Source organism: Homarus americanus, unplaced genomic scaffold (genome assembly GCF_018991925.1).
Source record: "Homarus americanus isolate GMGI-L3 unplaced genomic scaffold, GMGI_Hamer_2.0 scaffold16430, whole genome shotgun sequence".
NCBI classification, from domain to species: Eukaryota; Metazoa; Arthropoda; class Malacostraca; order Decapoda; family Nephropidae; genus Homarus; species Homarus americanus.
Genome location: NW_024729259.1, coordinates 5,959,736 through 6,031,824, shown reverse-complemented (window position 1 = coordinate 6,031,824; position 72,089 = coordinate 5,959,736). Strand labels below are relative to the sequence as shown.

The following is a 72,089-nucleotide window of genomic DNA, read 5'->3' as shown; positions in this document are numbered from 1 at the left end:
TCTATAATATCGCAATTTGTATATTCAATATCGTCAGGTAACGTGCACCAGTCCAAAGACCGCCATTCATCATCTAGCATATGAATATCTCCATGTAAGCGGGGTACTTCTTTAAGGTGAGGATCCCATTAAGGAGATTAAAAAAATCTGAGTGGGAGAAAGTCCGAAGGATGTATTACACAGCAAAAATGCAGGACTGGACCACTAAATCTCCTGTATGGAAAACGTTCGTTTTAAAGTATTTCATACTGAATATTCACTTATACTGTGGAGGTAGTTCCATTACAGGATTTCACAAGAAAATATTTATATATTTGATGGATAACTTTTCTATTTATTATGAAGACTTATTGAATACTGATAAAGTTTTATTTCACATTATATTTGATATGGGTATAAATAAAAACACACTATAACATATTTATACAAATATTTATTCATTGTCTGACAAGAAATTAGCCAAACATATAAAATTTCCGTATCTCCGGAAGATTGACGTCACAGAATCCGTGAACGTCATTAGCAGACGAATTTCCTGAAAACGGTAGCCCTGGTCCAGGTAACTTGTCAAGCAAAGTGACCAGCAGAGCTGCCGTCATTCCGACTGTGTTTTACCGAACGCTCTGATTGGTTATCTTCCTCACGTTGTGACTGGCTACGGGACCATGACATCATTAAAACGTTTTTGTTGTTAAATGTGATACATATATAGGATATCAGTAACAATTCATTTCCTTTTTACTATTATTATGCATATACAGTATATATATATATATATATATAGAGTATGAAATATTGCTCAGTAGATTCTTTAAACAACTTTAAAATCAGGTGGAGCAGTACAGTATTAAAACGAATAAAGGAGATAAAAGAGTTCAATGGATAACTATTATAAAATATAAAATTTTAAAATGTCTGATAAAATAACAACAAAGAGCAAAGAGTAAAAAGCTCGCCGAAAGTCGATATATAACGGAGAGTTGATGCTTTTGACAAAGGCTCTACAGAGAATGTCATATGAAAGGCACTGAACTCATGGCAGATCCAGTGGTAGGAACCCCCCCCCCCTTTTCATCAGAAAACTCCAATACTTTCCCTTATTGCAGTATTATTCTATATCATTTTTATTTTGCATTTGACCCCAAAAGGCCTAATTAACAATTTCGGTATTTTTCGGACAGGCCACCAGGGCTGGCGTAGCAGAATACGGTAGGATTCCGCCCATAAATTGCACTAACAAGCAATAAAAATACTGTACAGTGGTCCCTCGGTTAACAAGCACAATTCGTTCCAGCAGGTTGCTCGTTAACCGAAACCATTGTTTCAATGGGTTTTTGGGTAATCGGTTCGAGCTCACCGAAAATTGCCTAAATTCAACAAAAAAGGTAGAAAAGTACACTTACTTTGAGGTGTGCATGTAGAAGGCTCCTGGATGATGATGATGGGAATTAGAATGGGGGTGGAGGAGAAGGAAGAAGAGAAGGCATTGGGGTAGAAGAGAAGGCATTGGGGTGGAAGAGAAGTCACCCCATGGCACCATTTCACCCATAAAATTTTAGTTCTCTTCGTGTATTTCAAGATTATTTTCTTTAAATCAACACTGCACTGCATTATATATTGTCAATATGTAAAATATATTTCAAAATGACCAATAATTTGCTTGGAAACACAGAAAAAAAGCGTTTAGTTGAAAAGAGTCTCAAGCAAGATGTTACCTCCACTGAAAACAGAGAGAGACTAACGCCTGTCTGGTGTGTTAACAGGCTGGATGGCACGCCAGAAACTAGTGTCTTTACCTTCAATTATGTTCAATAATTGTTAAAATGACTAAAAAAGTTAATATTAAACTTTTAAAATTATTGAATAGTATAAACTTCATGATATTTACTAAAATAGTAAGGAATTTTAGCCCTAAAACCGATTACTGTATTGGCGGACTAATACTACAGCTGGTGGACCGCCAAATGCAAGCGAAAACATGTTGAAGTCGGCTCGTAAGAAACTCGTTAATCGAGGGATTGCTCGTTAACCGAAGTTAAGAATCTTATGGAAGGTAAATCGTTAACCGAAATCTCGTTAACCGAGGGACCACTGTACAGTGTATGGGTATATACTCGACATAAAGGATCTTTGTATGACTCTTGGATACCAGTAAATAAAACTTAAAATTTTTAACAAAACAGAGACAATTTTGATAAGGGAAAATATCTCCCATAAACAGATTTTAACCTTCATGGTTCCTCTTGAGTGAATATCAACAATAGATTGAAAACCATCTGTTAAAGTGAAATATTTGCTAAATGAAGGGTTTGCGTAATGATTGTTTTATTGCAACCTTAAAATAAAGCACCAATTAAATATTATGTCAAAGTTTAATACTAACCTAATACTCCACTCAAAGCTGTTGGCCCTCTTCTTCCAGTTTGTCCTGCAAAGAAAAAGTTGTTAGATGTCTGCATTTTTTATTCTGTAACAGAACACCACAAATTTCATTCAGACAAAAAACAGCCATGAAGTGGTTTCATTATACTCAAGCGGTAATTCCGGTATCATCAGTGTAAAATAAAGAAAAATATTGATGTTATTCATATGTAAGCTATCACAAAAAAATGCTGCCACTATATTTATCCTTTCTACGGCTGTAAACGCATATATCTGCTTTGTATATTTCCAGTATACCTATTAACAGCAGCTTCATATTTACTTCACAGCACAAAGGTAGGCACAGCCCACCAGTGTTTTGTAACCAGTGAGACTACAAAAAAGGCCTAAACTTTGAGGAATGACTAGTGAGTGGATATTTAAGAGACTATAAATTGCCAGTTAGCTACCTCAAGAAAAAATTCAGTTGAGACTGGATGTGTGCTGGGTGAGTTGCTTAACTGAAGGCATAAGTGTGCAAAGGTGAGGTGGACGCTCATAAGGAAGTACAAGTCCCTTGTTCTTACAAGAATATGAGTACAGCGGTCAACTATCTGTTAAATGGAAGGTGTGCTAATGTATTATTAAATGCATACTTAAAAAGAAGTGGAATAAAAATTTTCTGTCGTGTAAACACTAACCTAACTCCATTCAAAGCTGCTGGCCGTCTCCCACAGTTTGACCTGTAAAGATAAAGTTTTGTTAGGTACCTGCATGTTCATTCTGTATTAGTATACCACAAATTTCATTCAGTCAAAAAAGAGCCAAGAATGTGGTTTCATTGTGTTCAAGCGGTAATTCCAAATTCATCATAATGTAAAATACAACTATGGGTTAAAGCAGTTATACAGTATATGAAAATTTCATAAAAGACTGACGCAATCAAGGTGCCATTGCACACAAGAAAATACATCAACATCTGGTGCAGCAAGGTGTTGCTAATGGGAAGTTTAGTTAAAAAAAAAAAAACCTAGTTGAACTAAAATTTAACCCACTGAGAGAAAACGTACAATTTTGGTTGACAAATGCATTTGCAACCTCTATAACCATAACTTACATTAACAAGCAGAACAAATACTGTGTAAGGATATACAGTATACTGTACATCATACTCGTTATAAAGGATCTTTGTACTACAGCAGCCGTGCACTACTGTATACCAGAAGTTAAAACTTTGAAATGGAAACAAAACATAGTTAATTTTGATAAAGGGAAAATATCTCCCACTAACAGATTTTAACCTTTATGGTTCCTCTTTAGTGAATATCAACAATAGATTGAAAACCATCTGTTAAAGTGAAATATTTGCTAAATGAAGGGTTTGCTTAATGATTGTTTTATTGCAACCTTAAAATAAAGCACCAATTAAATATTATGTCAAAGTTTAATACTAACCTAATACTCCACTCAAAGCTGTTGGCCCTCTTCTTCCAGTTTGTCCTGCAAAGAAAAAGTTGTTAGATGTCTGCATTTTTTATTCTGTAACAGAACACCACAAATTTCATTCAGACAAAAAACAGCCATGAAGTGGTTTCATTATATTCAAGCGGTAATTCCGGTATCATCAGTGTAAAATAAAGAAAAATATTGATGTTATTCATATGTAAGCTATCACAAAAAAATGCTGCCACTATATTTATCCTTTCTACGGCTGTAAACGCATATATCTGCTTTGTATATTTCCAGTATACCTATTAACAGCAGCTTCATATTTACTTCACAGCACAAAGGTAGGCACAGCCCACCAGTGTTTTGTAACCAGTGAGACTACAAAAAAGGCCTAAACTTTGAGGAATGACTAGTGAGTGGATATTTAAGAGACTATAAATTGCCAGTTAGCTACCTCAAGAAAAAATTCAGTTGAGACTGGATGTGTGCTGGGTGAGTTGCTTAACTGAAGGCATAAGTGTGCAAAGGTGAGGTGGACGCTCATAAGGAAGTACAAGTCCCTTGTTCTTACAAGAATATGAGTACAGCGGTCAACTATCTGTTAAATGGAAGGTGTGCTAATGTATTATTAAATGCATACTTAAAAAGAAGTGGAATAAAAATTTTCTGTCGTGTAAACACTAACCTAACTCCATTCAAAGCTGCTGGCCGTCTCCCACAGTTTGACCTGTAAAGATAAAGTTTTGTTAGGTACCTGCATGTTCATTCTGTATTAGTATACCACAAATTTCATTCAGTCAAAAAAGAGCCAAGAATGTGGTTTCATTGTGTTCAAGCGGTAATTCCAAATTCATCATAATGTAAAATACAACTATGGGTTAAAGCAGTTATACAGTATATGAAAATTTCATAAAAGACTGACGCAATCAAGGTGCCATTGCACACAAGAAAATACATCAACATCTGGTGCAGCAAGGTGTTGCTAATGGGAAGTTTAGTTAAAAAAAAAAAAAAAACCTAGTTGAACTAAAATTTAACCCACTGAGAGAAAACGTACAATTTTGGTTGACAAATGCATTTGCAACCTCTATAACCATAACTTACATTAACAAGCAGAACAAATACTGTGTAAGGATATATACTGTACATCATACTCGTTATAAAGGATCTTTGTACTACAGCAGCCGTGCACTACTGTATACCAGAAGTTAAAACTTTGAAATGGAAACAAAACATAGTTAATTTTGATAAAGGGAAAATATCTCCCACTAACAGATTTTAACCTTTATGGTTCCTCTTTAGTGAATATCAACAATAGATTGAAAACCATCTGTTAAAGTGAAATATTTGCTAAATGAAGGGTTTGCTTAATGATTGTTTTATTGCAACCTTAAAATAAAGCACCAATTAAATATTATGTCAAAGTTTAATACTAACCTAATACTCCACTCAAAGCTGTTGGCCCTCTTCTTCCAGTTTGTCCTGCAAAGAAAAAGTTGTTAGATGTCTGCATTTTTTATTCTGCAACAGAACACCACAAATTTCATTCAGACAAAAAACAGCCATGAAGTGGTTTCATTATATTCAAGCGGTAATTCCGGTATCATCAGTGTAAAATAAAGAAAAATATTGATGTTATTCATATGTAAGCTATCACAAAAAAATGCTGCCACTATATTTATCCTTTCTACGGCTGTAAACGCATATATCTGCTTTGTATATTTCCAGTATACCTATTAACAGCAGCTTCATATTTACTTCACAGCACAAAGGTAGGCACAGCCCACCAGTGTTTTGTAACCAGTGAGACTACAAAAAAGGCCTAAACTTTGAGGAATGACTAGTGAGTGGATATTTAAGAGACTATAAATTGCCAGTTAGCTACCTCAAGAAAAAATTCAGTTGAGACTGGATGTGTGCTGGGTGAGTTGCTTAACTGAAGGCATAAGTGTGCAAAGGTGAGGTGGACGCTCATAAGGAAGTACAAGTCCCTTGTTCTTACAAGAATATGAGTACAGCGGTCAACTATCTGTTAAATGGAAGGTGTGCTAATGTATTATTAAATGCATACTTAAAAAGAAGTGGAATAAAAATTTTCTGTCGTGTAAACACTAACCTAACTCCATTCAAAGCTGCTGGCCGTCTCCCACAGTTTGACCTGTAAAGATAAAGTTTTGTTAGGTACCTGCATGTTCATTCTGTATTAGTATACCACAAATTTCATTCAGTCAAAAAAGAGCCAAGAATGTGGTTTCATTGTGTTCAAGCGGTAATTCCAAATTCATCATAATGTAAAATACAACTATGGGTTAAAGCAGTTATACAGTATATGATAATTTCATAAAAGACTGACGCAATCAAGGTGCCATTGCACACAAGAAAATACATCAACATCTTGTGCAGCAAGGTGTTGCTAATGGGAAGTTTAGTTAAAAAAAAAAAAAAAAACCTAGTTGAACTAAAATTTAACCCACTGAGAGAAAACGTACAATTTTGGTTGACAAATGCATTTGCAACCTCTATAACCATAACTTACATTAACAAGCAGAGCAAATACTGTGTAAGGATATACAGTATACTGTACATCATACTCGTTACAAAGGATCTTTGTACTACAGCAGCCGTGCACTACTGTATACCAGAAGTTAAAACTTTGAAATGGAAACAAAACATAATTAATTTTGATAAAGGGAAAATATCTCCCACTAACAGATTTTTACCTTTATGGTTCCTCTTTAGTGAATATCAACAATAGATTGAAAACCATCTGTTAAAGTGAAATATTTGCTAAATGAAGGGTTTGCTTAATGATTGTTTTATTGCAACCTTAAAATAAAGCACCAATTAAATATTATGTCAAAGTTTAATACTAACCTAATACTCCACTCAAAGCTGTTGGCCCTCTTCTTCCAGTTTGTCCTGCAAAGAAAAAGTTGTTAGATGTCTGCATTTTTTATTCTGTAACAGAACACCACAAATTTCATTCAGACAAAAAACAGCCATGAAGTGGTTTCATTATATTCAAGCGGTAATTCCGGTATCATCAGTGTAAAATAAAGAAAAATATTGATGTTATTCATATGTAAGCTATCACAAAAAAATGCTGCCACTATATTTATCCTTTCTACGGCTGTAAACGCATATATCTGCTTTGTATATTTCCAGTATACCTATTAACAGCAGCTTCATATTTACTTCACAGCACAAAGGTAGGCACAGCCCACCAGTGTTTTGTAACCAGTGAGACTACAAAAAAGGCCTAAACTTTGAGGAATGACTAGTGAGTGGATATTTAAGAGACTATAAATTGCCAGTTAGCTACCTCAAGAAAAAATTCAGTTGAGACTGGATGTGTGCTGGGTGAGTTGCTTAACTGAAGGCATAAGTGTGCAAAGGTGAGGTGGACGCTCATAAGGAAGTACAAGTCCCTTGTTCTTACAAGAATATGAGTACAGCGGTCAACTATCTGTTAAATGGAAGGTGTGCTAATGTATTATTAAATGCATACTTAAAAAGAAGTGGAATAAAAATTTTCTGTCGTGTAAACACTAACCTAACTCCATTCAAAGCTGCTGGCCGTCTCCCACAGTTTGACCTGTAAAGATAAAGTTTTGTTAGGTACCTGCATGTTCATTCTGTATTAGTATACCACAAATTTCATTCAGACAAAAAAGAGCCAAGAATGTGGTTTACCAGTTCGTTTGCATCTCCAAATTCATCATCATAATGTAAATACAACTATGGGTTAAAGTAAAGTTATACAGCATATGATATTTCATAAAAACATTGATTTAATCAAGAAAAAGTTATTGCATAAAGTTATAAGAAAAATATCAATATCTTCAGCAGCAAGGTGTTGCTACGGGAAGTTTAGTTAAAAAAAAAAAAAAAAAAACCTAGTTGAACTAAAATTTAACCCACTGAGAGAAAACGTACAATTTGGTTGACAAATGCATTTGCAACCTCTATAACCATAACTTACATTAACAAGCAGAACAAATACTGTGTAAGGATATATACTGTACATCATACTCGTTATAAAGGATCTTTGTACTACAGCAGCCGTGCACTACTGTATACCAAAGTTAAAACTTTGAAATAGAAACCAAACATAGTTAATTTTGATAAAGGGAAAATATCTCCCACTAACAGATTTTAACCTTTATGGTTCCTCTTTAGTGAATATCAACAATAGATTGAAAAACATCTGTTAAAGTGAAATATTTGCTAAATGAAGGGTTTGCTTAATGATTGTTTTATTGCAACCTTAAAATAAAGCACCAATTAAATATTATGTCAAAGTTTAATACTAACCTAATACTCCACTCAAAGCTGTTGGCCCTCTTCTTCCAGTTTGTCCTGCAAAGAAAAAGTTGTTAGATGTCTGCATTTTTTATTCTGCAACAGAACACCACAAATTTCATTCAGACAAAAAACAGCCATGAAGTGGTTTCATTATATTCAAGCGGAAATATTGATGTTATTCATATGTAAGCTATCACAAAAAAATGCTGCCACTACATTTATCCTTTCTATGGCTGTAAATGCATATATCTGCTTTGTATATTTCCAGTATACCTATTAACAGCAGCTTCATATTTACTTCACAGCACAAAGGTAGGCACAGCCCACCAGTGTTTTGTAACCAGTGAGACTACAAAAAAGGCCTAAACTTTGAGGAATGCCTAGTGAGTGGATATTTAAGAGACTATAAATTGCCAGTTAGCTACGTCAAGAAAAAATTCAGTTGAGACTGGATGTGTGCTGGGTGAGTTGCTTAACTGAAGGCATAAGTGTGCAAAGGTGAGGTGGACGCTCATAAGGAAGTACAAGTCCCTTGTTCTTACAAGAATATGAGTACAGCGGTCAACTATCTGTTAAATGGAAGGTGTGCTAATGTATTATTAAATGCATACTTAAAAAGAAGTGGAATACAAATTTTGTCGTGTAAACACTAACCTAACTCCATTCAAAGCTGCTGGCCGTCTCCCACAGTTTGACCTGTAAAGATAAAGTTTTGTTAGGTACCTGCATGTTCATTCTGTATTAGTATACCACAAATTTCATTCAGACAAGAAGGCCAGAAATGTCGGTTTCATTATTGGTCAGCGGTAATTCAGAATTCATCATAATGAATACAACTATGGGTTAAAAGCAGTTATACTGTATACCAGTAATTTCATAAAGACTGACGCAATCAAGGTGCCAGTACACAAGAGAAAATACATCAACATCTGGTGCAGCAAGAAGATTATTTGCTAATGGGAAGTTTAGTTTATAAAAAAAAAAAAAAAAAACTGGATTAAACTAAATTTATTTCTTCAGAGAGAAAACGTACAATTTTAAGTTTGACAATGCATTTGCAACCTCTATAACCATAACTTACATTAACAAGCAGAACAAATACTGTGTGGATACTAAAATTTAAAAAAAAAAAAAAAAACCTCTAAAATTTAACCCACTGAGAGAAAACGTACAATTTTGGTTGACAAATGCATTTGCAACCTCTATAACCATAACTTACATAAACAAGCAGAACAAATACTGTGTAAGGATATATACTGTACATCATACTCGTTATAAAGGATCTTTGTACTACAGCAGCCGTGCACTACTGGATACCAGAAGTTAAAACATTGAAATGGAAACAAAACATAGTTAATTTTGATAAGGGGAAATATCTCCCACTAACAGATTTTAACCTTTATGGTTCCTCTTTAGTGAATATCAACAATACAGTAGATTGAAAACCATCTGTTAAAGTGAAATATTTGCTAAATTAAGGGTTTGCTTAATGATTGTTTTATTGCAACCTTAAAATAAAGCACCAATTAAATATTATGTCAAAGTTTAATACTAACCTAATACTTCACTCAAAGCTGTTGGCCCTCTTCTTCCAGTTTGTCCTGCAAAGAAAAAGTTGTTAGATGTCTGCATTTTTTATTCTGTAACAGAACACCACAAATTTCATTCAGACAAAAAACAGCCATGAAGTGGTTTCATTATATTCAAGCGGTAATTCCGGTATCATCAGTGTAAAATAAAGAAAAATATTGACGTTATTCATATGTAAGCTATCACAAAAAAATGCTGCCACTATATTTATCCTTTCTACGGCTGAAAACGCATATATCTGCTTTGTATATTTCCAGTATACCTATTAACAGCAGCTTCATATTTACTTCACAGCACAAAGGTAGGCACAGCCCACCAGTGTTTTGTAACCAGTGAGACTACAAAAAAGGCCTAAACTTTGAGGAATGACTAGTGAGTGGATATTTAAGAGACTATAAATTGCCAGTTAGCTACCTCAAGAAAAAATTCAGTTGAGACTGGATGTGTGCTGGGTGAGTTGCTTAACTGAAGGCATAAGTGTGCAAAGGTGAGGTGGACGCTCATAAGGAAGTACAAGTCCCTTGTTCTTACAAGAATATGAGTACAGCGGTCAACTATCTGTTAAATGGAAGGTGTGCTAATGTATTATTAAATGCATACTTAAAAAGAAGTGGAATAAAAATTTTGTCGTGTAAACACTAACCTAACTCCATTCAAAGCTGCTGGCCGTCTCCCACAGTTTGACCTGTAAAGATAAAGTTTTGTTAGGTACCTGCATGTTCATTCTGTATTAGTATACCACAAATTTCATTCAGACAAAAAAGAGCCAAGAATGTGGTTTCATTGTGTTCAAGCGGTAATTCCAAATTCATCATAATGTAAAATACAACTATGGGTTAAAGCAGTTATACTGTATATGATAATTTCATAAAAGACTGACGCAATCAAGGTGCCATTGCACACAAGAAAATACATCAACATCTGGTGCAGCAAGGTGTTGCTAATGGGAAGTTTAGTTTATAAAAAAAAAAAAAACCTAGTTAAACTAAAATTTAACCCACTGAGAGAAAACGTACAATTTTGGTTGACAAATGCATTTGCAACCTCTATAACCATAACTTACATTAACAAGCAGAACAAATACTGTGTAAGGATATATACTGTACATCATACTCGTTACAAAGGATCTTTGTACTACAGCAGCCGTGCACTACTGGATACCAGAAGTTAAAACATTGAAATGGAAACAAAACATAGTTAATTTTGATAAGGGGAAATATCTCCCACTAACAGATTTTAACCTTTATGGTTCCTCTTTAGTGAATATCAACAATACAGTAGATTGAAAACCATCTGTTAAAGTGAAATATTTGCTAAATTAAGGATTTGCTTAATGATTGTTTTATTGCAACCTTAAAATAAAGCACCAATTAAATATTATGTCAAAGTTTAATACTAACCTAATACTCCACTCAAAGCTGTTGGCCCTCTTCTTCCAGTTTGTCCTGCAAAGAAAAAGTTGTTAGATGTCTGCATTTTTTATTCTGTAACAGAACACCACAAATTTCATTCAGACAAAAAACAGCCATGAAGTGGTTTCATTATATTCAAGCGGTAATTCCGGTATCATCAGTGTAAAATAAAGAAAAATATTGATGTTATTCATATGTAAGCTATCACAAAAAAATGCTGCCACTACATTTATCCTTTCTATGGCTGTAAATGCATATATCTGCTTTGTATATTTCCAGTATACCTATTAACAGCAGCTTCATATTTACTTCACAGCACAAAGGTAGGCACAGCCCACCAGTGTTTTGTAACCAGTGAGACTACAAAAAAGGCCTAAACTTTGAGGAATGACTAGTGAGTGGATATTTAAGAGACTATAAATTGCCAGTTAGCTACCTCAAGAAAAAATTCAGTTGAGACTGGATGTGTGCTGGGTGAGTTGCTTAACTGAAGGCATAAGTGTGCAAAGGTGAGGTGGACGCTCATAAGGAAGTACAAGTCCCTTGTTCTTACAAGAATATGAGTACAGCGGTCAACTATCTGTTAAATGGAAGGTGTGCTAATGTATTATTAAATGCATACTTAAAAAGAAGTGGAATAAAAACTTTCTGTCGTGTAAACACTAACCTAACTCCATTCAAAGCTGCTGGCTGTCTCCCACAGTTTGACCTGTAAAGATAAAGTTTTGTTAGGTACCTGCATGTTCATTCTGTATTAGTATACCACAAATTTCATTCAGACAAAAAAGAGCCAAGAATGTGGTTTCATTGTGTTCAAGCGGTAATTCCAAATTCATCATAATGTAAAATACAACTATGGGTTAAAGCAGTTATACTGTATATGATAATTTCATAAAAGACTGACGCAATCAAGGTGCCATTGCACACAAGAAAATACATCAACATCTGGTGCAGCAAGGTGTTGCTAATGGGAAGTTTAGTTTATAAAAAAAAAAAAAAAACCTAGTTAAACTAAAATTTAACCCACTGAGAGAAAACGTACAATTTTGGTTGACAAATGCATTTGCAACCTCTATAACCATAACTTACATTAACAAGCAGAACAAATACTGTGTAAGGATATATACTGTACATCATACTCGTTACAAAGGATCTTTGTACTACAGCAGCCGTGCACTACTGGATACCAGAAGTTAAAACATTGAAATGGAAACAAAACATAGTTAATTTTGATAAGGGGAAATATCTCCCACTAACAGATTTTAACCTTTATGGTTCCTCTTTAGTGAATATCAACAATAGATTGAAAAACAATTGTTAAAGTGAAATATTTGCTAAATGAAGGGTTTGCTTAATAATTGTTTTATTGCAACCTTAAAATAAAGCACCAATTAAATATTATGTCAAAGTTTAATACTAACCTAATACTCCACTCAAAGCTGTTGGCCCTCTTCTTCCAGTTTGTCCTGCAAAGAAAAAGTTGTTAGATGTCTGCATTTTTTATTCTGTAACAGAACACCACAAATTTCATTCAGACAAAAAACAGCCATGAAGTGGTTTCATTATATTTAACCGGTAATTCCTTCAGCATGACACAAGTGCGGTACAGAAAAATAAGAGAACCTGTACTGTATAAACAAACTCACTCAATGGGTTAACAGATTTAAGAGATGGATTTTGTTTAACTTATTATCAACTTAGAGGAAATCATTTAACAGAGGCCTAAAACTACAGCATCTGCCACGTTTAGATTAATTTTATCTAAAGATATGTTGCCGATACCCAATATTCTAAGAGTAAAATGACCGAACCCATTATCAATAACCAGGCCTTTGTACTGTAGATATAAGAAGTTAAAAAAGCAAAAACATGATTCATAATGTAACTTTTTCAATCAGAAATTACATCTCCATTACTTCATTATAGCTATGAAAAATGTTTAAAATTATTTACCATCCCATTTATGGCTGCTACTCCTTGTCCTGAACACACAGTTCTGCACCCAAAAAAAATGTAGTGTCCATTAATAAGCCGATTAAACTTGGCCATATATAATTCAATGTTATGAGAACTATAAACAAGATAACCTAACCATGCCTCACCCACTCAAGTCTTCTTTTAAGGAGATCCATTGGACTCGGAGGATAAGTACGGAACTTAAAACAGGTTCCCTTTTTTTTCAAATTAGACCAAATTAAAGCATATTAATATAGTATTATATTTTACCAACAAAATAAAGAATTGTTCACACGAGCCCTTTTTTATATCTACAAGATGGTTTTTCTGAATCTTATAAGAGATATCCTACTACTGTATGCTGCAGGGTGGCCAGAATCAAGGACAAAATACCTCATTTACTTACATTTATTTAGTGTATTTCCTTTGCAAAGTGGAAAAGATACAGTTTATATTCGTCACAGGTTCCCCCAACACCGTTCAGTAAAATTTAACGTGTGCATTTTACCTTTCCTACCCCATGAAAGTGAACTCGGCAGCAATTCTGAAGCAGATAGTTCTTCAACAGATCCCAGAGAACATTATAAAGATAGGATAAATAATAATGTTATTGTAATTTTGTCAAACTCTGAAAATAATTGATATAGATAAAACTAAATAAAATAATGCTAATGTAGTACCTACCTAGAAAACTGGGTTCTTTCAAGATACTGTATATGTATTGCACCTAAACGTGGACAATACAGTGTATTGTATTAATGCAATACCCTTCACATACTGTCTATCAATTCTCAAAGTTAGCATTACTTTTACTGTTATCTCATACAAGTTAGACCTAACACCAATGTTTGTTCACTTCTAAGGATATAAAAAGTGAACACATAAGGAATTTTTTATTTATGGATCATTAAATTATCGACGGCCACCATGTCCACCATGACCAGGACGACCAGCCCTAGGCACCTTGGGCGCCTTCTGAGTTGTTTTCTTTGTCTGTTGGGAGACAAACCAGTACTATCATTAGCCTCTTCATAAAACAGAAACCTGATTACAAATAACTTGTGGTAATCACCATAAATATGGTCAAAATTAATTCCTTTAAGAACAAAATCCATAAAATTTCACTCCCACTCTCTCCAAGCCTCAAAGTTAAATTAAGTCTCAAATGACTTAATCTACCAAAAATGTACTCTACATTTATCTTTATCATCACATATTAATGATGGTTGTAGTACAGATATACCAGTCATCAAATACTATATCTTAGTACAGTACTGTGCAACCCTTTGAATGCCACAGGTTGTGCACACATTACAGCATTAGCTGCTCAGAGATGAGAAATATTGTTTTTTTTTCTCCTTAATCTAGACGTGGGTATATTTGGGAAATTTAAAAAAACAAGTAACCAATTCCAATCATAAAACTGGCCATGCATGACGTAAACAGTAAAGAAATACATGTACAGTAGTACTTATCACAGGGGTTGGGTCATGAATGCATGTGATATGGCATGTGTGGGGTAAACAACACTAACTTGTAAACAGTATGAAGTACAGGACACTTGTTTTATTATGCTATTGCCACAGTATTTACAATTATTATTAATGCCTACAGTAATTGATAAAAAATCTGCTGATGGTCAAGAGTCCCCTACTACACTTGTGCCTGGGGGTTGGAAACATCTTAAATCCAAGGGCGAGTTCATACTGTTTTGACTTACAAACAGGGTACAAGAACATAACCAGTTCGTAACTTTGGGACTGCCTGTAAGAAATTGTGAAAAAGGAAATATCACTTACTTTGCCAGCAGCTGGAGCATTAGCCTTCTTGTTAGCCTTGGCTGCCTTAGTCTTCTCCTTGGCAGCTCTTAAAAACAATTTCAAATCATTAACATATTATTCATATTATTGCACTCATTGCAAAAGTCAAGTCTGTATTTGCAGCTAAGTCAAATTAAAGATAATCCAATTGATCAGCCCCAATTTTTCAAATATGCAATTTCTTAAGGTTCCAGGTGCCCTAGTGGGCTAATCATATTAACTCTCCTCCTTTAGCTGATAATCTCTCTTTCCTTTGTCTTCGTTACAAAGTTGTTTACTCTCTTTTACAGGTACATTAACGGGCAATGTTTGGTGGATTTGAGTTATGTGTACTGCCGGCAAGGCCGTGGGCTCGTAACACGTCTTGCCCATGGTGCTCACCGTTTCTGTGTGGATATCGGTCACACCAGAATAACCCATTATTGTACATCCTTCTTTCCACACACAGCCACACCGGAATGCTCTGCCTACCTCTGTTTCCATACTCATACAATCTGCCTCGCTTCAAAAAGCTGGTTTTCCAGCATCTTCGTGGTGAAGATTTATAGATCTTTTCTCCCCCCCCCCCATTGAGGGTTAATGACATGTGCCCAGGTTGGCTATTCCCTGGAGAGAGGAAAAATAAAAAGTACCCCTGCTGCTACTTCTATAAAGCCTAAAAGCAGAAAAACTAATTTCAAATCATTTCTTCACTCCCATCCACAAAAGAAATTTGAATGGGCTCCACACGCAACAAACAATTTCTTGAGGAACACCTTATATTTACATACTGTATCATTAAGCTTTTGCAGCACATGTAACCTTAAAGTATTCCTTTTCACATGCTACAAACATCCTTCAACTCTGTGCTTATATTCATCAAACACACACTGTTACACAGACAGGCACCACACACCCATTGACATATTGTACTAAGCTTATAACCTTAGCTGAAAAAAAAAAAACTAACCTGATAGCTTGTTCCCGTTGGGCTTTCCGTACTTCTGGCTTCATGTTCCTATAAAAGAATGAAGATTTTGATACAGAAACATGTTTCAGAACACTTAGTTATATTGAAGATGCCAGACATTAAATGAACACAATACATCCATTTACATCTACATAAAATTTTAAAAAATTTACACAAATCCTTACAACTCTACACTCAATGAAAATGCAGAACTTTTGCACACACCTTTTGGCCATAATGTCTGTGAGAGAAGCTCCAACAATGGCACGATGGTATTTCTGGGTACGGCGAGTGCGTTTCTTGGTGGTCTCTTCTTCCATGCCCTTCTTGTGCTTACGCCTGTCAATTAAATGTTGCACTGATGCTTTATACAGAAAAGTTAATTATGGGGTTAAAATAAAAAAAAATTTATTTGGAACACACTCGGGATAATCAAATGAGCCCTTGTTGACCAGGAATGGACTGTCTAATTCTGAGCTTCCTGTATATTGCAGCCTATAAGTTGACTTTTGACGCTCCAATTTCATGTTCAAAACTAGGGGTCGTCTAATACAAAGGTATAAAATGTCAACCTCTAGGAGTCTAGGTACACTCCACCACTAGCATCAAATTTTCACTTTACCTTACTGGTAGGTCTCAGTCACTTAATTTCCAGCACTCGCAAGCAAGTTTTGCCCAACTGTAGCATTTTTTCAGAAGGGTAACTGTTACTGAACTCTGCCTAAGGTCAGCGTTTACACAAGTCATACCAACACCTTTGAAAACATTAAAATATTTTTCAGTGTTAACTACGGTTTCTTACAAACAAACGTTACTAGGGCAGTTACTTGTAATACTGTATTTGTTGTTAAATTGTTTAAAAATGCAGTTACGGTATATTCATGTAATGCACCTGGATTTTATAAATGTTAACACGAATGTAGTGTAAAGTTGTAAGCAATGCAGGTGCCCGAGACAGATGGCTGGCCAGTCTTACCATCGCTGCTAGTGATTTGGAAGCATAGTCAACAGACCCAAACGATGGATGATTTTTTCTGATAAAGATGAACCAGAATTTGAAGAATTTGAACCTTGGATCTTTTACATCGGTATTAAATATTAACTTAACCTTTAACAAATTATATTTTGTATTGCTTTAGTTATAAATAAAGTAACATTTTAATGATTTACCAGGACCAGAGACCATAAACTTCGATAGCTTGTTGCCACATACAGTACAGTACTAACAACACAGTGTACTACCATTAATAATATAAAGTACTACTGTTAAATTAATGTTTTATTTTTTATTGTTTTAAGTAAAATATGATAACCCTTTTTAATCATGTACCAAGAGTCTGTGTGCTCGCTGCTATATACTGCAAGTACAGTGTATTACCATATACTGAGCTGTCAATATAATGTATAATATACTTTGCTTATCATGTACCATAATAATAAAGCTTGATTTTTTTTACTTGTCAATATACAGCTTTAACAATAAACTATCAGCACTGGCAAACTGTCATTACTCACCTAGGGTACTGTGTATCTTAAAAAAATTTATGAACACATTTGTGTGCCCTCATAACGTTTGTGTGTAAGAAAACCATGGTTAACACCAAAAGGTATTTTAAAGTTTTGAAAATGCTCCAATTAGGTAAAGCTTGTTTGTGAATGGTTAAAAAGTAAATGTTGGAAAGTTTAGCTGGCACCAAGGACGTAGCTTTCAAATTGCAGCTTAGAGGGTCGACTTAACTGCCAGGTATAGGCCTATATCAACAATTTCAGTTGAATTAATTAAGGTCGCCTTATATGCCAGGTCGATTTATAGGCCGCAATATACTTCTGAGGAGTAAGATGAATGAGGAGAGAAATTCACATTGTAATATATTGTACTGTAGTAAATTATGCAACTAATAAATATTTACAATTCTCATTATTCACAAAACATGTTAAGAGTGTCAAAAAAGTAAAGGGCTGAAACAAATATACAGTACCATTAAAAATTTCATATAAAAAGGGAAGAGCATATAAACTAAGCCTGTGGTGGTGACTGGGACCGATCTTACAATCAATTAACACCTTTAGTGCAACAATCACTCTGAAAAAGAGAGTAGAAGTAAAGATTTCCCCTCTAGTAAACTTTAGAAATGGTCTGACATATCAGTTAGTATAGAACTCTTCTTTCCCTTTGGATTAGCCATGATGGTTTCCAAACATCAATCTCTAGCCATTCCCATTAGATTTCCACCTCAAAAGATGCACTTATAAGGATAAAAACCTAGTGTTCTATGTCACATTCACCATCATTGTAACCTAATCAACTAATAGATAACACTGTACAACCAGAGACTGCCTGGGCAGCTCTTTCTTGGTATTCCTTCGAGACTCATACCATGCAGCCTGTAGTTTTGAAAACTGACTTGCCAAGGTTAAAAGGAAAACCACCAAAGGTCAGCCTCAACTCATCTACCATAAAGGTTCAACCAACGCACATTTTTATAACGTATGAAATTGTTTCTCTTTTATATTAGTCAGAAATCTCCACAAGATAACCATGATTAACCCACACAAGCATGGAAAAGACTATGAAGTTCTGAACGAGCCATAGAAACACAATACTCTGAGAAAATCCACATAGGCACACTGCAGAACCCAGCACCAAAATTATCATATTTTCTCCAGTTCTCTTCTGGAAAGTATTAATACAGAACAATGGAACATAAGAGATGAAAACTACTAGTCTCTTCCTCCCATTGAAATCCAGCTTTTGAGGAAGAAGCAGAACTGAGGGGGTCTGTCTCAAAATTCACTTGACCAGCCTTTTATAATCAATGGGACTAAGAACTCATTGCACACTGATTGGGGCTCTTGGGCCATCAGGTGGCTATGTTATGTGTGATGCCTAGAGTGGACGATGCAAAGCCTGGCAGGGTAATCTCCCACTTCTGTGGCATTTTGGACATATCTCCACTGTAATCCACCAGAGCTTCTTTGCCAGCACTGGCATCCCAACAATGCCGCCAGGTATACATAGCTAGCTAGAGTATTTTTAATCCCATAACCATTTAATTATGTTCAAACTTCAACGTCCACTGGTAGCAATTACTGAACAATCAGGGATTCTCAAAATACAGTATCATCATCCACATTATAGGAAGGACTTGAAAGAACCTTTGCTACAAACCTATAGAGAATTGTCCATCGTATCTCTCGAGGATTTCTTCTCATCATGTGGGCACGCTCACACTTGGCACTGAGGAATACATATACCTGAAGAAAAGAAAAATATTACCTTTAAAGCAAAGCAATTCAAAATAAAATATAGGCAAGGAATATTTGACTGGTATCTAAATTAAAACCAAGTACTGTACTGTACTTCTGGCCACAGAAAAATTTACATAAGGTATTATTTTATTGATAATTTCAAACCATTAGAAATGAAATTCAGTAAAGGTGAAGGAGATGATTAGCACCAGAATGCGTTTAAATACTTCGTTCATATTTACCAGTTATACTTTGGATGAAAAGTAATAAATTAGAGACTGGTATGACAACTTTTTATTTTCATTCCATTTTCCCCCTTCCTCTATCTACGATCAGCAATAGCTGGTTGGTAGAGTTAAAATTTTTGGGTGAGACTGTACCTCATTAACACTGACAGAAAATGGGTTCTGAAATACAAGGAAAAATCTTTATCAAGGCGTTTGAATTCAGCAAATCTTTCTTGGCACTCATTCCTTAATTTGGCAATCTTGATGCAGTACTTTTCTGTGTTAGTATCAACATGAAGCTCAGGTGTGCCATGTAGGGACTTAAGGTCAGAATGTGTGAAAGACTACTCTCTGCTAGTTGCCTTTCAAAAAGCTGCAATTTCATCTCAAAGGCACAAATGCAGTCATAAAACTGTTACTTATTACATCCCTGCATCTGTGTGTTCAGGTAATTTAAGTGCTCTGTAATATCCACCATGAAAGCTAGATCTTGAACCCAATCATTATCTTTCAATTCCTTTTTGTACCATAAACATCTGTATTTCACTAAGCAATTCATTTCAGAGCTTCAGTACAACTCCTCGACTTAACTGGCGAACATCAGTGTGATATGGCAGTCCGTGTGTACTCATTTTCTTCCAAAAAGCAGTTGAACTGTCCGTGGTTCAGACCTCATGTTCATATAAAGTTCACTGTCTTTAAAACGACATCCATGACATTATCTATCCTTATACTGCACAACATCATTAACATGACCTTTGTTTAGTATGCCCAGAAGACATTGGTTTTTCATAAGAACATAGGGAGTCTGCAATAGGCCGGTTGGCCTGTGCATGGCAGCTCCTGTCGAGAGTTACTACCACTCTCTCTCATCCATGAATCTATCCAGTCTCATTTTGAAACTTCCCAGCGTTCCAGCACCCACTACATAGTTGCTAAGCTTGTTCCACTCGTCCACCACCCTATTTGTGAACCAGTTCCTTCCTATCACCCTCCTAAACCTAAAATTATCCAACCTAAATCCGTTGCTTCAAGTCCTATCCTGCTCGGATATTATAAGAACTTTATCTATATCCCCTTTATTGATTCCTTTCACCCACTTAAATACTTCTATCATATCTCCCCGCACTCTTCGTCTTTCTAGGGAGTGCAAGTTTAGTTTCTTTAACCTATCCTGATATGGAAGGTTTCTAAGTCCCGGAATCATTTTCGTCATTCTTCGCTGCACCGACTCTAGTGAATTGATATCCATTCTATAATAAGGGCACCAGAACTGAACCGCATAATCGAGGTGCGGCCTGTCTAGCGCAAGATATAGTTGCAATGAGACCTCTGCACTTTTATTACTTACACTTCTAGATATAAAACCCAATATTCTGTTCGCCTTATTTCGAACATTAACGCACTGTTTTCTAGGCTGTAGGTCCGGGCTTACAAGTACCCATAGGTCTCTTTCACAATTGAATTCAGAGGAGAATGACAAGACTAATCCCGGGCATTAGGAACCTTGAGTATAGAGACAGGTTAAAGCATCTTAATTTGCACTCCATCGAGAGACGTAGAACGAGGGGCGACCTGATAGAGGTGTATAAGTGGAAGGCAGGGCTAAACAAAGGGGACATTACAAAGGTACTCAAACTATCCAACCAGGAGCGAACTTGTAACAATGGTTTTAAATTAGACAAATTTAGATTTAGGCGTGAAATAGGTAAACACTGGTTTGGATGAATGGAACAAGTTACCAAATATCATCATTAACTCGAATACGCTGAATAGCTTCAAACATAGGTTGGATGCTTATATGAGCAATAGGGGTTGGGTGTAAACGGGACTGCCCAGTATGGGCCAATAGGCCCGCTGCAGTTTCCTCCAATCTTATGTTCTTATAAGTCGACTTCTCTAGGTTGATGTTGTTAAGGCTGTATACAGTGACAGTATTTGTTCTTCCAATATTAAGTACGCTGCACTTGCTGGTGTTGAATTTCATTTGCCATTTTGCAGACCACCCCTGCAGTTTATTTAGATCCTCCTGTAATGCATTTGCATCCTGCCCTGAATTAATCTGCCGCCCTATTTTGGTGTCATCCGCAAACTTGCTTATGTCACTGCTGATCCCAGTATCTAGATCGTTTATGTACATTATGAACAAGAGTGGGCCTAGTACTGACCCCTGGGGAACCCCACTGGTTACACGACCCCACTCAGATTTAACACCATCTACGCTGACCCTCTGCATTCTATCGGTGAGCCATGATTTTATCCAATTTAAAACTTTCCCCTCGATACCATGAGCCTTAAATTTTCTCAGAAGCCTCTGATGCGGTAATCTGTCAAATGCTTTGCTAAAGTCTAAGTAAATAACATCGTAATTTTCGTCATTATCTATTACCTCGAAGATTTTCCTAAAAAAGTCAGCAGATTTGTTAGACAAGATTTTCCCTTTGTAAACCCATGTTGAGAGTCGTAGATTAATTTGCTTTTCTCTAAATGCGATCGGATGTTATCTGCTATAATTGATTCAAGAAATTTCCCCACTACTGACGTCAAACTGATCGGCCGGTAATTTGACGATGATGCTCTGTCTCCCTTTTTGAATATGGGTACTACATTTGCCTGTTTCCACAAGTCTGGCACAACTCCAGTGTCTAATGATTTTGTAAACAAGTTTACGAGGGGTCCGCTAATTTCTTCTTCAATCTTGTATTCTCATGTCATACGTGTTCCAAGGTATTTAAAGGACTCAATTTTTTAAATATTCATTCCACTTCTACCGATACGTTGTGGGTTTTGCCTTTGGTTTATTTCCGTGATCAATGTTTTAGTCTTTTCCACATTTATCTCAGTCCTGTTGAATTTACTATTCCCTTAAAGGTTGTTGCCAGCATTCTAATTTTAATCTTATTTAATTTATTTCCTTCCTGCATATGGTGGATTTCTCTTTATATATACTGTATATGGGTACAAACTGTCTCATGAATTATCTTTTAATTGGATACGACTCGACATGTTCTGATGGGTATGACTTGCTTGAGTACGAGCTGTCCAGCACTGAAATATTCTCAAGGTGTTCGCCGGTAATGGACGACTAACCCATCAGATCAGAGCACACTCACGGTAATATGGCAATAGTAGGAACTTTACCAGTCACACCAAACTGTCCACTGCCGTACTGATGTGATAATCATTTCTTGTGCAAATGCTTCGTTTGGTAGCTTTTATCCTCTTCACCACTGCTCGGCTCGTTAGCCGCTGGGCGGTTGGTCACGTCTCTGTTACACACTGTTGGCAAATACTGGCTCCTGAATGTATCTGAGCCTGCTCCAGTACAGTCACAACACTCTCTGGCAGGTTGTTCCAAGAGTTCACAACTCTCACTCCGATAAAACTTGCCCTGACAATTTTCTGGACTTGTGGCTCCTTCAACCTTGAGCTGTGACCCCTTGTGGGGGTCCGCCAGCTCCAGGGATATACGTACATTCAACCGAGTAGTGCCCTCCAAGACACTACAGACGGGCATGGGGCGACCTAATCAAAGTCACACGGAATTAAAATCAATCTAAACTCAATTACTACCTGTAAGTATTTTCCTTAACGTCTTGATTCTCATTCTCACCACTAAATCAAGCACAGACCTCATGATAGCTGACGTGACAGTTAAGTTTCCATACAAACTTACGAGGTAAAAATATATCCTTGTAAATAGTAGTGCTAAAAATGGTCATACTTAAGACTGCATTACTCGGAGTATTTATCCCCGAATCAATTTATAATGGTTTCATATTACAGAATGCGTGTAGGGCAAATCACATTAAAGAATACAAAATTTAATGGGATTATAAAAACTATTTAAGTGTCTTACCTTGCCATCAGTCCGGACCATGGTTTTCCCATGGCCGGGTTGGATTTTATATCCACTGAAATTACAAAGCTGAAGCCTGAAAGAAAGAAAAATAAACCATCATAAGAATTCCCTAGCATAGCGATATGGATTATATTATCTAAACACTTCATAATGGTCAGATGACGCAGATATAACACGATGTTTCAGGTTATCTTGCGGGAACACTCACTTCATGGCGAACAACAACACTACAAGGACCAGACGTAAACAAATGACGGTCAACATTATCTTCCACTTTCGTATAAAATCATATAACGTAAAACACATTATATATTAAATTTTTAACTTAAATATGTAATTTAAATTATTATGATTGACAAATATATATATAAAATATAAAAATGTTATCTAATAAGTGATTTAATGCCATCAAAATATATCATCGATTTCTTACGAAACTTCATCAAAACATTGGCGCTCAAATATGGCCTCCTCAGGTATGTGCTGTTGTAGCCCAGATATGGAAATTGGGGGAGATGACGACCCCTCTACTTCATGTTTTGTATTGTTAGAACTCCATGTATTAACAGTAATGATTAATCTTGAATTTACTTATAAAATAGCCGATGAAAAGCTCTCTTGTAGGAAAAATGAAGTAGTTAAAGATTATTAACGTTGTTGTCCAGCACGTCAGTCATTACATATTAAAGTCTGCATTTTATTGATTTTTTATCAATATGTCAGTTGTTTATAAGCCTAAGTAGATTGATTCTTCAGAATGTGCGCTGAATAATAACTAGTGACATATGTATGACACACTGAAAACTAGGGAGTGTCAGGGAGACATATATGACAGTACAGTATAGTATTATTGATCAAGTGTATGATAGATCCTACACCAGTGGTAGTGTCTCACTCTCTTTATCTCTATATTTTCAAACAATTAATGTATACAGATATTTTATAATTCATGTGTTTAATATATTATGGGATTTGTTGCTGATTTTTCTGTAACATTAGAAACATTTGTCTACAAGAGCACAAACAAACCCCAAGGTAATATGGGACTACTGTATATAAAATTAAGATCTAAGACAAAAACAGAAATTTATGACCTCTACCTAGACCCATAGAACCCAACCTCCGGTAAAACTGACTACGACGAGGAAAGAGGCGACATAGTACTTCATTAACATGTATAACAAAGAGAAGGATGTAATAGTAAACCAAATAATACAATGTCCATTGGCAACTTAAAAAATAAACAAGAAGGTTAAGAGGTTGGGTAATGTCTAAGAACAGCACTTCCATCACAGGGGGTTGTTCGATTTGGTTAAATTTTTCACAGATGTTCTTATCATAATAATTAGTATTTTAAAAGAGGGGTTAATATTCGTGCATTGGCTGTCCGCAGGTTCCCGCCATGATTACCTGATGTTCCTAGAGTCAGTTATCTCCTCCTTACCTCCTCCTCCTTGTAGTTTAGGTTAGGTAAGGTAGGTTGGTACCTCTGGTATGAGAATAGGTTTTTTGTGTATTTTTGGTTTGTTTTACTCAAATTTGATCTCCATTTGGTAAACGTTTACTTAGGTGTTGCGAGCGATTTCGCCAGAATATTTTTTCCCTGCATGAATTTTGTTGCTTTTTTATTGGAGATAGTATTTTCCTGGGGGAAAAACAAAAAAAATGATGTTTTCCAACCTTGATCAAACATTAGTCTGACTTCACCCTTTGGCGGCCCCCTTCGACCCCCCTCCGAGTGGTTATATAATGTTGTCAGTATTTAACTTATCCTTATTTAACCTAACATAACGTATTCCCCTTGGGAAAACGCTATTTTTTCAGAATTGGATCATGTATTATATAGCATGGTAATGCGATTCAAACGACCCGCGCACTATGCACTCCCCCTCCCATGGCTCGCCGATGACTAAATGCTGTGTTATAGTATAAATTATAAAAAAAAAAGAAACACAGAGAACACAGTCACTAGCAGTTAACAACAAAAATTATGGTGGAAAAGCATTGTGTTCTTGCTAGAATCGTTGGCAGCATTAATCTACACGTTAACCCTCCATTTTTGTGCAACTTAGCTGTTTCTGTTAAAAATGAAAATGTTAATTTGTTTGCAAAACTGCTAATTTGCACAAGAAATGAAGGTCAGATATGAGTAAAACATAGAAAAAAAAACTTATTCTCTTACCAAAACCTGAGGACAGCCAATGGACAAATATTTACCAAAAGAGGCGATATTTACTAGAACGTAATAGTACCTGACCTAACCAACCAAAGAAACCTACCTAACCTTACCTAACTTCCTAGCAGGGAGCTCCACCCTCACACCCTCTGCCTTATTAAACAGAAAGTACTTATTTGATTTCATCCAAAGAACATTTGTGGAGAAAATTAACAAAATCTTAACCACACCATGCTCTCCACTCACGGCCCAGTGGTCACACTGATCACTGATGCACTGTACTGGCATTTACTAACATCATTATTTGAAACTTATCATATTGTAGTATAATAATGGAAAAACATAAACACAGTTATATACAAAAAAAATTTATTTACAAGTAAATAAAAATTTTTGTATTTTGCTGAGGTCAGCAACACCCTCATTGTCAGCCTCTCCCTGCTTTCCCGGCGTCTGCCCTCCCTCATGCAGGCACGCCAGCCAGCCAGTCCTCTTCCACCCACATTCCTCCACTTGAAGACTTGTATTCTGACAAAAGACACCACATCTCGAGCCATAACTCATACCACCTCTGAGCTTGTCCAATAAAACTGTTTTTTTCCGTTAAGGTCCTCACTATTCTTGATCTCTTGGTTACTTTAGAGTCTTAGCTAGTAATATTTGCCTTTGATGAGGCTGGCTTACGTCCTGGAGCAATGTGGAATGCACGTGGAAGGACAAACAGAAGAGGCAATCATAGTAGCGTTTACAGTACGGTAGGCACATGTGGACTGAGGCTTCTCGGAGCAGTGGGTGTCTGAGGCAGGAAAGGGTGGCGTCTGTTTGCCGCACCGCACGGGAATATCGAAAATGGCGCGAAATTAAAAAAAAAAATTAAAGGATATTATATACAGTACAGTATATAATTTTTTAGTACAAAAAAACGCGAATGGTCAAAACTGCGATAAAAAAAAGCGTGAAAAACACGGTTTACTGTATTGTTGATATTACCACCCTGTTCTAGAACTTGGGTCCAAATATCCAGTAACTTGAGTAATTGTGTTAGGCAGGAGCGTCCCGGCATAAAACCGTGTTGGCAATCCTTTACAAGGTTGTTTTGTTGTGGATGTTCCATCATGGCATCTCTTATAATGCTCTCAAGTGCTTTTACCTTTACCTTACAGTTAATTCTTGTTAGATAATTCCTGCCTGAGTCAAGTTTTGATCTCACCTTCAGGTCATCAATGGTCAGTGGTTAACTACAAAGTTGATATCAAAAGAATGAATTTAAACCACACAATAGAGCAATAACATTATACAGTATTTGGTAATCTGAGTGTTAACTTGAACCAGATAGGGATACATATAACAGCATTCATAGTTGGAGGAGGATACCTCAACTTTTCCACCAGGTCACCCAAACTTGTCCACTAATCACCTCCAACATTACAAGACTTCTACCCATTCATTCATAGGTTTAGCATTGCAACACTGCCACATTTCCATAAGCATATCATTTAGGATAATAGAACTCTCTGAGGGAATTACAGTAATTCATGTTATTTTTGTTTTTTTAATTTTAAGTGTTTATTTATACAGTACAGGGTATATATAAAAATATTTTGGGAGGCATAGATTTGAGAGTAAAACAAAATTGTTTGAGGACAACTGTATGGACAAAATACAGCTACTCCTCGACTTACGACCTACTCGACTAACGACCACCCAGACATACGCCGACCCAGTTGTACCAAAAAATTTTTCAAATTACGTAATTTCGAGTCCTGACGTTAGTGATTGCACTGTGTACCAACAAAAATTTTTTTTTGTAATTCCCTTTAAAATGGCTGGCTTGCTTAAAGGTGAGAGTTTTGTGGTGCTGAGAAGAAAAAGAGACACCCATTTTAGATTTTCTATGTAGTATTATCTTCGCATTTTCGACTTCCGACCTGGATTTGGGTCCCTATCCCCGTCATAAGTCGAGGAGTGGCTGTATATTGAATTATTATGAATTATGAATAGTGAATTAGTGAGGGTACAGTAAGACCCAGTGTTTCAAGGTCTTGATATACAGGAACTGTACAATGGTCATAATGTTAATGATTACTTTTGTGATCTGGGTTTCATAATTTGTTATAGATACCTATAATGTATAAAGAATTAATATATATTAAGATGTTGATAACTTATTTTTTGTTTCAGGAGAGGAAAAGGATGATGGACAGGATGACACAGGTGAGGATTTACCTGAAAATTCTAAAGTAATAGTTGTTTGCAGATTGGGAATAAATCCTAAAATAAAAATTATTGTAGTCAACTGGGAACTTAAACAAGTGGGAATTTTTGTGCATTTGGGAAATAACATTAGCTGTGATGGTAGATGTACGGAAGAAATCAAAACAAGAATGGGGCAAGCAAAAACAGCATTTACAGTAATAATCTAAATGGAAAGAGATATAACTTCAGTTTGAGAAAAGGGCTGCTGAAAGGCTTGTATGGCAAGGACTGATGCATGGATGAGAAGTGTGGACACTTTCAGCAGACTCCAGAAAGAAGTTTGAGGCCTATATGTGGTGTTATAGGCGAATATTAAGAATAACCTGAATAAGCAACACTGACAGGAAGACAAATGAAGCACAGTACTAAGATTAGCAAAAATTTAAAGAGATATACATGAAATGTACAGAAAAATAAAAATGAGATACTTTGGTCATTTAATTAGGGATGAAGGAATAATAACAAATATTAATGGAAAAAGTTGAGGGGAAGGCAGAGATTGGGATAGATGAGTGAAATAAAAAATTGGGTCCCCAGAGAGATACAAAACCTTAGAGGATTGGTAAAAACAGCCTGAGAACATTTAGAGTCGAAGAGTGTGGTCACCAACCATCAGATATAAGGACGGTACTCTGATTGACTGATGGTTCATAGAGTTTGATTTTAGCTGGAGAAGACATGAGTTACTGCACACTGGTGAACATAATACAGTACTTACTGTTATGGCAAAAGAAATATTAAAACATGTGAACTGCTTTTTATATATGTATGGGTAGAACAGTTCCAGAAGATGAGCTCAGAGGTGGAGGTAAGAAGTTGGGGTTGTTGCATGGAGGAAGGTAGCACTAGTTTCAGAGGACAGGAAGATTGGAAAGAGATTGAAATATTACAGTGGCTTTGTTGGTATAAAATCAGCATGGCCTGCACTTTTGTGAGACCTACTGGGTGAGGAGGATCACTGAGGTAAAGAGGTGGGGTAAGGAAAGAATGGATATCTAACTAGGGAAGATAGAAGTGGAGAGAACTTGACAAGAAGACAATTATAGAGTCGATTGAGGTGGACAGAGCATTTGCTGCAATTGGGGGGAGGGAAAACTGGTGTTGAAAATGAATGCATGTATGGAGGGAGGGACTCAGAGGAAAGGAAAGCTTAGATTGAACAATGATGACATTATTAGGAGACACTTGAGAAAGGCTGGCTATAATGAAAACATAATACTGTACAGGATAAGTGAGGAACTGGGAGGAATTAGAGAAGGTAGGAGTTTTACAGACATAAAATGCCAGCAGGAACAGATGATTCTGTTACCTTTCCTCTTATGTATATGTTGCAAAGTGACTGGCAATGAAGGTGTGATGGTTGCTGAAATCCCAGGTAACAGCTGACAAAGGCATGATGATGTGCATACTGTTCATGTGGTGAGCTAACGTGTTAGCCTTCTGCTTCTATGGCAGCAACTGTATCTAAAAACCCTTCCAGGTATGAATAAAACTTGTCATTAATCAAATGTTTAGTCCCTAGCTGTTATTCCTACCTTTGTTATGAAATGGGATTTCAGAATCGTTGCTTTAAATCTTGTTTATAAAAAGTATATTACACATGATTTTTTCCATTGTGCTTAAGAAATTAATTACTAGAAACAAACATTTGAGCTAATATAATTTTTTTTCCCCAATAGGTGTGAATGACTCCGAAATTGTACTTGACCTCTGTGGTAGAAGGCTGAAAAGATTGGAAAAAGCCCCAGCCAACCAGGCCTATGCTACTGCTCTTGTATTAGACAACAACTCTCTACAAAACCTTGCAAATCTTGACAGCTATGGGGAACTGGAAAGGGTAAGAAGCATAAATTTGTATAAATTACAGTAATTTCTTATTTTACTTCATATCAAATGCTGTTTGGTATTTTATATATAGGATCTTTAGTTGAATTTTCCTTGGTGCATTGCACATGTACAGTCACCAAAAAATATATATCTAGACCCTAGGGTCCAGTGGAATTGAAAATGAGCAATAACTTCAGATTGGATGAGTTTGTACAGTAGTTCTGACTAGAAAATATTCTCTAATAAAAGTTTATCAAATACAGTGGTCCCTCGGTTAACGAACACAATTCGTTCCACAGAGTCATTCGCTAACCGAATCTATTATTTCAATGGGATATTGGGTAATTGGTTCCAACTCACAGAAAAGTACATACAAAGTATAAACAAAATGCAGTACAGTACAGTACTGTACTGTACACTTACTTTGAGGTGTGTATGTAGAAGGCTCCTGGTTGATGATGATAATGGGAATTAGAAGTGGGGGGTGAAGGAGAAGGGAGAAGAGAAGCATTTTAATGCTTCTTGGAAGGCGAGTCACCTTCCTTAATAATGTCAGGAACCTCAGGGCTGACAGATTCTCTAACATGAAAAGCCTTTCTCCTTTTTGGAGAGGAACACTGAGGGGAATCATCTTTCTCACCTATGCTTGATGCAGTAATTTCACCATTAAATTTTAAGTTCACTAGCTGTAATTAAAGATTATTTTATTTAAATCAATACTGCACTGCACTATATATTATCAATATGTTAACTAAATTTCAGAATGGCCAATAATTTTAATGTAAAAACATAAAAATACTCTGTATTCAAGAGACCAACAAACACGATGTTTCCTCCACTGTACACAAAGTTAAACAGAGACGCTTTGGTGGGTGAGTCAAGCCGCTGATGGGTACACAAAAAATTAGTTCCCTGTACTGCATATATTATCAATATGTTAACTAAATTTTAAAATGACTAATAATTTTAATATAAAAAATGCAAAAATATTAAAGAGCACAACCTTCTTGATATTTACTCCACTGGAAACGAATGTAAACATAGAACCGATTACTGTATTGGCAGACTAGCCAATCAGCTGATGCGCACAACAAAACGTGTTTGTCGTAAGGATTTCGTTAATCGAACTGAAAATCCTTGTGGGAGCTAATATGTTAACCAAAATTTCGTTAATCGAACCGTTCGTTAACCGAGGGACCACTGTAATACCACAAATAAAATTTTGAATGACTTTAAGCATTCAGGTAAAAAGTATTACATTAATGGTGAATAAATATCGATGTATATACAGTACACGTACAGTATTTGTGCAACACTGTAGGAGGATTGCTGGGAACCTCAGGATGAATTGCTGTTTCATAAATACTGTGTATGGAAGAAAACCATCAAGAAGTAAAGGGGTTGACTAAAATACTGTAAATTGTGAATACTGTAAATGGTGAGTTTACATATTGTGTTTACTTTTTGATATACAGTATACTGTAGTAAGATGTTATTAAGTCATTAATTATTAGGATATCATTACAATATTTGCTTGGGGGAAATGAAAAAAAATGTGTATTCTCTGTCACTAAGAGGTCGAGCATTTTATTCATTTAATAGTTAACCTTTCATGCCATAGCTTAGTTTACCCGCATATCTCTCAAAATGACAAATATGGTGACTTGGTACATACAGTACTTAATGAAGGAATTGGCCACTTTTCAAATTAATAGTTGAAAAGCAGAATCCTCAAAGGAGTTTGGTTGAGCACGAGAAGATATGTGAATACTGTACAGTACTGTAATTGAGTAATGTCCAGGTTCTTCAAGCCAGATTTCAAGAGAAGGCAGTTTCATGCCTGTATTCATTTGACAGGATATAATTTTAAACATTTTGTATGTAAGAGAAATAAACTGTTGTTGTCTGTTTTCCTGCAGTCTGTTAAAAAAAATTATATCATGAGTTTTACACAACAGCAAAAACTCGGGTTTGTAAGGTAAGTAGGTACCGTTACTCTTTGAACCTCCAAGTTTTCTTGGTAATTTTCTGAAATATGGTGTTTTTCTCTCAACAGTTATCTATTGCAAACAACCAGGTTGTGCGGATGTACTGGTTTGCTCGCATGTACTCCCTGCGAGTACTTAACCTACCAAATAATAACATTGTCCAGGTTGAAGGGATGAGAGAACTCATCCATCTGGTTCATCTCAATCTGGCTGGTAACAAGCTAAAGGTGAGTACTGTACTGTTCTCTACTCTACCTTTTATTTTGGTATTACAGTACAGTATATTAAATTTAAAATAAATTATAACTTAAAATCACTCTTATTTCATTAGATAAGGTAACTGATGTGAGAGGTATTGTACACTTATTATAAAATTCAGAATTCTCCTCCTTTATTATCAAGTATGTATATTGCATTGTAACATACTGGTATTTATTGATATGAATAATGTCCAAGCTGCACCCATCTAACACTTGTACTGTATATATTTTTTCTCTTGTCCATACAGATGATTGAAGGGCTAAGTTACAACAAAACACTAGAGCACCTGAACCTGTCAGGAAATTATATATCTCATGTCAATGATCTCTCAATGTTGAAGAATCTCAAGGTTAGTTCATTCTCATTTAATGGAGTCTTTATACCAGTGTAAGTCATTAAAGTGTAATTTAATTAATTTAGTGTTGTTATTATTGAGATTTAATTTATCTGTCTCCCTGAGGCAGTGGACATGTTTCTTCAATCATTTAGGTAAAATATGCTGCATATAATGTTCATTAAATATTTTTCAAAGTTATCTTCTGAAACAAATAGCTAATGAATTGTTCGCAACTCGCAGTTTTAGTTGTGCTTTATGCTTACTTTCCCATTTTTCTTGCATGTGCCCTTAAGACAGGCAGTACTTTTATTGTTACTTGCTTACTCAGGATAAGGGACTCCTCACCACCCCCATAATACGAGCCAGGGTTGATTGCTTAACCCATTTTGAGTTTACCAATTTCCTTTTCTACCCCATTACATCCATTACCAGCAAATGAGGGAGATGGTGTGTAATGGTTGCCCTCATAAGGCAGCAGGTCTTATAAGATTGATGTCTGTCCAATCAGCACTCCTGATGCCAAGGCTACTGTCCAACATCTTTGATTTCAAGATCTATCTGCACTTTTGGAATTTAGTTCCTAGTGGGCTGCCATCGAGAGTGGATGTATCCAACTGGCTCTCCCATGGCAGCTTATTTAAACTCATTGCTGAACCCTTTTGTGGCATATCAAGGGTAGTTGGCAGGAACTACTGCAGTTTGTTGTGTTATTATGCAACTAAGATTGATATTTGGTCGTATGTTTATTGATCCAAAGAGTTTGTTTTCATTTCTTAGCAACCTTTGCAAGTCCTGATAAGCATTTGCGGTGGGATGGGTCATCTTCATCCCGGTGCTGTGACCCATACCTCAAAACCTTGAACAGTACCTCAGTTCTCATGATGTATGATTTTTAGCCATGTGAGGAACTAAGCCACGTCCCAATGATGGTCGACCCTGACATGAGCCGGGTTATGCATGCAGAATGACCATGAGTGGGCAGCTGATTTGAGGGCTTGTTGGATAACCAGGCTTGGTTAGGATGCAGATCTGCAGGTAAAATCCAATTCATTTTCATGGGGGATTTGCCTGCTTCCATTTGATTTTCCTAGTACAGTATCATCAGTCATGAATCCTTAAGGGGGCCTGTAACTAGCTCACATAGGCTGAGTTGGGCAATGTAATACATATTTAGTTGGGACAATTAACTCACTCTAATCTAGCCAGTTGTTGGAGGTATTCCCCTTAAATCATGGTACATGTACTGTAGCTACATGATAGGCGGCTCCATGACTTTCACGTCCTTGAGCATAAGAAAATACACTCATTGTGTACTTCTGTATACTGCTGATGTAGTGCTTGCTGTAAGTTCCATGACAGATATAATTGACAGTTTTTAATGTGTTATGTGTTTTAACTGGAAAGGTCTTTAATGACTTGTACAAAGTTAGATGTGATGCTGCCAAAAACTAATAAAATTCATGAAGATAATTTTTCTCCATATTCAGAATCAGGCGACACAGTTGCAAAGAATCTTTGATCTAGTTGAAAAAGAACCCAATAGTGACACAGAATCCCTCTATTCCATGCCGGACTCTTCTTTATCACTTACTAAGCGTAGGCATTACCATTCCACATCTTGAATATAAGTCTACATATTACATGGTGTTTATGTTGCTATATCTCGTCCAGACTGATGTAATAAGAGGTGGCATCACTCAAAAGCTTTTCAGTTTGTGAGACATGATAACAAGTAAAAAAAATTCCTAGAGAACCACTAATCCTTTGTGTACGGGGGTCTCTCTGTGTTGAATAAAATCATCTGGCATAAACCAAATAAAATATTAAAAGTGGTATTGCCATAGTGAAGGAGCAATAGGTTGAAAGTTCTATGAATCTTGCCAGCAAACTAGCAGGTCTGACTAGGTGAAGTTGTCAACATATTATGACACATCATGGAGGCCCTCTCTTATGAGCATAGAACAGTTAAAATAAAGGTTAACCCTCTCTTATCTGGCAAATGGAAGGTTGATAATTAGTGGTACATTAGCTTAAGCTACACTTAACTTTATGCCCCATAATGTTATGGATTTCTTTGTACTTTATACTGTATACAAATTTGACACATCATAGTAAATGAATTAATGAGATATTGTCTAGGTTGTGATGTGGTTAATGGTATGAGATATTTTAAACTTTTGAAACCTTAAACATCTGAAAAGGTGATTGGAAGGTCCTTTCCCCATAGGAAGATATCTGTCATGTAAAGCAAGTCACATGGGTTATTTTGAGATTTTTTCTCTTATTTACGTAATGGCCATGCCGAGGGAGGAGTCCGTAGCTTGTGTAGTATCCCTCCTTTGTTCATTATAATTTTGTCAAGGACTATTTTGAAGCCAGTCTGTTTGTATGTGATTCCACAGCTTGGGCTGGTAGACCCTTCCACAGGTCTACCACCCTCTGTTTGAAGAAATATTTCCTTTTGTTTGTTGTACATGATAACTCAGTTAGCTTTTAGTTGTGTCCCCTTCACTTTAGTGGTGTGTGACATCACAAAGAAATGCCCCGAGTTCACGTTTTCCAGATTTGTATGTTTCAATGAGATCTGCCCTAGTGTGTCTTATTTGAAGGGTTGTTAGTCCTAAGGCCCTCATTCTACTTGGATAATTGAGATGAGATAGTTCTAAAATTATCTTAGTTGCTCTGTGTTGCACCTTTTCTAGGGATGTTAGATCTTTCTGGAGGTAGGGTTTCCATGTCTGTATACACTGGGATGTACACAATGTTTGTATGGTTGAAGGAGCATTTTCCTGTTTTTGTATTTGAAAGTAGGCTTTATAATTCCCAAATCTTGGTTAGCTTTTCTCACTGCTGCTCCTACTTGTTGCACCACCTTTGGTGTATTATATATCATGCTGCTTAAATCTTTCTCCTTATCGACAGTATCCATGAAAGTGCTATAAACAGAAAAGTTGTGATTAGGGTTGTAGTATCCTACATGTAGGGTCTTGCATTTCATAATGTTAAAGAGCATTTGCCAGGCTTGAGACTGCTCTGTGAGTTGTAAATGTTTTTTTTTATCTTGTATATTTAGCATTACCAACTTTCAAACAGGAGTGATATTATATAAGTTATGCAGGGCACAAAGTTGTTAACCTTTAGCTATGGGTATTCACCCAGTGAATTCACCAGGATACCACCTTTCCTGGCTACCATGTGTTATACTCTGTACAAACATTTTATGTTGCAATGCATTTCTCAGAGGGAGATTGCAAAATCATGCTTAGTTAGATTCTCATACAAATATCACATGTAGGATTGATTATTACTCAGAAACAAGAAATCACTTTACCTGAATAAAGTAGGCTTACATGTAGTTAACACAGCATTTATACTGGGTACATCAATGTCTGAGTTGCTTACATCATAATGTACCAAGATATAACTGATCTTAAAGTATCCTTTTGATCCACTCATTCTAATGTTTTAGCACAAGGTAATGCACAACTGGGTTGACCAGAGCACTTAAATCAATAACAGGTGTTTTTGTTTAGCTTGTAAACAGACTGTCATATCCAGACATGCCCTGGTGGCTTCTGATCATTGTCTGAAGGATCCTTGATTGCATTCATCTGTGCTAAGAGTAAAAGTTAAAGTCCCCTTTGAAATTAGTTCTCTGCAAACCTCATGATTTATCAAATTTTTTATTGTACCCTGTATACATAAATGATGTGGCTAATGTTTGTATGATTTCTGCAGGAGTTGTTTATCCATCGGAACCGAGTCACTACCCTCTACCGCTGCAACAAGTATTTACCTTCCGGTCTCATCATCCTCACATTATCTGATAATGCTCTTGTTGATCTCAATGACTTATCAAATCTCTCGCACTTAAATCACCTGGAGCAGGTCACCATTCTCAATAACCCCTGCCTTGACCCCATCCAGCCTACAGGTAAGTGCAGAATTTTTAGAAACTTTTTAGTATCAATCCATTGTTTAAACATTAAAAGTCAGAATAGGATTAAAATGGGATAGCCCTGACCTTTCTATTTATAACTGATAGGAAGTTCTTTGATAATTTAGCAATAGACAAAGACTCTGTTACCAACTCAACCCATTTCATACATGGTATACCTCCCCCAACACCACCACCTTCTCTCTCAGGAAATTTTATGCATAACTCAGGAAAGAAATGGGTGTCTCCAGGTTGAAGACAATCATGTTTGATGTCTTGTTTATGGTATTTATTATGTACCTGTATTTTCCTGCTGTGAACTTAAGTATTGTTAGGCTTAACAGAGCAGACTGGGCTGCCTCTGTTATATGTTCAGAGGAGAACAGCATTGTTCCTAAGTGACTGTGTGTCTGTACCTTGGCCCAAAAGTGCTGTAATGTTGATCCTTTATTGAGTCAAGAAGTAGGAGATAAAAAGATTAAGTTTCCACCTGAGTTATTAGGACCTTGTGAAAAGATGAACTCACCTTTGATTGGTAGATTGCTTGGTTTTTAGGCTGTAGAAGAACACCAGTGAAGAGGCTATTCCTATGGAATGAATCATGCCTTCAGACAAGCATGGATTCTTCCTGATATGCCACTTCCATGATTCATAGAAAGTGCTTGCAGACTTTGCATAGGGTCAGTCAGTTCTGAAGATAACTGAAGTTGAACTAAATGTTTGTGGATGGTCCTAAAATGAATATTAACTCATAGTTGTTCATCCTTGGATTTGTTAATCTCCTCCATCTGTTTTATCAGGAACATTCATATAAAAGGGGTTCAGGGTAAATGACCAGTGGATAATGCACTCACAAGGCCTTGAATTGGTCTTCCTCTTCCTTAGTTCAAAAGAAATCTGGAAATAAATCTCAGAGTAGTGCATTCCCTTACAGATCTTCAGTCATTTTGCAGAGAAGGTGGATGTTGCTCTTTATAAGCACAGGTTCACAGTGATTTTTTTTTTCCTTGAGAACTTAATTTATGCTCCATCATAAGCATCCTTTTGTGAGTACTCTCAGTGTAAATCTGGATGTTTTGTTAAGGTTAAACCTATTTTAGAGTTATAGACTGCAGATGTTTCCCCCAGTTGATCGGAAGTTTCTGGGGTGTGAAAGATTTCAGGAAGAATTCTTATTGAATAGCCATTCTGTTGGTTGTCAGAACAGTACAGTATTTCCTCTTCTGCATTGGGTTTAGATGGCCCTTTTTTATTCCTTGGATTTGTGATGTCTCTTGCTGTTCCTTGGCAGATTATTCTAGAGAAACAAGCACCGTAACAACAGTCGTGTTATACGAGGGATATCCAAGCTCAAATTCAATTACTGTAGTTTGTTGGTGGTGGGTTTTCTTATTTGAAGTGTTTGTGTCTTTTGATGCTTTAGCTTCATATAAGTGTGTCTTAGTCAGGTCATTGGTAGAAGTTTTTGGTATAGTTTTGCATGGTTCTTGTTTATCTCTCAACCTTGATTGTTGATTTTCACCATTGAGTTGTAAAGTGAGTTACATATGGAGTGTTTGAATAGTGCCAGCCATCAGTGTTGGGTCACCTGGGGTTACTGTGTATAGACATGATAGATTTTGTAGAATACAAAAGTTCTTTTCCGAATTCAGTTATAATATGGGATTATCAGAATTGATCCTTCATTGTTATTTTTTTTAGCATATCATGTTTTATATTACAGATGAGTCTGGAGCCCCTCTAGGGCCCCCACTGGCCTTTGACTACAGACCTTACGTCATCAACTGGTGCCTTAATCTCAAGGTTCTCGATGGTTATAAGGTCACGCCAAAAGAGAGGTGGGTGAAATTAGCATATGAAATACATATAGAATACATTTGAGAGGCATTTGCATGCTCTCCATGTCACAGTCCTGCATTAGCTGGTTAATGTCTGCTAGCTGCCACCATAAAAACGATGAACATGTAATGAATGTATAAAAGGTTTATGTAAATTGTGGTAATGAATGATATAAAGAGAGGAGTCGGTGGTTCTTGTTGCCTCTCAGCTGGAAGTACAGTAATTCATGTATGTGAATTTTCAGTAAGTGAATACTGTTATACCTGTACTAGTAACATATTACTTCCCCTTTTGATGGAGATATTGAAGGAAAAGTAGAGACCAATTCTTTAAAACATACTAGTGTCAAATAGAGCCTCTTCAGTGTCATGAGCATTGGAATTTAAGAACATATTCCATCTTAAAATAAAGCAGTACCCCCAAAACTGCAAACACGGTAAACCCTCTCAATAATGAAGTTCTCAGTACAGGTACCAGATATTCCCAATAACGGATGTCTTTTTGTCTGGTATAATTAGTGGAATGAGCCATCACAAAAATAATAATAAAACTCAGTACATTAATAAATAGAGCTTTGCAGGAGGTGCCAAGGACACGTCTTGACTCTGTGAGCACTGAGGTTGTATAGGGAGTAACTATGGTGGTGGCATGACTACAGTATGTTCATGCGTGGAAGTGACTGTTGTAATATACAATATAGTGATAATAATGTCTTTGTAATTGCACTGCTTGGTGTTCTAGGATTTACAAGGTATGCCCCCTAACTGTAAGGGTAAATAAGAACAAATAACAAACCAAGAAACAGCAGAGAATAGTCAGTCACTACCATATGTGTGTGACCCAGAAGAAAGTCAAAGGCAGACTGAAACAGTGTACCATTAGATGATTAGACGCAGAGTGATGTGGTGACTCCTAACATGTTGTGGCTTATGTTAAACTGGGAATGCTTTAACTAGGTTAAGTCAGGCCATTTTGCCTTGTTTATGGATTTACTGCAAACCTAAACTAGGTTTGATTTGATTGGGTTGGGCTATGTCATGTTAGGAACCCATCTATCATGAACTGGGTAATTTTACAAACATAAGTATCTGTCCACTCACTTCAAGAGTCTCGCCTTGGCAGGAACATGTTTACAGCATTTTCAAATATTAAATGCAGTACTGTATTAATAAATACCATACATTAGTAACGTTGATGTATACATCTTATTTAAAATTTACCAATTCTTTTATATATCAACAATTATCTGATGACAATATTGTACCTCAGACTTTTTCTTATGGCAGCTTAAAAGCAGAGTGGCTGTACTCTCAGGGTAAAGGACGAGGCTTCCAGGTAGGTGAGCACCCTGCACTGGTCCAGTACCTGTCTGGGGTATGTCTGGCTGGCGGAGGTTGGGGAGGTGCTGACCTCCCTGATGATGATGATAAACTTGCCAAAATTCTCCAGTTAGCCAAACAGCATCAACATGATCTCAGACATTCTGTTAATGGACAGGATGTGAGGTAAGTCATTGCATCTGCCTCATCATCATCATCACTTTTTACCTAACCTAACCTGTCTCATTAATTTTGTTCTAGTAATATTAGCTAATGATTTTTGACTGGATGCTCCTTCAATTTCCCACCCCCCCTTTTTTTTTATGGAATTAGCCCACCAGGGCTCAGGTCATTGATCCACATGAGTGCCTGGGGGTAAAAATATATTAATAATAATAAGTAATAATAATTAATGAAAAAAAAGTAAAATGAAATATATAATAATAATAATGGACCATAAAAAAAAACTATCAATTGTAAGAAACAATATACAGTATGTTTGTTGTGTTGTCAAAGTAAGAGAAACAATTGAGACCCTGCAATTGTGTGTAAATGAGGCAGAAAGTAAGATCAGCAACCTGGGACTTGGTCACAATTATTGTGATGCCCTATGGCAGCAGGGTCTACCATTATGCTTCCAATATCTTCCCAGGCAGTAGTACTTCCCTGTTTGGTAGCTGCCTGCTACCTACGCTAGAATAAGATATAAATACAAACAGACTTCACTTGCCTGGCATATAATTATCTACATTACATTCATATTGGCCACCATTTAACAATAAGTGGTACAGTATCTTTTGCCTTGCACTACCTAGTTTATTAGAATATTATTAATTGTGTTGTACAGTATCATTATTCTTGCTTGTGTTTTAGTTTTGATTTACTGTATACAATTACTTAGCTAAACAGATATCATCCTCTTTTAGTGAGTCTTCGAGTGGGCGAGGCAGTAGGTCTAGCAGCCACCATGACTCCCCAGCAACGCACCGCCGCAGCGTTACTCGATCAACTTCTGTGAGACGCAACACTGGTTAGTTAACAGATTTATTCTTTCCTCTTCATATCCTCACACCATTTTTCTGCTTTGCTGCAAATGCTTGAATGATCTTAACTTCCCACTATTTTATTAGATGAGCAACAACTTCAATTTTTGCAGAATCAGTTTGTTATTTTTATAGTATACAATACCTCTGAAGAAGGTGCACTGAAATTCACAATACTGCAAGGTGTATTTCACTGGCATCTTATTTTTAATAGAGATGATATGCATTCTGCCTTAACCTCTTTCTCTCTCTTAAAGCTGCCTGTTGTTTGAATTTATATAGTACAAACTGTTCTTTTTAAGTGTAAACTCTGTAAGAACCTAAGCCTGGGGTCTAGTGTAAGCATAGAATATATTCATAAATCCTGTCATAGCATTCAGAGGTGGTGCATTCATCAGTTTGTGCCAAACTCATCACTGTGTTGTTAAGAAAAACTTCATAAAAAAGAAGTTACTTTTCTTCTTAATGCTTGATAGTTCAAACTCAGGAAAAAGATGTGAAAGAATCTGGTTGTAGCAGATATAGTCACAGTATTAATTTCTCAATCACTGCAGATTGTCCTTTCTAACCTCTTTATGGTCTTAAGTGGTTATTTTAATCGGCAGGTTTATGGAGTGAAAACAGGGTAGGCTCTCAGGGAGCCAAGACTTGTGGCTACTGACCTAGAAATTGTAAAATTTGAAAAATTAGTTAATCAGTCCTAACCATACCCGATTTTTTGAAAGGAAGCATTTGGTATATTTTCTACCTAGAGGTAAAAAGGCTGATACATGTAACAGTCACTTCTTTAGCTGGTTTTGTTTAGCTTAGCTGCAGAAGAACAAAGAAAGGTCAACCATCTTAGTTCCAATGATACAAGCCTTGAGGTTGGCAGCTACAGTAAACCATTGATAATTCGGCTGAATTATCTCAAATTCTGACTTTTCGACGCATATCCCCCCCCCCCCGGACACACACACAAAAATACAACAATAAAAAATTATCAGTCCATGTATGTGTACATGTACAGGTAATTACTAATTTTCAAAAAGTAACACTTACCAGCACTGCAGGCAAACAATGAAGCATTTTAGTAGGTAACACAGACTCATGGTAGGTGACACAGAGACATGATGGGTGACGCAGGGGAATGGTAGGTGATGCAGGTGATGCAGGAGAAATGCTACGTAAACAGTGCAGCACTTATGTATACTAGTGTACTGCAATTTGGTCACTTTTACAAAATAAAGAATAAAAAAAAAATTTCAATGTATAATTCAAGTCTGAGTAAATAATTAAACACTTAACTTCTATTCCTCAGGATATTATGGTCCACCCTAGTAAAACCGTTATCTTTATTACAGAGCAAAAGAGTAAAAATTTAAATACTCTAATGTAGCTTAGAAATAAAGAAAATATGAAGAGCATATGTGTGTGTGTGTGTGTGGGAGGTGAACATATGTGAAGGCAGTGAACTGAACTGCATGGTTGACTCACCTGCCTCCTTCCCTTCCATGTAACATCATGGCACACACACACACACACACACACACACACACACACACACACACACAGCTGAGACTGGTGGTGAGTTGGGTGTCTTAGAAGGTGTCTGGGCTGGCTTCGTCACAAAATTACTTTTTAATTGATATGCATTCTATTTGTTTCGGGATAACTCACCCTTCCATATCTTGGGAATTTACTAACGGCATTGGTCAAGAAGAGATAATTTTATTAACAAGAGAAAAGAATGTATTTGATACTACAGTGTTGTTCTTAAAGTTGCCTCTAATATATCATCATGTCCATATTCATTATGAGCATAACTAGGCATAACCCAGGCTAGGATTATGATGAATTTACTTTTTCAGGAATGCTTCCAGTGTACCACTTTGAAACCCTTAGCTGTCAGGAATGCTCTATGTACTAATTTAAACCCCAGGTTTTGGTGTCCCTCAGTATATATGTCCCCATAGTCAATATAGATAATCCTTATTCCACATAAATCCAAAACTAGTGTGCATTTATATGTGTTTTCCTGTATACTTATTCATATCATGAAAATTTGAGAAAATTGCTCATTACACCATGTTAATAGTATTATAAAAATAATCTGAACATGATGTTCTGATGTCATAATTTTTTTATTTTAGAGATAATTGTTATTTACAAATATAAGTGAACCAGTGTATTTAAAGATTTCATTACTAATTCCCTTATTTTCAGTTGATTACATTGACAACTCATTCTTTCAGTTCCCTCTTCCAGGAAACAATACTTCCCTGCTTTTAGTTTGCATTACCAACCTCCAAACATAGGCTGCTTATGGAGAGTGCCACCTAGCTTTTGAATATTGTGGTAATATAGTAACAGTCGACCCTCGTCAATTCGGACCCCTTTAATCCGGATTTCGGATAAATTGGACGAAATCTGAACTGTCCATATCAAATTTCTGGTTCTGGGATTGTCCCAGTTGCAATTGGGGTTGCAATATCAAATTCTGTGTCACTACTAAGATATAACAGTCTCTGGTGCACTCTAAGATTAAGAGAATACGGACGACTCAGGAGTGCTGAAGTGAGAGAAAACGGACTTTTATGACGGGGCACTCAAATAAACAGACATGGCTACATGTTTTGTGGACTAGCCACTGTACAGTATCCTTTTCATCACTTTGTAATAAACCTCGTTATGCCTATGTGTTTCTAATAATTATCATAACATTATATATTTATATATTTAGCGGTTGTACAAACACAAGGCCTCACACATGCCATTCAGACTGACAGACTTGACAAGTTTTACTAACCATAAAGACAGTTGAAGCTTTAAACATCACTCACAATGGATCTTGAATATTCCAACTGTAATCAGACATACCTAAGTTGCCTCAACAATTGCAACCCCAGTTGCAATATCAAATTCTGTGTCACTACTAAGATATAACAGTCTCTGGTTCACTCTTAGATTTAGAGAAAACGGACGAGTCAGGAGTGCTGAAGTAAAATAAAACGGACTCCTATGACGGGGCACTCAAATAAACATACACATAGCTGTATAATGTAATATTAACCCCTAAATCGGTTAATTCGGACAATCGGCTAAAACGGACACCCTTCCCCCCTATTAGTCCGTTTTAACGAGGGTCGACTGTAGTATTATTGTCAAAGCTTATATTTTGGTAAGAGTGGTTAATGACATAATAATGCCCATGGAACAGAAGACCTACAGTGTCAGCCAAGGAATGACTACTTGGTAGACCAGTACAGTTCCAGTCTGCTTTATGAAGTTTACAAGTGCATTCTTTGACCGTTGTAACTTGTTTTTTTTTTCTGCACCTAATGTATGGTGAAATCCTTTAGAACACTAAAACCTGGCTTGTTGACAGTGAAGATCATGGACCTGCATTCTAAATCTTGTTATTTACTATTTATTAAATACACCTACAATGCATCATTTGGTGAACAGAGCAATGATGACAAACTTGATTCACTGCAATAGGAGTCTGCTCTCATATATTAAAAATGTGGATATAGATTGGACATCAGGACAGTTCTTATTAGGTAAATATTCTTCTGATGGTTCATTCGCTTTTTACCCAAAATAGAAATGATCTCTGTCTAAAGTTGATAAAAGAATATTTGTTCCTAATTTTTTCAATTACTGTACAGTATTATTCCACTTAGGCTTTTGGTGTTAGAAAGTGACCGTTTATTTTTAGTTGGAATACTAAGTTAGCACTGAGAGCTAATATTAAGGCTTATACTGGATATGAAAGCTTCAGTCAAAGGAGTTTAGATATATTGTTTATCTTTTTATCTTTTTTTATAGGGTCAAGTGATGTGGTAAAATACTTTGAAAATATTTTTACTAGAAAGGAATAGTTAATGTGGGGCTTCTTATTGTTATTGTCAATACAGGCTACACTATTGTGATATTTTGCACACACAAAAATCATCACATGACTTAAGATGCTGAAGAACAAAGGAAGTGTTGAAGAAATAATAGGGAACTGTTTCCTTCCTATAATGAAACAACTGAGATACAGAGAAGGCCATCAACTCATCTTACATAAATTAGTCTTATAATAAAACTCAGTGCTCTACTGTTTACACAATTTAAGACACAATTTTTGCTGCCATTTATAAATGTTTTGCATACATTTAGGCCTCATTTATTTGTTACTTACTCCAGTCACCCTGTAATATCTTAAGCTGTTTAACCAACACTGAATCACCTAGATGTTACAGTGTTCTGTATTATTAGAAGAAAAAAAATTATCTCTGTTTTGTCATGAATTTCTATGAAACTATTTTTTTTTCACTAAGCTTTGAAAAAATACATATGGCCATATTTTTTTATGATAGCTTATATTACTTGCATTTAAGGAAAAGAGTTTTTTAAGATATCTTCCCAAGTTAATGGGTCATATATGAGAGACAAACATTATGCTCATCATCTTAACACTGATAACTGATAGTGTGTACTCACATCTTGGGGATGGGGCGAAGTTGATAACAATCTTGCACCTCTACAATGTTTGTAAATTATAATTGGGCCTTGCCAAGTTATCCCAAATTCCGACTTATCAAGGCACTTCAACCCCCCTCCTACAAAAATACAGCAATAAAAAATTACCGACCCATATATATGTGTACATGTACAAGTAATTACTAAATGTAAAAAAGTAACACTTACCAGCACTGCAGGCAAAGAATGAAGCATCATAGTAGAAGACACAGAGGTATGGTAGGTGACACAGGGGCATGGTAGGTGACACAGAGGCATGGTAGGTGACACAAAGGCATGGTAGGTGATGCAGGTGGCTAGATATGCCGAAATTTTCCCAGATTATTTTATATATCTCGGCATTTCCCTAGTTATACTAATACATTCCGAGACCATATCCATGCCGAGTTATCAGATGCCGAGTTATCCAGGGTTTACTGTACGTCTTGTTTTTCTCTCAATTTAATTTTTTGTTTAGCAGATCCTTTGCTTAATTTAAAGGAAAGATGAATTTATCTTTTTCCCTTGCATTTTCTTCTTTTATTATACTGTATACAGTAGTATAGTTCTTTGAGACAAAGGGGTTATGGACTTACTATATTACAGTCACAAATCTGTAATGTAGTGTAGTGAATAAAATGAAAATAAGGTTCATGAACCACTTAACCATTACTGCAGTTTTTGTCCTCAATACTGTACTACTGTATCACAGCACATTTAGCCCATAAAGTCAGAGGACCAAGCAGTGAACCAGAGAACATACCTGGTATATATATCCTTGTGAAATATTGCTCTGTCATTAGTTGGATGCTCTGATATCCCACAAGTCGTACAGTACAGTACCGTATTACCATGACACTCTTTATATATCACTGGTCGTATTACTTTTCTCTCTCTCTCTCTCTTGATCATTAATTGGTAGGTGTGTTTGGTTGCTTTGAGAAACACACTCATCCTACTTGTAGTAGAGGTGGTTCTGTGTGTGTGTGTGTGTGCGTGCGTGTGTGTGCGCGTGCATGCGAGAGAGAGAGAGAGAGAGAGAGAGAGATTAATCATTCCAGTCATTGCAAACATGCCATATATGGAATGGTCTGCCTCTGGTAGTTAACAGTGGATGTACCATATAAGAATGGAAACTCGTTGTGTGTCAAAAGTGTTGTACCGAGAGCTTACATGAAATTCAGACCATTTGCATTGAATGGTTTAATTAAGATATACATTGTATGTTTACAAGAGTAAATTTGTGTACCATAATGCAGATTCTCTGAGGTCTCCAGGCTGCCCCTCTATTCAACTGAAATAATTTAAAAGTCCAGAATATCCAGCATCAGTCCAGAGAGTTTTTGTTTTCATGGGTGCTGTTGAACGTCTGTGTGATGGTGTTGCGTGGCATGCCCCATGTATCTCAGTCTGAGCCCAGCCTCCTTACATCGTCTCAGTGTGCCGCACCTTGCTACCTCCACTTATTTACTTGAACTTTTTATGTAGAGTATGTATTATCTTTAACAGGGATACTTGGTGTAGAGTGTAGAGTACTGTACATATTTAAAGAAATGGATAAAACTAAAACGAGGCTTATGAAAAGATCAACACTGGGGGTAGTGGGGGGGGCGAGTGTTGCTGCATTCGCCAGGTTTATTTATTGATTCATTATTATATTCTCATATGATCAGCCTCGTATGGTGCATGAGTCATCATAGTTATATACATCTTCAATAATAGAAAAAAATAAACACAATATATACCGTATTTGACGGCGTATAAGACGCTTTTTTCTTTTTTTTTTAATGTATCACAAATTACCCTGCGTCTAATGCGCCCGTATTACGGATGGGAGGCTGAGCTCCGTAGGCGGAGGTGCCTAGCTAGGGAGTTTGGGACGAACAGTAGTCCACTAAGCAAAAAAATTGTGTTACTAATAATATTACTAATAATAAAATACTGAGAAACAAGCCAAATTATCACAATCTATTATCACAAACTTGCGGCAAATTTGCTGAAGACTTAAATAATGGCTTAACGGCAGAGGGAAGCTCACAACATCTCACTGTACCTCCTTCCCCAGCATACGTAACCCACACCAGATACATGTACATGTCTTTCATTATTTAACGACTGCGTTACCTTTAAGAAACATTTGTTTATTATCTAAATGAAAAATGCCCCTAGAAAGATTAAAGAAATGTTAACAGAAGGTTCAACCGCCAGTCAGCCATTTGCAATAATTCGATGACGCCAAAACAATAGCGATGGTGCTACACCCTGGTGGCCAGTTGCGGCAACACAAAACCTCACAGCCAAAAATCGAGTTTCACATCTTGTTGGTACCTGTAATTCTCTTGACCAAAATATAAACAAGCCACACAGCTGCTCTGATCAGAGGTAGAGTTGGGTTAGTATAATTTTACTATACAAATGAGATGCGTTCCCAAGTGTGACCTTTTCATATCATTTGTGTGTCTTTTTACCCTCTTTTCCCCCAAAACAATACAATTTATGAAAATTGCAAACTATAATCTTTAAATAATGTTTCTGAATGCACCTTATACAATATAAATGAATAATAATATGGTCACACAAGAGGAGATGGGACGCCATTGTTTTCGTTTGTGTTTACAGCCGGGAGTCCGGGACGATAGTTCTACACGAGAAAATTAAGAAAATAAGACCCTGGTTGTAGCTGTAGTAAAATTAATGTAAGAAAATGTATATACTGCATATATTTTAAGTAATGTTATTTTATGTTAATAAATGGAACAATGGAAGTAGCTAACCACTCTTGGCAAAGAAAAGAGATGGATTGGGAACGCCAACATATACGTGCACATTTAAGGATACTGTGTCATTTATCTTTTTAAGAATATGTACAAAAGATTCATTATTGTTTATTACTGAATATGTATATGATTGGATTCATCTTTATATATGCAAAATGAACATTACAATTCATTAATAATACGTAGAATATTAAAACACACAAGAGGATAAGAGACGGCATTGTTGTCAGTGTTTACACCCATAATGTCAGTTATCCACCTGAAACTGAAGAAAATAAGACCCTGGTTGTTGTTGTAGTAAAATTAATGTAAAAAATATGTATGTTTTAATTAATGTTATTTAATGGACAGTAGAAGTAACCACTGATATTAAAGAAAAAGTGACTGAGAGTGGAACGCCAATGTACAGGTATACGTGCGCAATCAAGTAAACATACTCATTTATCTTAAGGCTATGTACAAAAGATTCATTATTGTTTATTACTGAATATGTATTTGATTGAATTAATGTTTATATATGTGAATTGAACAATGCAATTCATTAATAATACGCGGAATATTAAAACACACGAGGAGACAATATGGCATTGTTTTCGTGAGTGACAATGGTTCTACATAAGAAACTGAAGAAAATAAGACCCTGGTTGTAGCTGTAGTGAACTTAATTTTAAAAAATTTAATACTGTACTTGTATGTATGTTTTAAGTACAGTAATGTTATTTAATGTTAATTAATGGAACACTAGAAGTAGCTAACCACTAATGGTAAAGAAATAAAGCGAGACGAGTTGGAATGCCAACGTATGAACAGTAAGTGCGTACATGTGAAAACATATCGTCATATGAATATGAAAGCAACACTTATTACTGTTCATATATGTTTTAAGTAATATTTACGAATGTAAAACAAAAATTCTACTCACCAATGTTGGTAAAGTCTAAAACATAAGGACTGCCAATGAATATTGTGAGAGCTTTTACTCAGATGACAAAGTTATCAGGTTCAACTCTGGCTGAAGCTGTAGCTTTCCATAAAGCTGTTGCTGAAACTGTTACTGAACCTGAAGTTGATGTTGAAGCTGCTTATGATACTGAATTTGATGGTGTAGCTGAAGTTGATGGTTTAGGCCTTCGAATAATAAAGCTGTCTAAAGAACCTTGCACAGCTGCTTTCTTTCTCATTACAGGTGTATACATCTTTATGTAGAGATCATTTGCATTTATTTAAATTTTAATGCTTTGTTCTATTAATGGATCCACTTCAGAAAATGTGTTGATTGCTTGCTCCATATAATATCCACAGACCTCTCACATTTTTCATATCATTTTAGCACATCTAGTTTCTCAGCTAAGCTTATACACTTTCTTTTAGCTTTTGAAACAACACAACCATCACTTACTCTCTTGCTCATGTTGATTAGGGTTGCAAAAATGCTGTAAGAAACCTGAGAAAGTTTTTCTCCTGTTCCTGTTCCAGATGCGTGAAAACAAAAGGCCCGCCAAGCTTCGATTGTTGTTTACCACTCATTAGCCAGGCAGCTTCCTTGCACAAGGAACTCTTCATTTTTTTTACAGTAATTTTAATTTTTTTTTATAATACATATCGGGATTTAGTTATTAAATTGAATTGGGTCCTAAATTAACTAGGGTCTTAAATATGAAAAGTTGTTGGTCGAACCGTTGTTATCGGAGTCTTTACTGTATATTGTATTTACTTGCACAAAATCATAAGTTTTCCCCTACAAAATCACTTTCAATAATTGTATGACAAAACATACTAAAAAAAATAAATCCACAAAATATCCTTGTAAAATGGGGGTGCGTCTTATGCGGCGGTGCGTCTTATATGCCGGCAAATACGGTAATTTGTAACGAGGTGAAGGTAAAAAGATAAGCTGTATAGGAAGGTATTCACTCAGGATGTATTCCTGGAGAGAGAGAGCTGTGTGCATATCAGCTTAAAACAGTGTTAATAACTTCATTCAGACTGGATTGAGTCATAAAGTTTTGACGCCTGTAAATGATGTTTTAAATACTGTTGTACAGTTTTGTAAATTTAATTATTTCAAGAGTCTTTAATTAACACTAATGAAATTTTTACATTCTGAATCCAGATCCTTAATCAGCATATAAAAGAGTACCTTTGTATAAAATTTGAACAAATTCTACGTCATGACCTCATGTGCCACAATGCATGCTAAGAGGTTGGGCATTTTGATTGCCACTAATGGCTTTTTTCTGGAAAGTGAAGAGTAACGTGCTTAAGCATAATAAGTGAAGTGCATGCTTGTAGAGGATATGAAAGTTACCAAGAAACTGCACCATTGGTTGTGAAGCAGTGTGAGACTGTGAAACTCGGACAATACTGTACATATGATTTTTATTTGGTATTGACTCACCAACAGTAAGTCTACTGCACAAGTGTAAGATAGGAGAAAGAAGATTCTTCACTGGGATTTAGTTAAAGAACAAGTGAAAAATTTTAGTGTGACTGGTGACAGACCCCTATTATCCAAAAAATGTAAATCCTCAGATAAAAGAAATCATAAAACCTCTCATCCCTTTGTAGTCTCTTATATTACATAGGTATTTATGGTCAGAAGATCAACTAACTACCAAAAGAAGTAATTAAAAAATATTTGGGGGTTAGGGGATCACTGTTTTATAAGCATCACTGAGAAAGACAGATATCATTTCTGTACAGCACAATTACTCTTTCACTAATGCAACCATTAGTTTTGTTATTGCCCTTAAGTTATCTTCATAACATAATGACTTGAAGCAAGTGTTGATATACAGAAGATTATGGCTTATTATCTTTTGGTTATAATGCTCTCGTCAGCAGCATAAGAGAGCATCTTTATATTTGAAAAGCAATAACTTTCAAAGATTTTGGACTATTATGGTCTTGTAATTTAAAAGCATATGCAGTTTTCTCTTTAAGCATTGTAACATGCAGGACTTCATGAAGTGTGAATAAAAATTAACATTTATAAATACCTATAATATGAGTTAACAACCAGGCATTATTGTAGACCAGTGTAGAGTATAGGCTAAGTGTAATTTTGTTCTGCATAATTAATTTGTGCAGCATTGTAGTAAAACCCTTTGGCCAGTAGTAGTTACTTCCCCTTACCCCACAGCCCCCTCGCGGTCAGCTCCAGCCCGCGAGTGCCACCGCCGCACACACTCCCACTCCGCAGCCACCAGGAATGAGTCTGGTGCGCGATCTCAGCAAGCCCATTCTTACCATGTAGAGCTGTCCAACACCCTGTATGGGGGGGACCTGCGTACACCTGACACCCCGAGCCTCATGACCCAGAGCATGGATCCTGCCATCTTATCTCAACTAGCCGGTACTGCGCCTCGTGGATCAACAGATCTCATGTCTCGAAGTCTGGGTGCTGAGCAGATGTCTCGTTCCCTGGGTTTGGACCCGATGACCCAATCTATGGGAGAAGAAGAGTTGAAACATTCAATGGAGTTTGACCCCATGACACAGAGCCAGGGGCCAGAACAGCTGTCACGCAGCCTAGTACATCAAGATTCTAGTAGCAGCCTAATGACACGCAGCTTGGACTTGGGCCATCTCACCAATGGAGAGGCTGAGGCATGGGGGGAGCATGTGTCTCATCCTCTCCCCCACACCCACCCACGACCCACCAGCCTCTTTGGGGACGAGAATGATTTGGTGGTAGAAGACGTTGGTCCCCAAGGTACACATTTTTTATTGCACTGTTGTACCATCACCTCAGCATTCACTGCTAGTCACTTGATACACCACAGTTAACACTTCACTCTCTAAATTATCAGTACAAAGTGTCTGTGGAGATGGATGTAGAGGATTTTTTTTACACTTCCTACCAGAGTTATCAAGCACCTCACTTCATTTCCAAGAATTGAAGAAATGGTTATTCATTCTATTCATTGTTTTTCATTGTGAAATGTATTAAACAGGTTATTTTATACTCTTGTTGATCCTATATATATATATATATATATATATATATATATATATATATATATATATATATATATATATATATATATATATATATATATATATATATATATATATATATATATATATATATATATATATATATATATATATATATATATATATATATATATATATATATATATATATATATATATATATATATATATATATATATATATATATATATATATATATATATATATATACAGGTATATATATATATATATATATATATATATATATATATATATATATATATATATATATATATATATATATATATATATATATATATATATATATACACACACACACACACCAGTGTTGTACAGATGTGAAATTGTGTTTGTTATTAGTATGTTTAGAGAGTGGAGTCTTGTGATAGCTTCTTGTGTAATCCTCTCCTCCCCAGTAGTGTAGTTCACACATGCCCTCTTTTGACTCTGCATTGCACAGCCTTTTGCCAGTTTTTCAATGGAAGAAATAAACACTTTTTCCCATATTTTGGATGTACAATATTCATTTTGGAAAAAAAAAATGAAATTTTAATCTACTGTACTTTTAAGAAAACTATCTTAAGGAGTACTGTTATGTCAGATTAGTAGACCTTATATATACAGTACCTCCAGGTTATAGTCCTCTTTTGATTAATAAGATGCTGTAGTAGATTTTTTTATCACAGTTTTGCCAATTCCGTTTCTTCAGGATATCATTTATAATGTGTAGATAACTCGAGACTGTGCAGTCACGAGAATAATAATATTAATATGTGAGATGGTATTTACAGAGCACAGCAGTCAGCTCACAGGGTCAAGTAAGTTTGTTCCTGCTCCAGAGAGTATCATGAGTCCAGAGTTTCAGGCAGCCATGGCAACACGCACAACACTTAGTCACGGGTGAGTTAAACAAAACTTATTGACACAAATAAACTACAGTAAGACCTCCATAATTGAAATAAATAGGGGATCTACCCTTGCCGAGATAAAGTAAATTTTGAATTATGATAAATTGTAAACACTGCTGATGAAGAAATCATTGTATGATTTACTGTAGTTGTATTTTTATCATCTGTTTTTGTGTACATTATTAGAATTTAACCACAGTGATTTAGTTCAGCCAATAAGATAGGATGGATGAGTTTCCATATTTTGCTGCATTTTCAATTGTTTTTGATAACTAATGGTTTTCTTCTTTTACTACAAAGTAAACTAGAGTATAATGCAAGAAGAATATTGTACACATATTTGTAAAAGTGTTGGATGCATCATGCCATCCAATTGCAGGTACATATAACAATATTTCATACCAGAGTTATCTCCTGATGGTCTTAATTTGATTGTGTTGGTTTCCGGCCAAAGCAAACACTGGAGTATCAAGAATCTACTGTAATTTATAGCATTGCAGTAATGCAACTGTATGTTTCAAGTATTTGGCCTAAAAATATATATAAAATGACACATTACATAGAAACCACAGAAATATACCTCAAGTAAATGGAGGATTTAATTTAATCTCATGTATCTCTTTGTACACAAATCTTAATTCAGGACTATAATTACTATAATTAGATCTAAGGAAGTAGTTGACCATTGCAGTGTAGTAAACTGAAGATTCTCAGCTCCGATGAAGTGAAAGTTGTTAAATCCTGTGAGTAATAGTTGTCCATAGTAATATTAATTGAAATTATAAAAGAAAAAGAATGTGAAACAGGTCTCTTAATGCAGGCATTGATTATTAATTTGTTTTAATTTAGAATGATTTCTAACATTTACTGTGGCCCTCAGTTCTTCCGCAGGTGCCCATACACAACAGACTGTGAGTGTGGCACGGTCCAATTCTATTACACGTTCTCAGCGTCCACCTCCGTCCGCTAGGCCCACATCTACACCTCAGGCATCCCCAAGAGTAAGACATTGCAAGAATAAAAAACAATTGTCAACAGTTTCTTTTATAATATGATAATAGACCAATATCGTTATTTCTATAAAATCCCTTAAATTTTATAATTTTGTTCCTTGAAGCATGAAGAAATGTGATGCACTCACTCATAACAATTGAAAGTAATCCAGCAAAATTGTGAAATACTTGACAGCATTCTGCAACCTTTCAGCCAAATGGTTCTCGGTCATCATCTGTCACCCGGCCTCGAGCTTCTCCTATGAAGAGTCCAGTCCCCAATGACATTGCACGGGGCTCTCCTTCTCACACAGCACGCACTGCTAGTGGGCAGCCAAGCACAAATGCAGGACCATCAACTTTACCTAGACCAAAGCCTTCCCCCAAACCAGCCCCAAAATATGCAAGATCTGTTTCTGTGGAACCTTCAACGAGGTAGGTAAACACATTTCTAAATGAAATATTGACTTGATTCTACATCTCAATGTTGGTTAGTAATGTACTGAGTACCTTTAAAATATTATTTACAGGTACTCCACGACTTACGACCTGTTGACCTATTCGACTTATGACCACCCGGATATACGACCGCCTCAGTCGTACAATTTTTTTTAAATTATGTATTTTCAAGTCCCGACGTTAGTGATCGTTCTGTGTACTGACAAAATTTTTGTTTGTAATTCCCTTTAAAATGGCTGGCAAGCATAAAAGTGAGAGTTCTCCTGGTGCTGAGAAGAAAAAGAAACACCCAGAAATATTTGTAAATCTACCCAAAAATACAGTTGAAAAAATGTACATTATTAAAATTTACTAATGTACTAAAAATTTTATCTCGTGCAAAATATATGACGTTTATATTCAAATTAATCTCTATCTTATAAGAATTCCAGCAATGTAAACTATATTTTCCCCGGTCACTTCTATGACATTTTATAAGCAAAAAACCAAAAATGCAATCTAAAGGACATAAATAAACAAATAAATTTTTCACTAAACCTTCGGCTCCAACTGTCAACCATGTCACCGTAACCTCCCCTCCTCCCCCCCCCCTCCCAGCCAGGGTTTGGTGGTTTTAGGCTTACAGTTTTTATTTTATATAATACCACAGACTAAAGTTAGGAGAATATAATCTGCATTGCTGGAATCCTTGTAAGATAACGAATAATTTGAATATAAATGTCATATATTTTACACAAGAGATAAAAATTAATCACCTGTATCACATTACAGTAGTGATTTAAGAGTTCTAGTGTGTATATATATATATATATATATATATATATATATATATATATATATATATATATATATATATATGAACTTACCGACTTTCGGCCAAATCCAGGTCGTAAGTCCGACATAGATAATTTTTTTTTTTTTTTTTTTTTTTTTTTTAATAAAAATCTACAATGAAATACAGTACAGTAAAAGTAATGAATAATGAGGAATGGATACAGTGTGACTGAGCACTTAACCTTTAATGTAGTCAGCTGAATGCACATGGGGCTCTATAATTTTCTAATTATACATGGAGACTACATTAACTGGAAACGTTTAGTATAGAAATCGTGTCATTTGAAGAAAAAAAAAATATTTTTTTTTTAATAGAAAATCTGCAGCGGTCGTAGTCCCAGTCGTGAAGTCGAGGTCTAGCTGTATATATATATATATATACACACCCTATATATATATATATATATATATATATATATATATATATATATATATATATATATATATATATATATATATATATATATATATATATATATATATATATATATATATATATATATATATATAATAAGGTGTATATATATATTGATATATATATAGGAAAAATGGAAACAATTGGATGGTGTCTTTGTTCAAGACATCATCAGGGCCTCTGATGATGTCTTAATAAAACGCTAGTATATATATATAGTTAAGTGATCAACAGAACATATGGGATTAATTCCAATAGAGCTGGCCCGACCCCAAACTCACTTTTGGCTGACACAACTATGTTGTAGTAATAATATTATCTTAACTTTATGATGGTATGCACACACAATTAATAATGAAATATCAATAATATTATTGGGTTTTTAACACTTACATTAGTAGAAAAGATGGCTGGGCACACGGGATGGGGGTTGGTTCGAGGCAGAGGGCAGATTATTGGCCCTCACCTGTATCACTTATCAATTGTATCACTATCCACCACAGAGGCTTGCAGGGCCTCTTTGTCAAACCCTCAAAGTCCATATAAGTCCATATCCTCACTATAATTATCACTATCACTGACTTGGGCCGGCTGTGGCGGGTGAAGAACTTCGGTAATGTTTTGATGACTGGGCGACCTTGTGCGCTCGTGCCGCACCGCCTCGGCGTGTAAGAATATGAACCAGCGTTAAGTGAAAGTTCGGTTCTGGCGAGCACAGCGTATGAAAATCGCGTTAAGTGAAACCGCGTTAAGCAGAGGTACAACTGTATTTATATATATATATATATATATATATATATATATATATATATATATATATATATATATATATATATATATATATATATATATATATATATATATATATATATATATATATATATATATATATATATATATATATATATATACAGTGACCCCTCGTTTAACGAACACCTCGGTTAACGTAATTTCGATTAACGAACTGCCTTCCATAAGGATCTTCAATTCGGTTAACGAAAAAAAATTCGGTTAACGAAGTTCTTACGAACCGACCTCAACATGTTTTCGCTTGCACTGACCGGGCAACCAGCTTTAGTATCAGTCCGCCAATACATTAATCGGTTCTAGGGCTTAAATTCCTTACTATTTTAGTAAATATCAAGAAGTTTATACTATTCAATAATTTTAAAAGTTTAATATTCAATTTTTTAGTCATTTTAAAAATTATTGAACAGAATTGAAGGTAAAGTGACTAGTTTAATGCGCGGCATCCAGCCTCTTAACACAGCAAACAGGAGTTAGTCTCTCTCTGTTTTCACTGGAGGTAACATCTTGCTTGAGACTCTCTTCTACTAAATGCTTTTTTTCTGTGTTTCCAAGCAAATTATTGGTCATTTTGAAATATATTTTACATATTGACAATATATAATGCAGTGCAGTGTTGATTTAAAGAAAATAATCTTGAGTTACACCAGAGAGCTAAATCTTTATGGGTGAAATGGCGCCATGGGGTGACTTCTCTTCCACCCCAATGCCTTCTCTTCTTCCTTCTCCTCCACCCCCATTCTAAATCCCATCATCATCATCATCATCATCCAGGAGCCTTCTACATACACACCTCAAAGTAAGTGAACTTTTCTACCATCTTTGTTGAATTTAGGAAATTTTCGGTGAGCTGGAACCAATTACCCAAAACCCATTGAAACAATGGTTTCGGTTAACGAACGTTTCGGTTAACGAACGACCTTCTGGAACGGATTGAGTTCGTTAACCGAGGGGCCACTGTATATATATATATATATATATATATATATATATATATATATATATATATATATATATATATATTATATATATATATATATATATATATATATATATATATATATATATATATATATATATATATATATATATATATATATATATATATATATATATATATATATATATATATATATATATATATATATATATATATATATATATATATATATATATATATATATATATATATATATATATCTTGATAAAACCACACGGGAAAATGGAAACAACGGAGCACCTTAGCTTTCGTCTTTATTCAAGACATCTTCAGTTGCCTCTGAAGATGTCTTGAATAAAGACGAAAGCTAAGGTGCTCCGTTGTTTCCATTTTCCGGTGTGATTTTATCAAGATTTATCTTAGCCACGTCTTCATTGTGGATTTACATGATATATATATATATATATCTTGATAAAATCACACGGGAAAATGGAAACAACGGAGTACCTTAGCTTTCATCTTTATTCAAGACATCTTCAGAGGCAACTGGATTACATGGACAGAGAGAGGCTTAAATATACAGGGTGACCTAAAAACATGAGGTCAGGTCATAATGATGACATCCACTAATCCCCACACCAACACACACGTAGAGGAGCTTAAGAGAAGGGTGATGACGTGACTAGACAGGTCAGGTCAGAAAAAAGGGACCCACAAAATAACTATCATACATCAAGATCAAAGGTTTTCAAAGCATTTTTAACCTTGGGCCACTGACAAATAAATTTATGTAACATATTATCAGTTTTGAACTGACCATCACTAAGGTTTATTGATTTTAATTCCTTAATCAAACTAGCTTCAACCAGAAGTCTTTCTGTGACACAAGATGATTTGAATACTTCTAAGCTTTTTTCCCAAGCAATGGGGTGATTATTATTCCTAACATGAACGAACAAGGCACTGCTTTCAGATGCAGTTCTGATATTATACTTATGTTGTTTGATTCTGAGCTGCAGTGTTTTTCCTGTCTGACCTACATAATTACAATTACATTTGCTACATGGAATACAATAAACACTTCCATTTACATTCAAACTTGGGCTATTCCTTATTAACATATTGGTAATGGTTGAGTCATACTTGAAAACAACATTAATATTTAGAAGCTTGAGGGACCGAACTAACGGGACAAATTCATCACGATAGGGCAGAGTCAAAATATTCTTAAGTGTAGGAACTTGTCTGGTTTGAGAGGAATGAAAGGATTTTTTAGCCCTTTTAAAGCAACGATCAACAAACACAGAAGGGTACCCAAGTTTCTGTGCAATAGAACGAATGTGTTTAAATTCATCGTCAATAAATTCAGAGTCACAAATACGCAGACATCTTAGGAACATAGCAGAAAAAACTGACATTTTGGTAGACTCAAACCATAGGTAAAACAGCCACAGGAAACATGGACTTTGCTATAATTTTAGATACTTAATATTACATTAGTGAAAATCTGAAGAAAAAACTGCATCTCTCAAGCACTGGAGTCCCAAATACAGTAAAGTATCAGGTTTAACACAAGTCTCAGGGTGTGGCAGCTTGTCTCTGTGGCAGCTCCCTGAGAAATGAGGGTACTACTGGGATCCAGGAATTTGCCCATACCAATTTGACCAGCCTCACATCTCACATCACTATCATTGGTTTTCTAATTAAAACACTGGCTCTTGGCACTGCAACCTGCATCAATGGCCAGTGAGAGAGTTATTGACAAGGAATAGTATACAGTGTGTATGAAATGAGGAGTTGCATGCAGCATTGTTCTTAGTACTGTAATCTTTTTGTTACTCTTAAGTCAGTGAGATATAGATGTTGTTTGTAACTGTGTACACTTGATAGAGCAACATAAATTGCGTTGAAATTCGCTTTATTATTATACAATGGATTTTGGAATTGATGCTCATGAATAATGTCTGCAACTTTTTTTTTTTTTTTTTGCAGAAGACCAAACTCAACCAAGAAGAAAGCTGCTTCACCACGTCATGGGTATTCAGATGCTGACTCAGATAACACAGACTCTGAGATGTCAGTCTCCAAGCTGCAAACAATTAAGAGCATTGCAGCGGAGAGGAAGCAGACGGAGAAACGAGGAAGAGATCCTACTCATAGCTCTCATGCCTACGATCCAGAAAAATACAGGAATGGTGCTCCAATTAGAAATTCTGATAATAGTAAGTTGGAATAGTTTTACTTACTGTACTGAAGGGGTTGTTGTCTTGAAAGATTTTATCATCAGATATCTCCACCAACTAATTCTTTTATTTTAGATTTTTATGTGTAATAATAATAATTCATATTTATTTATTAATTTCAATCCTTTTTAATTCAAAAACAACAATATTGTAGTCATTCAAAGGTAATCTAATTCTGACCTGGAAATATTTAAATTTCCTGCAAGTCATTTTCATTTCTGGGACTGTATATTTATACTAACCATGTTCAATATTGCAACTGCAGAGGATGCCCGAAGACGGTCCAGCAATAGCAGCAGTGGCAGCAGTACCTCTGATCTTACCAAAGCCCAAGCAGCTGTCACACTTCAAAAACACTGGCGAGGATACCAAACACGCAATCACGACCCAAACGCTGCCAAGATTAGAGATGACATCAGACATTCAAGGGCAGAGCAACACATTAAGTAAGAACATTTTTCTTTCTTTGATTAGAACTACTGTACATCATTCTTATGGTATTTGTATCCTTTTATTGACCTCTTTATACTTGTGTGTGAATCAGTGGGTGTCATACTGATAAGATGTGGAGTAAGTGTGGGATTTTGTGGTTCCCTCCTTGCCCATCCCCTCAGTCCCCATTCCCCCTCTCTCCCTCACCCTCTATCCCTTGCCCCTCCCTCCTTTGCCAACTCACCATCCCTCTCTTCCTTGTCCCCTTCTCCCTCAACCCCCTTGTCCTTCCCTCCTTCCCTCCCTCCCTTCCAGCCTTCCCTCCTTCCTTCACTCCATTTCTCTTGCCTTCCTTTTCCCTCCTTCCCTTCCTCCTTTCCTTTCTCTGCCCTCCTTTTCTCCAGCCTTAACAGGTAACTTTTCCTTTCAAGAGTATTTCTTGGGGTTTCATGTGTTGACCCCATATTTTTGTGTCTTACTTTTAACAGGCATTTAACTGAGAAGTTGCATTCCACCGAAGAAGCTTTAGAACGCGAGAGGCGACTCCGGCACATGCAGTTGGATGCCATTCGTACTTTGTGGCGGGAGATCCAGAAGCTGCAGGCTAGCAAGCGGGATGGTGTCAATACTCCCTCTACCCCAGTAACGCCTCTAACACCTCTCACACCTCTGGATGCCAAAGAAGGAGCCACATCAGCAGGCCCTAAAAAATATTCAGAGGAAAGTGTAAAAGAGCTAACTGAGTTTTGCGCATCTCTACAAGGACAGGTAAGTGTATGTTACCACTGTTGTTAACTTGTTTCACATTTGGCTTTCTTTACAACGAGATTTACTTAATACTTGGAATGAATTATTCATAGCCTCATGTTTTTCTAGGGAGACATATACTGTATATCATAACCTTCAAATCTTTGGTTGGAGACCAAGGCTAATCTTAAACAATGACGGCTGGCACTAAACAAACAATGAAACATCCCTGTTGTAACCATGTCTCCCAAGCAAGGGTGTCACTACGGTATGGCACAATTTTTTTTTTTGCAATTCGTAATAGAAAAAACATTGTACCGTAATTCTGTACAGTAACTAAAAGAATATTTCATACGTACCATTACGGTAAAATATTGTACCATAATTTCGTACCTCAAAAAAAAAAAAAAAAATCACATCATCTGGATTCACCCCTGAAGATGTGAATTACACGAAAGCACTGGGAAACATCATGTTTTCTTGTTTCCTATATATATATATATATATATATATATATATATATATATATATATATATATATATATATATATATATATATATATATATATATATATATATATATATATATATATATATACTATATATATATATATATTATATATATATATATATATATATCTATCTATCTATCTATCTATCTATCTATCATCTATCTATCTATCTACTTCCATCTATCTATCTATATCTATCTATCTATCTATCTATATCTATCTATCTATCTATCTATCTATCTATCTATCTATCTATCTATCTATCTATCTATCTATCTATCTATCTATCTATATATATATATATATATATATATATATATATATATATATATATATATATATATATATATATATATATATATATATATATATATATATATATATATATATATATATATATATATATATATATATATGAAAGGGTTGAATGAAAAGTGAATGTACAGTATGTGCATAACATAATAGTTTGTTATCCTTTTTGGTATCATCTTTTGTTTCTTTTTTTCTTCTATATCGTGAATTATCTCGGTTCCATTATCCACACTTGCGTGGGTTAGTTGCGATTCCATTATCCACACTTGCGTGGGTTACTCACGGTTCCATTATCCACAGTTGCGTGGGTTAGTCGCGATTACCTCATGACAACTCTCCATGCTCCACAGTCTCTTGTGAAGAGTCTTGTCAGGTTCCTAGCTCTAATTTAATTTGTTACAACATCTCCATGATCTCCCCATGTCATTCTTGGCCTACCCCTGGCTCTCCTCCCCTCCACATTTAGGCTCATGCACCTCTTTAACCTAATTGGTCTCGTCTAATTCCTCCACATGCCCAAATCATCTCAACCTGCCTCCACACAGGACTTCACAAATACTCTAAATGCCCAGTCATCCTCTTACCTCTGAACATTGTCTCCTGTCTTTCAGTGTTACATTACACATCCACCTCACCATTCTCATTTCAGCTCACTCAAGTCTACTTGTATCATCCTCTTTAACCCGCTGGCCATCAATCATGTATATAGGTATCTGTGATAAACAATAGGAGTCGGCTGGTGCCAATCATGGATATATCCGTGATGAAATGTTTCCAGTACCTCACACGCATTACAAGTAGCTTGATTTTTAAGCAGTGTTTCAAGCACCTCTAGGCCTATGATTTAGCAAAACTTTCAGCCTGGCAATGCTGCCACACATTACAGGACCATGCTTCAGGAGCATTGGGGGTGAGTCATTACCCTCACGTGTGACCACTACCCGTGTAACTTTGTCAGCCGATTCTGACCTACCTACACCACTCTCACCACCAGCCACCATACCTCGTCACCACCTCACCTCACCCCCTCAACACTGCACCACACCCTCTCAACACCTCACCTCACCTTCTCAATACTGCACCACACCCTTTTTCCACCTCAACTCTTCCTCTCACAATTCATTATTGTGTACATCGACAAGTCCACAGTTTCACTTGAAAGAGCGGAAAAGTAGTTTAGAATGATGAATAAATACAGATAATACAATAGGTAAATGTAATAAATGTTCTAAGTGGAATGAGTGCTTTACAAATGCCCGCATGTACCTACAAAACATTAAGTATGATATGTGTATTCACGACATGTTGCAAATATTACACGTTATTGATTGGGAAATGTGATAAATTACAATAATATTCAATCATCGATAACAACAATAGTATGTGGAAAATCATTATATAGCATTCTACACACCCACATATACTCAAACATGCCCCAATACTCGTAAATTTACATCACTGCCCAACTGACTAATGTGTGTGTGTGTTGCTTTCCCAATATTAACAATAACAGTTATGTAGACTTCCTGATATACAATAATAATGTACAGTATATAACAAGTGTCACTGTGACCACTGCAATATACCGTTAGGTGTTGTGGGCTAAAAATAGATCACGCAGTGTGGCCGAGAATATATACAATACAAAGAAGGTGCAATGAATTGCACTCTGGGGTGACTCTCAGTGTGAGTCATTCCCATGGTGACAGACGAAGGTCACGCCCAAGAGGGTCCATTATTTAGATTGCCAGAGCTCAGCAAGTAGAATTTTTTTTATGTTTTATAAAAAATTTTTTACCATGATGAGGTGATTTCTGCAAGAATTTTTTATTTTGGCCAGCGCTGACGTGTCATTTAATTATAATATCTTGCGCCAACGTACGGGTTAACTGACCATGTGTCACTGCCATACAACATTACACTTCTCACACCAGCCGCATACATTCTTCCTTTCACTCAGAGGGAAGGTCCTCTTACCATCAATAAAGGCAGCAGCTCCCTAAACTCCCTCCAGCCACTTCTGACTCTTGCAACTGAGCAGGCTTCAGCACGCCCATCAGCACCGATCGTGCCACCCAGGTAACTGAACTCATTGATGCAGTCCAGGGACATATTCCCAATGTTCAGTTTCTTCAGCCTTGCTGTGGGCACATGGTTACTTGCACATACAGAACACTTAAAGTCAGCAATGTCCCACATCTACTCCACTGCACCTCTTGTGTACCCACCTTACACACTCATTAAACATTATTGAATTGCTGCGAATACCTTCCTTCCAGACATTACATGGTCATTTTCCACATTCCACCGTGGTTCCCTCTCCCACCCCACAGATCAATACTTTTATTTTTGCCACATTCACTCTCAGGCCCTTTGCCTCATATCTATCCTTCCATTTCTTAAATTTCTCCACTGCTTCTTCAATACTATCAACAATCAATGCTACTGTAAGTCATAAGTATACAGCAACTACCTGGGCAGGCCATTACTAAAGTCCTGTGATATTGTCTCCAGCACCATGATAAATAGAAGAGGACTCAAGACAGACCCTATTGGATTCCTTTTTTTTTTACTTCAAATTCCTCACTTTCCTCCCCATTTACTCTCACAGAGGTTTTTGAGCACTTATATAATGCCATAACCTCTCGAACAAGACACTCCTCGACTCCTAGCTTTCTTGATTGCCCACTACTTCATGTGGTATCCTGTGAAATGCCTTCTCCAAGTCTACAAATATGTAGTAAAATTTTCTCTCTTTCTCAAAATACTTCTCTTGTAGCTGCCTGGCCATAAATATTGCCTCTGTAGTCCCCCTCTTTCTACAGATTTTATAACCTGAATTAGAAGCTTCAGGCCCCTGTAGTTCATGCGTTCAAATGTATCACATGTACCCTTATAAGTAATCACAATCATACTCCTCCAGTCATCTGGATTAGTGCATTCCATCATGATTACATTACCGGGTAGTCAATTCAGTCGCCATTGATGTTCCTACATCACCTAATGCTTTCAGCATTTCTGCAACTACAGTATCCCAGAGCTTCCAGCTGCTTTCCCATTCTTCATTTTCTCAATTGCTCTGTGCACCCATGTGCTTTATATATATATATATATATATATATATATATATATATATATATATATATATATATATATATATATATATATATATATATATATATATATATATATATATATATATATATATATATATATATATATATATATATATACAAAATGAAGGGAAGTTAATTATCTAGAATATACATTATTACAACTTTTTCTAACTGAATATTTCTTTGAAAACTTGATATGGATAATATATTTTAAATTTTTCTATGCCATCAACCTTAAATTAAATTATGATAATAAATCAGTCTAATAGAAGAAAATAAAATGAAAAAATGCAAGAAATAAACTCAAAATCAAGTTGTATAGCTACAAGTGTACAATACTACTTTGGGTGAACCAAGACATGCAGGAGGCTGGCAGACATACAGAGCAGATATGAACCTACTGGTACATCCAGTTCTTACAAGCTTGTGTATGCCCTAGTGTGTAATACCCACATCAAAAAACTAAAATCTTGGAAAATATATTTTGTTTTTCAAAGATACATTTATGTATGTGAACATGTAGGGTTTAAAAACTTCATCTACATACAGGTATTTGTGTTGCTTGGATGAATGTCAAGACTAAGTCTGGGGAGACAGGGGAAATTGCTCCACTACACTGTTTTTTTTACAATGGGTATGATACCTGCACAGTGCATTGTATAGTATTTTTATATACCCTGTAGTATAATAATTTTATTTTTAATTATGGCATACTGTACTCACATTATTTTTTTTTACCTTCATTTGTACAGTACATTATAGAACTTTAGGTATGTTTCTCAGGGGTCACTATAAAACTTAACCTCAGAATTGTAAAAGTTTCAAAATTGAACAGACAGCAATAACATTAGATGTGTTGTTAGATATGTTAAAGTGATTTAAAGCAATGACGTATGCGCACACATGCTAGGAGAATACAAAAAAATTCTGGGAGACCACAACAATGTGTGGTGCGGCGCAGTGGGAAACTTACTTATCGTGCCAAAACAATATTGTGAGCCCACGTAGGCATTACTGGAAACTTTCTTCATTTAGTAGAAAGCTCCACTAGATGGAGAAGCAAACACTGACACAAATTCGTTCCACTAAAAGTAATTCCATTATAAGGTATGATTACTGTACTGTAATTTTGTAACTAACTGTTGTAATTTAGTACAGGATCCCCAAAATATATCAGGGTTAGGGACCAAAGTCTCCCTTTGTATATTAAGCTCATCTCTCAGTTGTTGTAAATTCAGTTGCCTGAAGATGTCTTGAATAAAGACAAAAGCTAAGGTGCTCCAGTATTTCCCTTTTTTATTTAAAGTATGCAAACAGTGATGATTTCTTTAATTTGTTATTTAAGAAATACAGTAAACCTTCTCCTTTTTTATGTTACTGAGGATCTTGCTACTAGATTAACTTGAGTTATGGTCCCAGTTTGGTATACAGTATAAATCTTACAGGAATAATACATACATCACTTTCATGATTGTTTGGTTGTAAGAATCTATTTTAGTTTTTTTTTTAATGTACAGTACGGAGAAATGATCTGTGTAACTTAAATTTTCATCTTAAAATTGACATTTATATAATCTTTGTTTTAATTTATTTTAATTTCTGTAATTTCAGGTGGGACAACTTCAGGAATCACTGTCAATGGTTACACAAGTGATGAATGCATTTTGTAATCTACCAGGATCACAGTCACTTCTCACTATGTCCCAGTCTAGTGGATCAGGTCATGAGAGATCACCAGGAGCAGTTGATTCACCACCATCCCAGAGTGCTGCAACAGTTCCCGTTCCTCTCAGTGAATCAGTAACCTCACTTACACATTCAATTCGTGCCCTCACCACTTCAATTGTGAAATCTCCATCCAGTCGTAAAGATAATACGGTTTGCGGTGAAGGAAATGGTGCTGTAGCTGGTGGTTGCGGTGATGGTAGTACAAAGGTTCGTAGTGATGATAACAGTTGTAGGGATCCATCTAGTGATGGTTCAGATGGAACTCCAGTAGCTTGTCAAAAGCAGCCACCTCAGTTGGATCAATTTATGAACCCAGAAATGGTTAACTCCATGGCTTCAGTGGCATCAGCTGATCTTAATGCAACTGCTCTTGATGCATCTACTCTTTCCGTTGATTCAACTGAGGGTGGAGAAGCAGATACGACTGGTCGTGATGAAGCTGAACTCTCTGAATCAAGTCAGTCATCCCTTTCTGGAAGTCTGTCTGGAAGTCATTCAGGCAATCAATCTGAAGGTGGTCGACAAACTGCTTGCCAAGGCCCGCCAAGACCGTCCTCCTTACCAGTTACAAGGCCACATACTCCCCGCACCACTGCCTCCTGACCCCCTTGTCCCCATCCTGCTCTAGTACTTCACTCTACCTTATGTCCCGGTTTACGCCCCGCACCCCGTGCTATACAGCATTATGCTAATGCCCTTTTATCATCGGTGCTCACTGATCTCACAATAATTGCAGGTCAGAAACCAAGGTGAACCCCAACAAATATTTATGGCAGAAAAAAAAATGGTAAGTCATAATAACAGTATGAAATTTTAAATGATCCTAGTCCATAGCAATAGTAATATTATCAAAGCCATTAATTCTTTGACTAAAATTTACAAATATTTTTCATTATAATGCCAAATACAGTATTCTCTAGTCACAAGTTATTTATATTTTGTCTTTACCTCATGCTGAAGGAAATTATTTATTAGTCAATAGGCAGCTGTATACACAAGAAAGACAAAGGACAGGTCACTAGTGTTGCAGATTAGTATGGTAATGTAGGTAACGTTAATGGATATTAGGTAATTGTACTGTATGTACTTGTATTATTTTATAATTTAAATATTATTTTCTTTTAATATATTTTGACGGCAGTGTGTGTGAGTGTTTCTCTTTACGAGAGGAATACTTACACAAGTTACTGATATACAGTACAGTGCATCATGAATCTGTTCTCAAGTTGAAAATGTAGGGGAAGTCTACTGTACTGAAAATTGAATATGCATTGATGTCATTGCTCTTGCTTTTCAACTTATTCAGTATCTGTTTTGTACACATTATATATATATATATATATGTATATATATATATATATATATATATATATATATATATATATATATATATATATATATATATATATATATATATATATATATATATATATATATATATATATATATATATATATATATAAACCGAACCCTCACTAATCCAAAATTTTGGGCGTTTTGTTATTTTTGTCGATACAGATGTCTTCAAATAATTTTGAATAATTCTTATTCTCATGCTTCTCAGAAACAAAATTTTCATACAGAAACAATTAAAAATTTATGAAGATAGTATGAAAAACTGTACATACAAAAATATATACCGGTACAGTATGTGAAATGCAATATAAAATACAATTGAAAGGTGTGTACATAATCGCCATTTCATGGTCATTTGTCAACCGACCACCCCTCCACCACAGATTACCCTGCCTCAGCTAGCTTCTCACCACTGTGTCCCAGGTATGATCCTCAGGTCAGATGTTAAAAGGGTTTTATGCAGTGTGACTACCAAACTTTGTAAGGTTTCTTTATGTCTCTAACACTGGACAATGTTGGTAATAGCAGAGAAAAAAAAACACCCAATCAGCTAATAAACTAACAAATGGAGTAAATTATTAATAAAAAAAAGAACACGAAATTAAACTTTCTCCTGTTTTTACTACTCATGACTAACCATTTAATAAATGCAGGAATTGTTTTACTGTACAGTACATTTACATACTGTATAAGATGCATTTCTATGCATTTGAAAGGTTCTCGATAAGTATGTAATTTGAAATTTTCCTTACAATTTTTAGAATATGAGAAACTACGTACAGTGTATATTAGAGAACCTTTAATACAGTCATCTTTTGATATACGGAAGGGTTAGGTCGTAAAACAAAATTCCATACAGGAGGTCTCCGACTTACAAATGTCCAACTTATGAACACACGCTGATACGAACGGGGTTAAACGTGAAATTTACAGTATTCTATTTACCTGATGACTATTTTTTTCACTTTCATTTACTGTATTTTGTCATTCTATTTCTTCTTTTCACTTAAATTAAGTGATTTTAGATGTATATAAGGGCTTAGGCTATGAGATATTGGGATTTTGGATATTGTTTTGTAAGTATGGTATGCATATAGTATGTGTTCCGACCTACGTACAAATCCGATTAATGAACTTCCTCAGGAACCTAACCCGTTTGTAACCTGGGGATCCCCTGTATATTAAACACAATTTTCCCTTAACCCATTTTACAAATAAACAGTTTTCTACACAAAATCTTGACTCGACAATGTAACAAATACAGACAATAACACAACAATAAACCTTTTTAACTATCTTGAACATACAGTAAATAAACATAATGCAGAAATTAAACCAGTCTAAGACAATTATGAATATTTCACTGCCGTATTTAAACAAATGTAGTACAGGTAATAGAGGCACCCTTTAATTTTAGAACATAAATTTGTATTTGACAAATTATCGAGACTACAGTGATATCTCTGTTTGCCAGAACAATTGGTGCAGGCACTTCTGGGAATGAGAGATTTCCGTGTAATGAGACAACACTCTCAAAGCCGGAAAAAATCCCTCATCCCCGGAATTTTCCGGGTAATGGAAAAATGTTCGCGGAAGTTCCAGAAAATGCGCCTGATTTCATCTCTCTAACCCCTGGGGAAAAAAAATCCCTCATCCCCTGAATCTTCTGGATGTCGGGAATATTTTCTCGGAATTTTCCAAAAAATTCCAGCTATTGGAATTCTTACTAACGGAGATATTACTTTAATTCTATGTTTCTGAAATTTTTTACTAACTGTACAGTAGTTCAATCAACCCAGAAATTGGATGATATCAAATTAGTGAGGGTTCAGTGTGTGTGTGTGTGCATATATATATATATATATATATATATATATATATATATATATATATATATATATATATATATATATATATATATATATATATATATATATATATATATATATATATATATATATATATGCCAAAAACTATTACAGATCCCAATAGAAGTAAAGGAGCTTTGCCATGCCTTATATACATTGTTGCAGCTTATGAAAGCCATTATTTACGGCTTTTAGTTATGATTATCATGAAAACCTACATTTTGAGATACAAGTACCTTGCCAATTGTTGGGATTCACATAGTTTGACATGAATACCATGGATACACAAATATCCACATTTTCAACAAAGGGAAGTTGAGAAAATCATAAAAGTTATGTAAGCTCTGCATTTGCTTCTCTTGCAGTGAACTGTTAGTACAATGCTTTTCTAGTCACAAGCTGCAGCCAAACAGTTGTGCTTTACAAAGTCTGTACAGTACATGAAATGTAAAGAGGACCTCTGTCCTGTTGATGGTCTAATCTGTGGTCCCTCTTTTACTTGACATACTCAATTTCTTGTTTGTGACATATTACACATTATTCATTGACGTCAGTATATTATGTATGCTGATGGTGATGTACACACAAACATGCTTGTGACATGTATACTATGACTTGGCACACTCACCATCGCTATTGTTGCTCCATTACCTATAATGTCAAGCAAGCTGCCTTACTTTTTGAATAATAGTGGAAGAATCCAACCTAGTTCTGTGTGATCTTTTATATTACAATATTTGTACTAAGACTAATTCAGTCATTAACCATGCTTACAGAATTTACAAAGTTTAGATATACCACTGTATAATCTTTGTTTCTTGCAGGTTTGGAAGAATATCCTTGATACTTATCACAGCTTTTATATATTCCATTCTTACTGAAAATGTTATTAAAAAGGCAGTGACAAATTTTAATCATATTTATAATCACCATTTATTTTAAGACGAGGCAATACTATTCGATCATATGAGCATACACTACTTAATGTAAGTGCTTGAGAATGACAAGATATCTCCTTTATATTTCTGATGCCTATTGGGTAGCTATAACCAGTATTTGTGAATTGTTAAGGTAGAATCCCAAACCATTTTTAACACAATTTTTTTTTATAAGTTTTGCATGTGTGAATGTTGGGGAATTTAACTTCCTTGGTAAATATATTGTGATGTCTTTGTTGATTCTCAATACTGTATAGTCTTTATGATAATCTACTCCAGAAATATACAATGGAAAGGTTGCAGAGAAGTGCAGCTAATTGGAGACCCTGTCTGAATGCTGGAATTTAAAATAATGATTTTATGAATATGTTTGTATTTGTACATTAGATTGATATTTTTTGAAAGGTATAACAGCTCTATTTTTGTTGCTTATTATAAAAATAATGAGATTTTGGTTTTTGACTGTCTCTTAAGTGTTGAAAAATTACCACTTTAGGGTTGAGGAAAAATGTCTTGTCTTCAGACTTGAAAATCTGAGCTTCAAATACAATTTTTGACATTCATGATTTCCATATTCTCAAATAAAACTACAAACACAATAGTCTTGCAAGGTATAAAGAACTTTTTTCACTACCTAAAGTATCTTTTCTTTTCTTGTCCTTGCTGCTCTAAAACTGAAGTGACACCCCAGAACTCTTCATGTTGTTACTCAAATTGTTTTTTTTAAACCCCCCCCCCCCAAAAATCATCTTTTGAGCTAAGCTGATTACGAGTATGTTTGTGGAACTAAAAATATATAAGGTAACCCTCCTGTAAGAACATGCTAAATTTAGTACTGCATTAGTATATATAATATATATATATATATATATATATATATATATATATATATATTATATATATATATATATATATATATATATATATATACAAACTATATATGCTGTATACGTACTGTACAGGTATCCCTCGTTTAATATAAATTCACTTAACATTAATTCAGTTGAGTGATAAAAGAATTTTGACACCCATTCCATCTTAACGCTAAGTCAAAATTTTGTTTAGCGATAGCTTGAGTCACTAGGAAGGGAAAACAATTGGGCATGAGGTGGCCTGTGAGATCGCATGTTGCCATCATTACAGGCAGTGAAACTATAAAAGTTGTGGAAAAATTGTTACAACACACTAATGTGGCTCAGAAATAAGGAAAATATAATATATAACTATAAAATAAGAAAAATGAAGAGAATGGGTGTGAAGTGAATGTATATGTAGAGGTAATGGGCTCTAACTGTGTGCTCCCTGACTCAATCCCCCAATGTGACGTCATGGCATACACACAGCCCGGTAGCAGCCACACTTCTCTTGAGTCAACTGGATGACTACCCAGCTGAACTGTGTTGCATCACCCAGATGATGTTTTATGATATGCTATGCATCAATTTTATTGTTTATCATAGCAATTTTTTTTCATTTTTGACATGCAATTTGAAATTTGTTTGAATTAGGCTCACCTTGTGCTAACTAAGCCCTTTAACTCTGAACCACATTGTTTATATAGAAATTTGATGTTAATAAATCAATCGTTTAAATTTGAAATCATTTATATCAAACTCGTTTATTATTTCTGTACTACTGCACTGTATTATTATTTGGAAGTACAATACTGTACTTGGTGTTTACTGCCCTGCCATTTGAACCTGTTGTTCGCCCTCCATTCTTTGCTGTTATCCCTCGTTTCGTGATAATTTCACTTAACATTAAGTTTTTCAGAAATGCAACCCCGTCGTTAAACGAGGGATACCTACTGTATATATACAGTATACAGTACACTCTAAGGCAACATTGTGCGATGATGAATACATTTGTCCTGTTTTCCAGGTAAAATTCATGTGTAATGTATTGCTTGTTTTTCCATTAACTGATAAGGACTAAGAACGACATACCACGTTTACTGCAATGTAATGATTCCTTGTTCAGTCATACAATCTCTTTTTAGACCTGCAGACATTTTGCATAAAGTTCTGAGTACTATATAGATATTCATTATAGAGAA

The 72,089-nt window shown here is 35.6% G+C and overlaps 3 protein-coding genes across 3 annotated transcripts; 1 reads left to right on the top strand and 2 right to left on the bottom strand.

The window, feature by feature from the left end:
• Positions 1 to 413: 413 nt before the first annotated feature.
• Positions 414 to 9,382, bottom strand: LOC121866547. Its single transcript, XM_042366314.1, has 12 exons — positions 9,378 to 9,382; positions 8,770 to 8,838; positions 8,125 to 8,169; positions 7,364 to 7,405; positions 6,685 to 6,729; positions 5,927 to 5,968; positions 5,248 to 5,292; positions 4,496 to 4,537; positions 3,817 to 3,861; positions 3,063 to 3,104; positions 2,384 to 2,428; positions 414 to 655 (listed from the first exon to the last, which is right to left on the bottom strand). The coding sequence occupies exons 1-12, from the start codon at positions 9,380 to 9,382 to the stop codon at positions 568 to 570; spliced, it is 555 nt and encodes a 184-aa protein (XP_042222248.1). The 3' UTR covers positions 414 to 567.
• A 4,571-nt stretch (positions 9,383 to 13,953) lies between these two features.
• Positions 13,954 to 23,446, bottom strand: LOC121866472 (60S ribosomal protein L24-like). The gene is made up of 7 exons (XM_042366179.1): positions 23,389 to 23,446; positions 23,178 to 23,253; positions 19,012 to 19,097; positions 16,068 to 16,181; positions 15,843 to 15,890; positions 14,873 to 14,939; positions 13,954 to 14,066 (listed from the first exon to the last, which is right to left on the bottom strand). Exons 1-7 carry the CDS (start codon positions 23,442 to 23,444, stop codon positions 13,986 to 13,988), a joined length of 528 nt encoding a protein of 175 aa, XP_042222113.1. The 5' UTR covers positions 23,445 to 23,446; the 3' UTR covers positions 13,954 to 13,985.
• A 194-nt stretch (positions 23,447 to 23,640) lies between these two features.
• LOC121866471 (mucin-5AC-like) lies at positions 23,641 to 66,646 on the top strand. The gene is made up of 17 exons (XM_042366178.1): positions 23,641 to 23,656; positions 27,538 to 27,570; positions 29,292 to 29,449; positions 31,496 to 31,654; positions 31,936 to 32,037; positions 35,764 to 35,959; positions 37,686 to 37,800; positions 39,088 to 39,306; positions 40,047 to 40,150; positions 50,571 to 51,143; positions 52,218 to 52,326; positions 53,215 to 53,335; positions 53,541 to 53,761; positions 58,774 to 59,003; positions 59,290 to 59,470; positions 59,945 to 60,224; positions 65,755 to 66,646. The coding sequence occupies exons 1-17, from the start codon at positions 23,644 to 23,646 to the stop codon at positions 66,472 to 66,474; spliced, it is 3,534 nt and encodes a 1,177-aa protein (XP_042222112.1). The 5' UTR covers positions 23,641 to 23,643; the 3' UTR covers positions 66,475 to 66,646.
• Positions 66,647 to 72,089: the final 5,443 nt, after the last annotated feature.

Coding starts and splice junctions, on each gene's coding strand:
- LOC121866547 (XM_042366314.1), bottom strand. Junction 7,406..8,124: donor AGCTTTGAGTGGAGTATTAG/GTTAGTATTAAA, acceptor TTATCTTTACAG/GTCAAACTGTGGGAGACGGC. Junction 3,105..3,816: donor AGCTTTGAGTGGAGTATTAG/GTTAGTATTAAA, acceptor TTATCTTTACAG/GTCAAACTGTGGGAGACGGC.
- LOC121866472 (XM_042366179.1), bottom strand. CDS start 23,444: ATGTTGACCGTCATTTGTTTACGTCTGGTCCTTGTAGTGTTGTTGTTC. Junction 23,254..23,388: donor GTGTTGTTGTTCGCCATGAA/GTGAGTGTTCCC, acceptor TCTTTCTTTCAG/GCTTCAGCTTTGTAATTTCA. Junction 14,940..15,842: donor CAACGGGAACAAGCTATCAG/GTTAGTTTTTTT, acceptor ATTGTTTTTAAG/AGCTGCCAAGGAGAAGACTA.
- LOC121866471 (XM_042366178.1), top strand. Junction 35,960..37,685: donor TGACCCCATCCAGCCTACAG/GTAAGTGCAGAA, acceptor TTTATATTACAG/ATGAGTCTGGAGCCCCTCTA. Junction 59,004..59,289: donor AATTAGAAATTCTGATAATA/GTAAGTTGGAAT, acceptor TTGCAACTGCAG/AGGATGCCCGAAGACGGTCC.